The 72,089-nt window shown below is 40.1% G+C and overlaps 1 protein-coding gene, 1 long non-coding RNA gene and 1 pseudogene across 18 annotated transcripts in view; 2 read left to right on the top strand and 1 right to left on the bottom strand.

The window, feature by feature from the left end:
- The first annotated feature begins 26,146 nt into the window (after nt 1-26,146).
- On the top strand, nt 26,147-38,569 carry LOC107505905. Its single transcript, XR_001595808.2, has 3 exons — nt 26,147-27,127; nt 29,197-30,719; nt 38,212-38,569. It is a non-coding gene; the product is annotated as an uncharacterized LOC107505905 (long non-coding RNA).
- On the top strand, nt 34,572-34,690 carry LOC118602205 (annotated as a pseudogene).
- Nucleotides 38,570-71,636: 33,067 nt separating the features above from the next.
- LOC107505903 (LIM domain containing preferred translocation partner in lipoma) overlaps nt 71,637-72,089 on the bottom strand; it is a 607,668-nt gene continuing 607,215 nt past the window's right edge. For all 17 annotated transcript variants that reach the window (XM_016136314.2, XM_036219277.1, XM_036219274.1 and 14 more), the window contains one exon: nt 71,637-72,089. This exon is cut by the window's right edge and continues 13,965 nt beyond it. The gene's annotated coding sequence lies outside the window, so the exon portion shown is untranslated.

The following is a 72,089-nucleotide window of genomic DNA, read 5'->3' as shown; positions in this document are numbered from 1 at the left end:
TAAGTCTCTGCTCTAGAAAGTAGCTCATTGGCACAAGTTGCTGTACAGAAGGCTGTACAGTTTGTTAAACCATGCTGATGCCACTAAGACATGGTCAACTGCCTCTGTCCCTTGAGCCTTGCTGCTTCAAAGGTGGGAGAACAGCTCGCACAATGGGTAGCAAGTTAAATCATCTTTCTGAATCAAGTAATTCATAACTAGAGTAAGGAGGAAAAAGTAAAATAAGCCTCAAGTTTTCTTTTCGTATACATGTGTGCAATGAGAGCCAAGGACTCATTATTTTCCTGCCAGGTGCCCAATAACTGAAAAGCCACTTTTGAGGGCGCCAGTGCTACCATCTCGGTATTGTTGTTGCCCCACTGCAGGGTGGGTAGGGGCTGGCAGTGAAACAAGCTGTATTTTAATTGGCCTCCTCCTGGAAGGGAAAGAGCCAAACGTTTGCGGGATGCTTATTGGAGCCAGTTTCAGAGTAATAAAAGTGCATCTTTGATACACAGAGAGTTTATGTTCTTCATAAAAATGCTAATTGCAATCTTTGCAGAAAGGAGTGGCAAGAATGCTTTTCCCCTTCGGCTTTTTAATATGTATATGGTTGTATTATGTGGATGACCTCGTATTCATTAAAGAGGGGCAAGGCTTAAGTCCTCTCTACAGCTTTTCAAAACCCACTTTAAGAATTCTACCACTGTGAATCTGAGAGCATTAAAGCTCTTTTCATGGAAAACTGAAAAGCAATCTATTTGTTTCTTTTATTAAAAAAAAAATCTCAATACAAATACACAGGGGGAGCTTAGAATATTTTTTCCTTCAGTGAGTATGTTTTTCCAAGGTCAATTTGGAGGTTCTTCCCATTTGGCTGAGAAAATCTGGAGCCCCGGTAAATGCGTTCACAGCCTTCTCTGTGGCTTGGAAACCTTCCCCACCTACAGATGCTACAAGAAGTTGCTGATGTTTTTCCAGGGTCCCACTGTTTGCTTCTCTCACTACAGAAAAGGAAGACAGGGTGATGAGTGAGGTTTTATTTGTCCTGCAGGATGACTCATTCAGCAAGAGTTTCCAACCCAGAATTCTTGTCTTTCTTTGCTCTATTCATCTCCCCCTTCCCGGCCCCTTGCCCCAGTTGCTTTTATTTTGTAGTCCTCGGGAAGGTTTCCATTACCATCTCCTATCATCCTCTCCCTCAAATCTCAAAATAACAATAATAATAATAATAAAGTTTTTTTTAAGTGAAATTTCCCACAATTGCATTCAATTTACTCTGGGAACTCGTTTAAAGGACAGGGGTTTTGAAATATGATCAACAAAATAATCAGTTCTGGGTTACATTAAATAGCATCCTCCAGACTGAGCCAAGCCTTAAGAGGGAAAACAGCTTCCTTCAATCCCTCCCACCATGAATGAGACTCTGTCTCAAATACTTTTTATTGAATATTTCCCGAAATGATGTCTGTCTTTCCAATAGTGAGAATGTGCAGTCTTTTTCAGAACCCAGTCCCATCTTTGGTCTAGCTGCAGGCAGGTGTTACTCAACAGCTGTAGGCTGCTCTGGTGCTCACAACATCTCCACAGTAGATGCTCTTTGCTTTCTGAAAGGCATGTCAATTTTTCAAAAGTGGTAGGATGAGGGGACACTAAATATAAAGAAATCAAAACATTGTAGATGAAGTGGACAAAACATCATACCACCTAACTAAATTTCATCAAAACTGTGCAAATCCAGGATAACAAATATAGAAGTTTGTGTTCATAAAATCTGATTTCTAGCATCTCTATCATTTTTTCTAGTTCATTATAACATGTACAAGATGCCATTCTTTAAATCTTGTGTTTTTTCATCTGAAATTTGGACAAATTAAAAATAAACACAGAGAAGTAATATTTCTCGTGAAGGTGCTGCTGCCCAACTTTATAACGCATTGCCCTCTTCCTCTAGGTCACATAAGAAATAGTCATGTGAAAATTGTCTCTTCTGCATGTTTTAAATCAGGCAGTCCAGTATGGACCAAGGAGCCCAGGTTAATAGTAGCTTCTGTAGACTTCAGATTATGGGATTTAGGCTCTACCCCAGGCAAAAGTGACCAAGAAGGAACCAGCCAAATCAAAGACTGCTAGTGAAAGCAGGGGTTTTAACTCAAGGAATACTTGCTACAAACACCAAGTTTAGGTCAAGGCTAGTGTCAAAGAATTAGGAATTCACAACCAAATTAATCACCACCAAATGCTGTGATGTTCTCCTAAAGGGATGAAGTTTACAGGTACCTAATAGGAGAGATGAGAGAATGGGGAAGAATCTGGTGAACATGCTACAATTCTGTGAGGAGTGGAGAGATCTCCCCAGAAGTGTTGATGTCTGTGTCAATGATGTTGTCTCTTTGATTGACCAAGTGAAGAATGTCTAGGTATACTGAAGTGAAAAGAGGGTAGTGCAAGAAGAAGGAACCATATTAATGAGGGCATGGAGATCATCAACAGCATGGTGCAGAAGAAGCACAAGCAAATATTAATTATGAACAAACAATGTGTTTTGCAAATAAACCACAAAATAACATGATTAAATGAATGAATAAGTGGCATGAAATAAGTAGGTAATAACAAAGAGCATTGGTGACATTTTAGAAGGAAAGTGATACAGTCAAATTAATGAACATGGCAACAGTACATTGCAGAATTTGGGGAGTCAGAAGACAGAGATTTGTGACTTCCTCTGTTTTTCCTCTATAGACATACTAAACCTGCCATTTTGTAATTTAATTTTTTAATGTGTATCTTTCCCCATGAGAGCAGGCATAGATTCTTTTTCGTCTTGTCCACTTCTGTATCCCCAGAACCAGATAAGTGTCTGGCATATAGAAAGTATCCAATCAATTTATGTGTTGAATAAATGAGCATATAGATAAATGAATACATAAAGCATAAGAAAGCCTAGGGCATTAACAACTGGGATAGAAACAGAGATAGACTCATGTAAGTCTATATGAGAGATTAAAATCAACAGTACTTGGTAAATGATCATTTTTGGGGCAAGAGGAAGGGAGGAGTCAAAGGTGACAGATTTGGGAGGTGTTTGAGATAATGGTGCTGGTTTAGGTAGGTATGGGAGGCTACTTTCACAGGAGCCAGAGTGGGACCAGATCCAGATGGAGATGAGGTTGGCTTTGGTGCTGTTGAGTTAAGATAGTGATGGCTATCTAGCAGAAACATAGAACTGGGACTCAGAAAAGAAGGCAAATCTAAAGAGAGGTTTGCTTCTACCTATAGAGAGGTATCAGTTAAAGTTGTGACAATGATGAACTTGTCTAAGAGAGAGGGCAGAGAAGAGAAAGCAAACAAAGGCAGAGCCTTAGGAATGGTGACAAGATGAGATGGTGTCTGAAGTTTGGGAACCGAGTGTTGATCTCCTGATTCAGTTATCTGATCTCTTATCCACCAGAGCAACCCAGAAAACACCACAGATCCCTGTCCTATCTAGGGAGATGAGGCCTTTAAATATATGTTGTATCCCAGCCATTAACTACAATCACCAGTTCTTGCATCAACCATTAACAGCTACAGAGCAGCTCAAAGATTGCCACTGGAGGCTGTACATTGCAAACTTATTTTTCCCTCTGACGCTATTTAGTTTCTGATGATGGTATTAAAATGAAAGGATTGTTTTTAATGAGCTGGGAGGGAATCCACTTAAGCAAATTGTTCATGAAAGAAATAAAACACATCAAGACTTTGCTTTGAGCCAATCCACCAATATAGGATCCTGCGTTGCAAGAACCTTCTTACGTAAATATTTACAAGGAGAGTAAAAAAGGAAAGTGGTTTGGGGAATCACCAGATGGAATAATACAAGAACAAACTTGAAAACAGTCAAAATGGGCTTCACCAACTACAGGGCTTCCTCCCAGAAATTTACTATTGCCTGGGGTGAGGAAAGAAGGATACAGAATTAAAGGGAAAAGCAGCTTCTGGCAGAGCATCTCTCGAGCCTCATTTCAGCTCATCCCTGAAAATTGCATTTTTGTTTTTATTAAAATTTTGAAAAACTTATTATAAAAAAAAAAACTCCTTGATGATATTTATGAATTAATTCATTATCCATCACACCTCTATAATCAATCTCTCCTCTTTTCTAAAGTCTTTCCAAAAATGACATTTTTGGTGCTCGGGGTCTGTAAGCGAGAGTAGAGCTTCCTCCGGGGTTGTTCTCCCCAAGTCCCCAGGCCGGCCCCTTTGCATTCACTTCAAGGTTGCAGACTGTTCATGTTGCTACGCATGGGTCTATGATGCTTTCTCAGTTTTCATTTCTCCATCTGCCTTGGTGAGCCTGATTACAAAGAAAGGATCATTAACAGATATATCAATTATATCATGTTTTTGTAACTGCTCTCCTGCCCTCCCCTCACCTCTCTCTGGGCTCCCGTATGCAATCCTTTTGTAACTCGGAGCACATTTGAAGCAAAGTTGGCTCACAATGCATTTTGCAAATAAACCACAAAATAACATGATTGTAAAAATGTTAGCTGCAAAAGTAATAAATAAGGAAATAAATAAGTGTGTAACCACAGAGGCTTGTCTGGCTCCTTGACCCTCTAACCACAGGGGCCCTCTGCTGTCTGTCCTCTTTAGAAGAGGCCAGGAAAGTGGGAAGACACCTCTTCTTTGCCCAGAGGTCTCATAGGTCAAAGTTACACAAAAATAGATTTTTTTCTTTCATTGTGAGATAGATAGTTTTATGTCAGAGCTATCCAACAATGAGAAACTACCAGAGACTGGAGAGGTGGGCTGCTTGCCACACCTACTATTCTAGAGCACATAATAGGGGTCAGGCACTGTGCCTGGATGCATTCATGTGACAACTCTTTAGTAACCCTGGGAAGTAAATGCGATTAGCCCCAATATGCAGATGAGGAAACTCAAGTCCATCAAAAAACATGTAGAGGTCAGACTGTAACATTTCACAGATGCTATAAAATCTCACTAGTAATTAGAGTGCCATGAGGGAGCATAAATTTTTTTTTATTTACTTTCAAGCCCGGCTGCTGAGACGTCCCCATTATCAAAGCTTTGGGCAGTAAAACACTAAAGTCTAACCACCAGGGTTGTCAAGGCTTTTACTTCTACTTTGACATTCTGATAGCCCCAAACCCCTCTTCACCAGAAGACTTCAATAGCTGAAGGTCTGCCAAGGGTAAGACCAGTACAGTCCATCACAGATGTAATGGAAAGCTAAAAGCTGGGTCTGGAGCTGAATAATAGAGTATAAAAATTTCAATTTAGGGCACAGAATCCAGTATTCAGCAGTATTTTGTGCCCTAGGACAGGATTTGGATATTAACAATGGAAAAGGAGCCCCTAATGATTGATATTTAGAGCAACGGCAGTGTGCTAGGTAGGCACTTTGGTCACTGTCCCTGCATCACACAAACTTTGAGGACCCTATTTCCACCATGGTCATATGAATAGTGCTCGTCCCCAGTGTTATGTAGTGCATATGAGGGGCAGAGCTATTCTAGACAGCCTTTCTTCAGAGAGATATTAAAAAACAACAAAAATAACAAAAAAATACCACAAGAAAAACATGATTTCAAATAAAAGTTAATAATTAAATGAGGGAGACAAAGGAGCATGCAAGTGATAACTAGGGGTGAGAGTTGTTACAAGCAGAGTGTGTGGATTGAGAAAGGACCCACTGGTCAGTTTATCAAGCGCGCATCCATTAATGTCTTTGGTTTTCAAAATTCTATAAACTGGGAAAAGAGAGGTTCGAAGAGGGAAAATGATTTTCCTAAAATTTCCAGCTCTTAGATAGGAAGCCAAAACCAGTGTCCAAGTCTCTAGGCCCCACCTCAGGGCTCCTCCCCTTCCCTCTCACCACAGTATTGGAAATGCCATAGAAGAGAACCAACAGCAGCCAGGTGCGCCAGACTCAGGAGGGGGGCTGCTGAAAGCCACAGGCAGGGAAGAAGGAAAAGAAACCTCAGCAATGTGGGAGGCATAGAGATGATGATAAGAAGGGGACTGGGAAAGGGGTGCATAACATAAAATGACCCACGGCACTTCTGAATTTATTAAAAGTCAAAACAAATTATTCCTCTGTGATGTAGCATTCCAAATGCTGAAGGTTTATGTTTTTAATACAAACTTTACCGTAACTCAACAAGAATAGAAATCTTTTTAAAACTGATTTTTCATTTCTCGATATTCCAAAACAAAGCGTAAAGACTATGATTTAGCCTTTTGGGGGCGGGGGCGGGAGGAGGTACTATAGGCTGCCAGTCTCTTCACTGAACTCTGATCCCCGATGACATTGTAGAGGACTCTAAATTTATAGAACTGCTTGACTTCCACACTCAATTCAGATTGCTGTGATTTTTTTCATTCCTGAGGATTTGTGGTAGGTTCTTTTTTCTCTGTCTCCTCTCTTTTTTTTAAGCCATCAGTCTTGTACTTTTCTCCATTTTAAGCAGTCTGCCTGTGGCAGCTCCTTCTCCCACTTCTGATTTGCTGGTTTTGATCTCATGTATATCTGTAGGTAATCAAGTTTATTAGCAGTCTGTGTAAACAAAAAATAATCAAGCTTTGAGTGAAGGACTAGAGGCCATCAGCAAACTATGTAATATTTGGCATTAAGCTCAAGCCCTTCTTGTGTCTATGCCCATTTTTGCTTATTTGCCAGGTTTAATTTTGTTTTCTCATTGAGCAGCCTTCAAGACCTGACTCAGATAAAACCTCCTTCAGAAAAAATCCCATGAACCTCCCAGCAGAAATTGTTTCTGCCTCTGAGCAATGAAACTATCAGATATGCCTTGTGGAGGAGACGGCACCACTGCCTACCTTGGGTTTGTGGTCAGTGGGGCTTCTCTTTCTATTACAGCTTAAGTTTAAAGACAATATTTGCATTTTGCCTTAATATCTTCTCTCAAGAAGGGCTTTGACCATAATTAAGACATAAATGCTGTCCTCAAGAAGATTTTATCCCCATAGAGGGCCAAATAGGAGAGGGAGAAAGGAGAAAACGTTGGTGGTGAAAGAAGACAAGGGAGGGTGATGGGAAAGAGGGGAAGAGAAAGGAGAGGGGGCAGATCCTTTAGTTCCTTAGCTTCTGGCATTTCCCAAGTCTCTCGTTAGATTCTTTCCAGTGACTACCAGCAAATATAGCCAATGGCTATGAGAACTAGACTGAGGTACTGATCATGGGGACCCAAATGAACCCCCAGCCATGCCCATCAGAAAGGACACCAAAGGCCAGGAGTTCTTGCTGCCTAAAGCGCGAGGGAAGAGGGATCAGCCCCAGCTGGCAGGAGACAATATACTTCTGTCGCTGTGGGCTCGGCCCTTTCCTGCCTCCCGGCAGCCTGGCTCCATAGCGCGGAGCTTGTCCTGGGGTGAACTCCTCAGAGGCCCTCCTGCTTTCAGACAGGTATTCAAATGAGCGAATGTTTTATTTTAAAAGACTTTGTTTAAAAATATGGTCTCAGAACTTTCTCTGTTTCTCTTGCTCTCATACTCACTAACGCCAGTATAAGAAAACCGGGCAAGTTCGAAATCAACAAAATCAAAGCTATTAAACATTGGTTAGACTCCCAATATATGCCCCATGAATATTCTTGCTGTGGGACTTTCCACAATCTGTCTTCCCTTGGACTTGTTGTTAAATGAATGGCTGTTCCTCATATGACATGGATTCTGTTCTGATTCATCATAGTAGCATCCCAAGATGTGCAGCACGGTGCAGCCACACAGAGTGTTTCTTCTTTTAAGATCCCATAGTTTTGATTGATAAGGCTGCAATGGTATGTGTTGCAGAGCATTTCTGTCATTCGCGGCTTTCCAGCACCTACTTTCTCCTATTCTGGCAATAGCACATCACTTTTCCTTTAAACGACCACCCCTCCCACTCTTAATCTGTGTGGTTTATGAAGAACTGACCTTGCTCCTCCAGGCTCCACTTACACAGCAGACCCAGGCTTGACCATTCAGCATACTCGATCTCACTGGCCGCAGTAACTGAGTTAGAGAGGGGAAAAGCTCATGTCAGTCCATTGAGAGTCAATTGTGGAATTTTTGCCAAAATTACTTGAAAGACTTTTGGTTAAGGCTTTTAAATTGATAGGATATTAACATACAGCTGCTGATAAAACACCAAGAAAAAGAGATGCCTCATAAAGAAGCCAACGCAGAGAGGAGCATAGCTGGTAGAAGAAGAGAAGCGTAGTTCTGATATCCTTACTTGATACTTTTGGAATTATTTAGTTATATGCCCCAAATGTGATTTTTTAAAACTATTTTGAGTTTGTTTTCTGTTAGTTACAATTGTAAGAGTCTTGATTAAGGCAGAGATGAATGTAATATAAAATTCCTGTCATAATACTTAGTAGTTTATAAAGTAACATCATATGTATTTTCTCATTTAAACATCATAAAAATTTTAAATGTTGGCTGTTATCATACTCCCTATTAATCCATGTGAAAATGGTGCTTAATTGACCCAAGCTCTGGTAACTGGAACTAAAATCTTACATGTCTGCTCTAAGTCCAGTGTCACCCATCCTTTTTCAAGGTATTTACAGTCAAATACAGGAAAGAACCTGAGCCCATGTGTAAAGCTAAACAACAAAAAAACAGAAAACCATAATGTTAAAACATACCCAATGAGGCAGCATTTGTTTGTCAGTGAAACTGACAGTCATTAGAGCAAGTGATTTGTGGGTTTCAAGGGGACAGAATGTTGAGACTTGGCCAGCATTAGGAGAATGTGTGGAGGAGAAGAGATTGTACTGTTGTTAAGTTTCCCTACAGGATTTTTAAGGCATCTTGAGATATCGGGACCAGAACTGCCTTTAAAAAATCTTTGGGTCCAATGTCATCTTTTTAGAAAAAAAAAAAAAAAAAAAGGAAAGGAAAGGAAAAGAAAAGAGAGAAGGAGGAGAAGGGAGGAGGAAGAAGAAGGAGGAGGAGGAGGAGGAGAAGAGGAGGAGGAGGAGGAAGAAAAGAAGAGAAAGAAAGGAAGAAAGGAAGAAAGGAAGAAAGGAAGAAAGGAAGAAGGAAGGAAGGAAGGAAGGAAGGAAGGAAGGAAGGAAGGAAGGAAGGAAGAAGGGAAAGAAAGAGAGGGAAACAGAGTTGATAAGAGGAAAAAAAGGGAAAAAATATTATTATTATTGGCCATTCATTAATTTCTGAGTTCCAGGCTCTCCTTAATGTACATTACTGCCAATAGTCACATCAACATTGCAAGAAAAGTATATTTAGATTTTTCAGATTTGGAAAAAAAAACTCAAAGTTTCTTCCTTCAGTTTCTTTATGCAAACTGAGCTCTTATCTCAAATATCCTTCCTTTTCTTATCCGAATAAGGAGCACCTCCCTGTCTTCTAAGACATCCCTGTAGATTCATTCCACAGAGACTTTTCTGTCTTTCCCCTTTACTGTATTTTCTTTCCATTCAAGCTGCAACCAGCCCTATCAAAGCACAGATAGCTTATCAGACTTAGAAGTCTTTGTTTCCACATTCATCTCCCCTCTACCAAACTGTGGTGGGTTCCTTGAGGTCAAACACTATGTTTTATTTGTCCTTGTATACTCAATGCCCAGCATAAGAGCTCACACCAGAGCTGATGAGAGGAGAGAAAGAAAAAAGAAAACAAAAGACACAGGCTTAAATTTAGGGAGATGTCCAAAGTTATGAGGCTATGAAATAACTGGAGGCCAGGATAGAGGTATAGAAGAACCAGAGTAATATTGGGTCTCAAGAAATACAGGAGGAAAAATTGCCAAAGGCATGCAATTATGCAGAGAAAAAGAAGCGAATGAGACTGGAGAAAAGGTCAGGTAGTGGATAACCATGTCATGTTTTGCAACCTGCTGTTGATTCCTCAGAGAAAATTATCATAGGTTTCAGATTTATCAAAAGAAATGCTTTTCTCTCTCGGCAATCTGCAGGATCTATGAAGTTGAGAAATGGTGTAACTATGTCTGGTTTACCCATATGACTTAGGTTGAAAGATCTCCAGGGCATACGGTTTCCAACTTCAGAGCAAGGACTGATTGTATCAGCTTACCTATCATAGGGGAAAACCCAGCACTATGATGGTGAAGCACAGTATACTAAGGAAATTAGGATTCAAAACCAAAGTACAAGCAGAACTCATAATGAGCTTCACCAGGATTAATTAAGCCCATGGGTGAGAGATTCTTAAAGGATTACTAAAAGGAATCCAGAAATCGAGGGGCTACTCTCCTAATGTTGGTTGTTACAGTTAGACACACGAGGTTCTTCTCCAGAATGCTCTCCATGGCCGCTACGAGACCCAGCCCTGAGGTGGATTAGCCTTGGGTCTGTTCCGAGGAGGAGGAAAGAACAATGGGTCAGAAAACTCAATTTTAGTGCTTCTGCTTACAGATGTGTGACAGTTAGAGAAGATGTTTCTCCTCTCCGAAACTCAGCATTCCTAACTGTGAAGTGAGTAACATAATACCTTCCCCATAGAACTGGTGTGGGAATCCAATATTAAGGCCTTAAAAATTAATTGTAAAATCTAAAATGCTGTACCAATACTACAAATTTCCAGCATGATAGAAATACTCATTACCAAGACAGACAAAAAAGGTGGAAAGAGCCCTAAAATTTGAAAACCCAGCCCACATAACTCAGTCTTTTCCCATTTTCTAACCTGTAAGAGTCATTACGCTCAATTTAAGTATCTGTTAATAAGGACTTACTTTTATATTGCTTCTTTACCTATTTACTGAATACTTATTATATGCTAAACATTGTTCCAGGCACTGGAGATATGAAGAACAGCAGCAACAATGATAATAAATATCCAGTATTCCTCGAGGACTTCCTATGTTTCACGATTTGCACTCAGCACTTAATGTGTACAATAGCCCCCTTTATCCACAGGAGATACATTCCAAGACCCTGATGGATGCTTGCAACTGCAGCTAATACTGAATCCTATATATATCATTTTCCCTGTACATACATACATACATACATACATACTTTTTCACTTAAAGGAAGCACTTTGCAGCTTCTCTTTGGCATATTCAAATTGCCAGCATCACTACTCTTGCACTTCGGAGCCACTATTAAGTAAAATAAGGGGTACTTGAACACCAGCATTGTGATACCTCTACAGTCTATCTGATCATACAGATGCCGACTAAGTGACAAACAGGCAGGTAACGTATGCAGCGTGGACATGCTGGACAAACTGATGATTCATGTCCCAGGAAGGATGGAGTGAGATTTTATCACACTACTCAGAATGGTGTGCAATTTAAGACTTATGAATATTTTATTTCTAGAATTTTGCATTTAATATTTTCGGACAGCTGTTGAGCCCAGGTAACTGAAACTGTATAAAATGTAACTGCGAATAAGTGAGAACTAATGTACCAACTCATTTCATCTTTTTAGTGTCACCATGAGGTAGGCATATTTATTAACTTTATATCACAAAAGAAAAATTAAGACCTAAAGAGATTTAGTAATTTGCCCTAAGTTACACAGTAAGTAGGAAAGCCAGGGCTAGAACTAGGACTGGCTCAGGTTGCCTATCCCTAAATCCTGTATGTTTACCACTGTGCTAGACTGTCACAATGGGCAAGATTCTTATTCTCAAAAAACTTACAGACTAACACAGGATGCAGACAGGCCAACAGGCAATTACAGTAACTGTGTTGTAGGGGAGCACCTTGGAAGAACAACCATCTCAGAGAATGGGAATGTGTAAATCTGTGCATCAGTGCCTGGGAGCCAGAATCTGATGCACAAAGCAGCATCTACTTTAACTATAGCTTTAAATATGAAATGTTTTCCTCTGAAATATTTACAACCTTTTATATCTACTCATAATACTGCCCCTCACATTTTTGTTGCATGTTATGACCTGTTTACAAAGTATTTTACACTCATGATCTTGTTTGATCCTTCCAACAACGATATGAGATGGGAGGGCTTGGGGCAATTATCCCCATTTTACATGTACAGAAACTGAGGTTCTGAGAGAGAAGGTTATTGGTCCCAAGTCATCCACTTAGTAAGTGTCAGACAAGGGACACTAAACCTGATTGTCAGACTATGGTTGAGACCTCAATCAAATCTAGCCTCAAAAAAACACCCTCTCGCATCTTGGTCCAGAATCTTTGACAAACTGAATTACCTCTCTGGTCAAACCTGTATGAGAGATCTTCAGAGTAGGGTTGTAAAGTTCTGCTTTCTACAAACATTTTATATATATATAGTAAACTACTTTGTATTTATAAAGTGTCTTTTGTCAGTTATTTCTAAACACTTTCAGGTTCAGAGTTTAAAGAATTTTGTACCCTCAGGATTGCTTAGACATTGACTTTGATCCCCCCTGACATTGTCTAATGTGATCATCTAATGTGATCATTCTGGTCATTTAAAAACATTGCTGGCCACAGTACATGTCACTTAGGGAGGCCTCGCACACACAGAGCATGTTGGTATTAGAAATGCACCATACTTATTTCCTAGAGAAAGGAAAGCCCTCCAAGCAGATTCTTCCATGGACCTGAGCTTCAGAATAGCATTAAGATATGAAATTGATTTCTAAGCATTATGAAAAAGAGTCTTCAGAGATTTTGAACACATTTTCTACTTGCTGAAAATAGCCCACATAATTTTAAATAGCAGAGTAAGTTTTTTTTTTTTTTTAATATCTTCTCACCCTCTCCCTTTTTCCCTTCTTCACCAAAAAGCACCCAGCCATCTAGCCAGGAGAAAATCCATGCAAGCAATTACTTTTATAGTGATTGACACTTAGTAAGGCACAAAAGTTATTACAACTAACTCCCGTGTGTCTCAGTGGTTACGAAGGATAAGAAGGTTATGAATGACTGCATTCTATGGAGAGGTTTGAAAACTATTAATATAAATTTAAGGGCCATTCCCTTCTAAGTATTATCCAGGGTTATTCATATAGTCAAACATTCTTGGGTTTGATTTCTGTTGCTCCTGGGTATGTCAGAGAGTTTCTGGTAATAACCAAGCTGAACTACGGATTCCTTTTTTTAGGAATTGTGATTTTATTTATTAAACTCAAACTTTGTGCCTGTGATATGAAAAGTATGAATGTCTTTACAGCAACAAAAGAAGTCCAAAGCAACCTGTAAAACTCTGAGCATGTGACGACCACCAGGAGGAGAGGGTGTGAAAGGGAAGGCCCCCTCCCCCCATGCTGCAATTTGAATGCACATCTTGAGGAGTCAGGGCAAGCCACTCAACATCATAACTGTGTAAATAAAAGCTACTGAAATCCCTACTCTATTCTCCAAAGTTTTCCTTGGAAAAACATAGATTTGATCATGAAACTCAACAGCTTAAAATTCATTCCTTTTCACCTAACTCCTGAGTGGTCCATGCTCCTCCTTGTCCCCAAGTTATTTCACATGCCATTCCCTCTACCGGGAATGCCCCTCTCGAAATTTTCCTCCCTGGCAAGTTCCTGCATCCTGATCTCTGGTAAACCCAAATGTTATCTCCTCTGAGAAATCTTCCTTGACTACCAGTACAGCCTGTTGTTCCTTCCTCTGTTCTGCCTTAGCACTTGGTACGCACCTCTAGGGTAGCATTAGACATGCTGCGATGCAATTTTTCACAGGTCTTTATCCTTTGATATATTATACTGGAAATCACACCTTATATATTCTCAGTGTCTTACATAATGACCAGTACATAACAGGTACTTACATGTTTGATAAAAAGAATAAAAAGAGAGAGAGGAAAGAAAGAAAAGAAAAGAAAGGTAGTAGAGAGGAAAATAAAGTAGAAAGGAGGATGCAGAAGGAAATGGAAGAAGGAATGAATGGAGATTTGTTTTCCCATGCTGATAATTCTACTATGAAACAGAAATAATCTCTCCTCAATCTCCACAGATATAAAGAATCCATATTTATTTCACAGTTTCTCAATTCAGTTGCTCATTTGACTCTAATAAGACATTTATTGACTCTTGGTTTTCTATTGATTCTGAAGAGGGCCCTAGGAAGATTTAATAAGTGTAGAAAAGATAAATAAGTGTACAGGTAATAAACTCTAGATTACATAAGCAAAACATTACTTAATTACATTCCTATTAATATACTGGCTCTGTAATGAATTTTTGAGGCATTTAATTATCAATTTGACAAGATAATCTAGGGGTAGTTAATGATTATACCAGTAAATTGTTTTTAAAAATCACTGACAATTATTAAGTTTCGTAACAAACATCAAATTAACTTGCTAAGCTGTCTGGTTAAATAGACAGCAGTTAATTATGAGGTACTTACATATGCCTTGAATTTTAGTATGCAAGTCTTTTCAATTGTGTAATGTCAAAAGTGTTGTGTAAGGGAACAGTTTACCCATGGGGAATACTCATTCCGTGCAGTGTGACTCCTGGACATGCAGGAGCATGATCTGTAATGCTCAGCCTGGTTTGTCTCACTTTTTATCTCTTGGAACAGAAAAGAACTCCCTAAAAGAAACAAATGATTGTCATATGTGGCCTGGTTTGTAGGGCCATTCAAACTCTCTCTCTCTCAAAGGAAACTATGGAAAGGTGACCAGATTATAAAGGTTTAGGAGAATGGTGGTAATATTGTCACGAACTACGGGCTAGTCACCGTGCAAGGTGATTTATATCGGCCATTACTTTTACCGGTTAAAAGATCGAAAATCCCACCAATATGCAGTTTTCCCTTGGAGTGCTTAGTAGGAGAGGAGAAGCAAAAAATTCACACATACCAGGACAATGAAGTGACTTCAGATTAGCTTAAAGTGGTAGCCGAAGGCTGCTAACCACACAATCCAGAACCAGACAGATACAATGGTCACAGTGTTGAAGACACAAACCTAGTCAAAGACCATTTACAATTCATGGGTCCAGAGTACCTGTTTTTCTGCTGTCTCCCCAACTCAGACTCTGTGGTTCCAGGAGGCCACTTTCAAAACCCAAGTGTCTTGGGTCCTACTCCTCTCTGTTAGCTCTCAGGCTACTCAGTGCAATGACTGATGGCACAAACTAAGCATTCAAGAGTTGTATTGAATTAAACTCAATAAGATTGGGTAGGGTTTCACTGGATTCCATTGCATTAGACTGGACTACACAGAATTGAATTTTGTAAAAAATAGACTCTAGATATTCATGTTTTTTTTTGTTCTGTTTTGTTTTGCTTTTACTTTTAGGCCAACACACTTTCAGTGATAACGAAGCAGCATGAGAGCTATGGTTGGACTCTGTGGCCAGACTGCAGTGTCCTAGGTTCAAATCTCTATACTACCACTTACCAGTTCTGTGATGTAGGGCAAATTCCTTAACCTCCTTGTGTCCCCCTGAGTAAAGCCAGGATAATAGTAGTACCTACTTTAGAAGACTGCTATCAAGAGTCCATTCAATTAATTAATTCTTATAAGTTTTTTTTTGGAATAATGCCTGACACATAGAATTCACTATATAAGTATATTTACAACAAAAATAATTTTAAAACTTGAAATCACCACTTTGAATTGTATTCCATTTTACATTTTGCAAAGCCTTTTTACATAGGCAAATCACAACATATATGCACAGGAAGGATTATCTTTGTTAATCTCCATCTGGCCAATAAGAAAACTGAGGCTCATAAAAGCAAATGAAGAGCAAGAAGTCAACCAAGACATAAATGGCCATAGAACTTGAGCCCAGTTCTGTCTTATTTAAGCTATTTCAGTTCAGTAAGTACTACTATTTTCCTATGATATCCCTGATAGTTTCCATATATAGTCCTGACTATAATGTATGGCATTGGTCACCTGATAGGCAAGAGTTATGTAAAGCCATAGTATCCTCAATATTATTGGAACAGCCATTTTTGTGCCTGGTACTCAGCAAAGCAAAGGATTCCAGCCTAGATTAAGACAGAAGGTCTGTGATGTGGTGTGGGTGTGATAGAAATCACTCCAGAGAGGAAGTCAGGAAACCTGAATTCTAGCCCTGGCTCAATCACTAAATTTTGTGATTTAATAGCTAACACTTACTGACAGCTTATTCTGTGCCATGTACTATATTTATATCATTTAAACCTCACAACAAACTGTGGGCATTGATACCTTTATTATTTCATTTTGCAGGTGAGGAAATTGAGGTACAGAGTAGATAAGTAACTTGTTAAGGTCAAGTTGCTGGTAAGTGCTATGATAAATCTTATTCGTAGAATGGGGAGGCCCATATGACCTCAAAGGCACTTCCCAACCAAGTATGCCTATAACTGAAGGAGCTCTTGCCTAATCCTCACTCCCCTAGGGGGTAATTCTGTGGTTCTGGGCAACTTTACATCAAACCTCAGACATCTCAAGGCCTCCAGCATACCAGGGTTGAAAAACTGGTGAATGATTGCATAATGTGGGATTTTCTAATCATTGAAAAAATGAAACAGAAGAGAAATTGGCAAAAGATAAAAACCCCAAATCTTCCGCAGAGCACCAATTACATATATGTATTTATTACATTTGTAATCATGAGGTTCATTTTATTTTGCATTTTTCTTTACTAATCTAGTATCATAAGCAACTTTCCAATAATTTTACTGAAATTCTTCATAATTATCATTTTCACGACTACGTGTAAACAACCAGCAACAACTACCATGTGACATTTGGTCAAAATATCATAATAAAATGATTACTCTATTACTAAATATTTAAGTATTTTATGGTGAATTTACCATTAGATGCAATGCTGCATAAATACCTTTGCAAAGCTGATTTTTTACCAGTCATATTATTTCTATAGCTTGAACTCCCCAGAAAAAAACTAAGTCAAAGAGTATGTCCATGTTTATAGCTCATACACTCTGAAAAGGGAGAACATGATATTGATAGACCACGAATGACCAAAAACTGTTGAAATCTTGAGGCATTGAACAGTGAATCTGGTTCCAGATTTTGAGTGAATATGACTAGTTTGCTAAGGTGAACAGACACTAAATTAACAGAGGTTTTAAATGCTGAATTCTTGGTGCCCAGAGCTGAGGCAAAGCTTACTGACTGTCAAGAAGAAAAGAGTCTGTGAGAAGTGCCTGCAAGAAACAGATTTTCAGGAATAAAAAGAGATTTTATGGGAATTTTTTAAAAAGACCAAACCCTCAAGAAATTAGCACTCAGGAGTCACAAGTAAATCAGTTTTCTTGGACTTAACTTTGATATTTTAATCTTAATCCTAGAAACAACAACAACAACACTATTACCAGTGTTATCTAATCAGCAAAGTTGGTTTAAAGCTGGGAATTATATGCTTGCACATATTTTAACTTAAGGTATTCATTTGCCAGTCAGTATGTCGAGCCCTTTCTTTAAGCATGCACTTTCTAATTCCAGAGTTTCTTCTCATTTTTCTTAGCTAAACCACTCCCATAATATATCCTCCATTATTTCCAGTTTCGGGGGTTTTTTGTTTGTTTGTTTTTATTTGTCTGCTTTTGTTTGTCTTAATGGAGAAAAACTTTAAAAACTTGAAGAATTCTCCTAGATTTTAATTTTTGTCATTCTTTTATGGATGCCTCATCTGCAAACCAATCTGAGAGTATTTTTCAGGAACTCATCCCCTTTGAGCCTTTCCAAAGCAATTAATTTAGTTTTCATTGAAACAAGTCTCTTTTATTTTCACACTCATAGTTCATCTGTTTGCATAATATTTAAATTGTATAATTATATTAACTAATACAAATGACATAAATAGGTTTAGGGAGATCAACTCATGCTTGGTAAACATATAGCTGGTGAGAGGAGATGGGCACCAGGACACTAGAGAGCAGCCTACCATCCATGAGTATTTAGTGTGCTAAGAGCATGTGCCAGAAAACTTTGCAAAGGGGATGGAGAGCTTCTGTCAGCTAAGCGGGAGTTACATCTACTGAATAATTGGCGTTTCTCAACAAATAATAGAAGGAGAGAAAGAGAACTGGATTCCCATACCATGAATGTAGAGGCAGTGTTTATCTGCTATCTGTATGTCAATAAGGAGCTAAAGAGATATTGATTCTGCCTATGGAATTAGAGCTAAGTGTCAGAGTTTGTGTCTTTCACTATCTTGGAAACCTCATTCCACTGTCTATTTTAACTCAGTGATTTTTATAAATTTTTAGGTGGCCCTAGACCCTCCTGGTGAAATCATGGAGCTTCTCCAAGAAAACGTACAGATGCGTTAACAACTACATTGTACTTCAGAGGGTTCATAGATCTGCTCATGAAGCCTGATCCTACAGGATTCTGTTGGTCCTGTATTCTGTTGATCCCAGATTCTGGATCCCTATTCTAAAGAAGAGGAGTGTTTTTGAACTGGTAACAGTTCCATCATTTGCTAGGAATTCTGAACCAGGATACAATGTATGCTCGAAAGCCTTAAAATTGGAGCTGGACAAGCCCTTAGAGATCGCACAGTTTCCCCCATTTTAATGAATTGAAGCTCAGAGAGGCCAGCAATTTGTCTGAGGTCATCTGCCCATAATACAGTGCTAAAAACAAAAAGATTATTTTTCAATGCTCTATTAGTTTAAGAAAATAACTTCTTTTTAATGGCTAGTGAACAGGACCATAGGCATATCTGAAGCACAATTATCTGGTCAGGCTCCAGCTTCTAGATTTACTAAAGATGAGAGACTCTGGAGGACGTTAGAGTTGGACCTTGAACTTAAAGCACCAGAAAAAAAAGTTTCAGGGTTCCACTTTAAGCTTTACTACAAAGTCACTGACATTGGGGAATTATTTGTATTCATTTGGTCTTAGACCTCTTGTTTGTAAAATTAGATCATTTGACTAGAAAATATCTGAGGTTCATTTTCAGTTCCCAAAACAAAGTCTGGTTGTCCTCATTTTCTTGGCCTTTTTCCCCCTTCAGTACAACCCAGAGATGGTGACCACTAGGGGTCAGACTTGCAAGAAGAAACCTAAGTCTTGGATTTTTTTTTTTTTTTTTTTTTTTTTTTTCAACTGGGAGGAAATGAGATCTTTTAGCCTGGTGAGTAGTGAGTACCACATTTAAACTCTTTCAACATGTGAAACTCTGTTATATTCTTAAAGATTTCTAAGAAACAGAGGTTTCACAACATTCTCTGCCAAGAAGGTCTGCCTTATATTTAACTTAGATCCCTCAAATGTAATTTCAATCTATCTCTTACTGCAATGTCTTTGTGCAGGCTAGTAATCAGTAACTGTTATCCTCTGGGTGAGATAAGTCTTCTTTTGAGCAAGTGTCAGTTTGTGTCTCAGTTTCCATACCTGTAAAATGGGGCGGGGCGGGGAGCATTAGACTTACTCTTTCAGTAACTAGCACCTTAGTACCTGGCACTGTTCAGAGGAAGCAAAGACATAGAACAGCCCTTAAGGAGCTTTGATGATCTCTAAGAGCTCTCAGGTTCAATTATTAAGTTACATTACATGTCATTTTCTTAAGTAGGGTCTTATTTGTACTCTTCAAAATAAGGGAGTCACGATACATATCCCTTAAGACTTCCTGCATATCTATGGCTGCAGCACTCTATGGCTCTTCTCCCTGGGCTATTCTAGTAGTCTTCTTTCAGGATTCTTTCTTTCAACCATCTTAATTATTCTTTACACCTTTTTTTCTATTGAAACCTGCCCTTATTTTATCCCTCTGGTGCTCTTTTTCTCTGAGTATTCTCCTCATCCAGAGCTTGCAATCCGCACTCAGTTTCCAGGCTCTGTTTATCCAGTAGCACAGAGAGTGCTCAGGGAAGCCAAGAGATGTGCTCTTGGCTCAAGCAGCATGAGACTCTCAGCCTTCTTCCTACCCCACAAGAAGTTTAATTTATTTGTTTTTTATTTTGTTTTTAAAATATTTTATTTGTGTTTTATATTTAAAATGTCTATATATGTGTAAAACATTCAAACGATATAGAAGTGTATATTCAAGAATAAAAATTTCCCATTTCTTCCTCTTTCCCTAATTAAATATTTCAGAGGTAAAAGCTATACATATTTTGGTGATTATTCATTGAGACTTTTTTCTGTACACACACAAGCTTATTGTTTTTACCAATTCAGTATTTTCAAGGGGGCATGTGTACCACTCACTAGAGACAGTTTTCTGCCAATGCATACAGTTATAAGAATGAATGTCTAAAATATATGAGTGAAAGCATACCTATATAGGCAAGTAAATACTATATTATTCCATTTATATTAAGTTTTAGAACAGACAAACTAGTCTATGGTGAAAAAATAAGAACGAGGTTTCTCTCTAGTTGAGGAAGATAGGGAATGACGGAGAGGAGACATGAGAACTTTGTAGGGCGATGTTAATGTGCTTTGTGTGCTAATAGAGGTTTGGGATACACGGAATCGTGCATCTGTCAAAACTTGGTGAATTTATAATTAAGACTGCATTTCTTTGTATATAAATATATGCTAAAGGAAAAAATAATAAACAATTATTGAACTCTAGCTAATGATATTCGTGTTGTAGATGTTTAGGGTAAATGTAATGATGGCTGCAAATTACTTTGAAATACATAAAAATATAGGTTGATGGATGGATAAAAGACTGTATAAATGAATAGATAAATGATAAAGCAAGCTCAGTAACATGTTAATGGTAGAATTTAACAAGTGGATATATGGGTGTTATAATATTTCATCTTTGCTACAGATTTAAAAATTTTCACAATAGAATAGAAGAGTGCTTTGAAAAATTTTAAACACATATAAATAAAATAGACTATTATTGACAATAACAAAAAGTCATCACATTTTTTGAACCCTCAAGGAACAGCGTTAGGGCAAGAAGCCTAATGTTCTGCCCTAGAGTGTCACAAATTATTATCTACATCATTTATACAAGTTCCAGGAAGAAGAAAAAAACCCTCAAGAAATAATAATAATAACTACAGTTTATCGGACACTCCTGAATACTATAAATGCCAAATACATTATGGCACTATATCCTTTCACTTTGAAAAATAAGTATTAGTATTCCTATTTTAAGGAAAACCAAGCATAACAAAGCTCAGAGATAAGCAACTGATTCACAATCATATGACCAGCGAGTGGCTGGGCCAGGATTAAAACTGGGTCTTACATAACCCCGAACTCACATTCTGCTCATTGGAATACACTGTCTCTCACAACATACCCCTCCTGGCCTTGCCGCTAGGGAGAACCCTGGACCTTGCATCAGGGAATGCAGGAGATGAGGAGAGAGCAGCCCTCAAAGTTGTAACGCAGCAGTCAGTAGAGCAGGTAACCTTGGTCACATGCCACACTGTGGTGATAGGCTCGAGTTACCTAACGAAATCCTTCTCATCAATCAGTGTAGGTTTCGACATGAAATGACAAACTTTAAGCTTTATGGAGGGTAGCTAAAGGCAGTAATCTCTAAGCTAGCAGTAAAAATCAAATGTGTTCTGTTGTGTTGGATCAAAACCTGGGAACCTCATAGACTCCACCCTAACCTCCCCCCACGCCCAACATAACAGCTGCAAATGTTTATTTCTCTAACATCTGGCCAGCCCATGTGTAAACAGAATAAAGGATCAGCCTGAGGAAAGGATCTAAATGCCCCGTTTCTCAGTCTCTAAAGATTTAGTGATACGGGACAGAGCCTGAGTTAGGAAACTCTTTTTAATTTCATTAGGATTGGGGCAGCAGTTTTCAAAAGCACGTTAGGGTCTCTTACCTGTGAGTCCTTTTTCATGCCATTGTAGAAAGGCAGTGTTGGGAGTGGTGAGAACTCTGGATGGAAAGTTAGATGACCCAGATTCCAATATGGGCTCCTTTCATAATGGCCTGCGAATTTTCGAAAACATTTTTCTTTCTAGGTCTCATTTTCCCATTTGGGCCATAAGAGGGTAAAGTCTTCTCTAAGGTTTTATCCAGCTTTAATCTTCAATTTTTTGGCATAATTTCAGCAGCTATCATATTACTGTCTCTGTTTATTCAATAAGTATATCCCTACCCACTACCTCTCCAGTCATCTACATGGCACTTCAAATATTATCAACCCCCGAAACTTTTTTTAAGTCAAATAAGTTTCACCTTGTTTTTCCACCTAAAGAACATGTTAGGAGTCTAACCTCAATGCCAAAGACAGGATTCGATCTGTCAATTGCTACTTCTGTTTAAAAAGTTAATTATTCAAGCAGGATCTTCTGCCTTCTTCAGAATTATAAGCAGATTAAGTATTTACTGAGCCTAATATTTAATGTGAAATGTATGACTTTGATATTCAAAGAGACTTTTAAAAATTTCAGTACATTTTCATTTCTTAAAAACTAGATCAAAGTAAAGATCTTGTTTAAAATACGCATGTTCTTAGTTTTGATAAATGAAATGCAAACAAAATAATGCATGATAAATTTACAAATATACCTTGAATGCTAAAGTAAAAAATGCTGACTTAATTTAGTAGGCAATGAATGGCTGCTGAAAGTTTTTAATATAAAGAGCAATAAAATCTCAGAATAGAAATTGCATTATTCCAAGAAATAGTTTTTTCTAACCTAGTCATTAGGCCCCAAGAAGATCAAATTCATAATTCTGCACCCATTTCACAAGACCCCATTTCCCATCTTTAAATCCTATTTTTCTATCTCAAGATGGTCTTTTAGGTTGAATTACCAAGGTGAATTCTTTTCCCAGATACTAATCAGCAAGATGATACAGAAGGATGAAATTGACATGGAGGAAATGAGAAATGGAAAGGCAAGAGAACCTTATGGAATGGATCCTCTGTGTGTGTGTGTGTGTGTGTGTGTGTGTGTGTGTGTGCGCGCGCGCGCGCACGCGTGCGCTTCTGTTTAAGTAGGAGCAGCGTAGAGCTCCCCTGAGTAGAAACCCATCTCTCAAGGAAACCCAATCTTCCTTTTCATCCTTTCAGAGTTCCCTAGTGACCCCACTTCAAAGATGTTTGAGACCTCTGGGTCATGTTCTAATCCAGCAGAGGGCGCTCTTGGAGCAGAATTGGGGACGGTGCTGGGAAACTCTGGGAGGACAATCTCAACCTTCACCAGAGGGCTGGCTTCGTGTTATCTGAGCGTTCTATGCTGACCTGGTTCTTCTTGCCTTGCCTTATAGAATTCTGCTCATAATCCAGTTAAGCTCTGTGGAAGACCCTGATTTCCAGCTCTACCTCTCTTCCTACTACCAAGAAAAAAAAAAATGACTAACTGATCCTCAAGAGAGAGGAAATGAGCTAAGAAATGTGACATTGAGACAATTGTACAGAAAAGCTCCTGAGAACTGAGAAATCAGGAAAAGGTTAATCAGGTTAGGTGTGTCAGAAATAAGTCAAATCGGCTTAAGGAAGATTACCTGTCTACCGCTCCCTATCTCACTGTCCGCAAGGAAATTCATAAATTTACAAAAAGTGGTAGCAGATATCATGGGAAGAGCTATAATAATGACACAAGATGAACCTTGAACTAGGAATGAGTAGCAGAAATCAACAAAGGTTTTTGAGCCCAAGAATGATGTAATCAAAGCTTAGCAACAGGGTTGCCTAGCAAAAGCTTTATCCATTGCAACCCAGAGACTGAGCTCCAGCTAGTAGCAAAAAAAATGAGCACCAAGGAACAGTGCAGATGTGGGCTCTGGCTCTCTGATTCTGAGACTTGGCTTTTTGTCTTGGGCCAAGTCCCTTGGGCAAGTCTCTTTAAGCTTTAGTTTCCTCATCTATCAAGTGAGAGGGTTGAACCACAGAACCACACAATCTTTTAGATTCATTTCACATTTTATATTGAGTCTATGTGCTTCTAACATCTTAGAATTATAATGTAAATTTTCTTTAGGGAATTCATGTAGGACAGGTTAAGAGTAGCTATCCATTCATTCAGTAGTTATTTACTTAACACACACGTTCTTCAGAAACTTCTAGCCACATCACTCCTATCCATACATGCCTTTTAGCCAGCAGCAATGGGGGTGTGGTGTGTGGGCTACAGGTGAGAGAGACAACATTAGTTTCTGAGCTGGTTCATGAACTCCAGCGTAGATTGGTGGAGTCTGATCAACCAACAACTACAGACTCTGACTTTTAGGTTAATAGAACACAAGCACTAAAAGAAAACTCAGAGCTCAACTGCTTTCCCCCTCACTTGGTAAATGCTGAGACAAAGATCTCAAGGCCACACAGTAATCAGTAGAATAAACCTGGATTATTGTGTCCCTAAACTTTCATCATATAACCTCCTCACTTGCCAATCCCATAACCCTACTGGATGATTTAGACTTTCTTCTTCCAATTATCACTTGGTCTTTGCGCTGCTTAGAGATCATTGCAGCCCCTTTAAGCCTTCTCACAAATACTGCAATTCAAATATCCATGATGCTCTAAAATGTAGATCTTTTGCTTCAAAAGTTAGGAGGGCTTCAGTCAGTTCATTATTCATATGTGGACTTATTTCTCTACTTGGATCCAACTGAAGCCTTATTTGTATATTTATTTATAAACATGTACATGAAAAAAATTTGAGGAAGCTTACAATAAAAAAGATAAGTATATTTAAACTCAACTTTAAAACAAGAGAATAAATGCAATTATCCCTGAATCAAAGGGAACTATTGTAAACACCAGAATGACCAAAAGAAGTTTTTTAATTATATTTTCTTTTTTACTATAAGTTCACTGAGGGATTTTCTATGTGAGTCTCTACATAAGAGCCATTAAATAACTTAGCAGACAATATTCTGATAATACCTTCATAATAAAGAACGTTCCATATATCAACCTTATAGCACACTTTGGTAAATGCCAAAGACATACTGTCAAGTTGTACTTCTAAGGCGAAGTTCTGAAGCCCCAAGCCACATAGTCCTGGTTGGTAGAAGGCTTCCTAGAAACCTAATACAGAATAGGGAGAGATCTGAAGCATCTTGAGGAACAGCTGGTTATCATAAAATTCAGTGCAGTCTCCTCAAATATCAACTGTCTCAGCAAGACTAGGAAGTAGAGAGCAGACAAGTCTAGACAGAGGTGGCTGATGTACTGTTTCTAGGCCTAAAGAAAGATCTCTGTGCTTTGGATACCCAGGGAGTCCTTCCTACCCGGCTGGGATCTTGAGACTGGTCAGACTTACTCCCTAAAAACCAAGGCTGCTGGTCTTAGTTTTATCTAACAGAACAGTTGCCCCATTCCCACCCTTGCCCTCACCTAAGCTTGTGTATGTATACATACACACACACGCACGTGCAAGGTGTTCTCTCAGGATCTTCACGGTAGAATCACAGTGTGTTAGAGCTATTTAGGGTCATCTTAACCATTTATTTTACAGAGATGGAGACTGAGGTTCAGATGCAGGGGAGCTGCCATTTACTTAAGGCCAATCTAGGATGTGACAGATGTTAGCTCCAGAGTCTGCCTCTCCCTCTAATAGCTGTCTCACTGAAACACACTGTAAATCATGACATGCTCATGCTCAGTCACCTCCATTGATAGCCCATGGCCCTCAGGAGGGAGGGAAATGTCCTAGCCTGGCATCAAAGCCTTCCATAGAGTAACCCTGTTTGCTCTTTATTTCTGTCTCTCTGTTCCCTTCCCAATTGTTCATATGACTTTTGCTCCCACTAAAACAAACCAGACTCATTTCCACCTGTCTTGAGACTGATTCTCTTGCCCATTTCCAGTTCTAAGAGGTGGTTCTCAGTGAATGGAGGTGTCCCAGAAACTAAAGCAGCAACATAAAATGGCCTCACATACCTTCCATGTGTGCCTCTCTACTGTGTCAAAAACACACTTACAGCACATTTTTACTTTTAATAATATTTTTTGTGTAATTACTAAGGCCTCTTAAAGCCTCAGCCTCCTCTTGTGTGGTAGGAATGGCAAATACGCCCATTTTATAGGGGAGGTGAAGGAAGTGAGACCCAATGCCGAGAAAGGGCATATGATTCATCCTCCAGAGAGCAATGAGTCATAGGAGAAGGAGAAAGAAGACCCAGGCTTTCTGACGCTGTGCTCCATTCACAAGGCCAGGCATCTTGCCTGCTGTTATTTCCAAATGCTTGATATATTTAAAAATAAGTCAACAAACACTCACCCCAATTGGCTTACTTTTGGGAAAACTTTGTATTATGATGCAAAAGGGCAAGAGACCTTGTCTCTCCTAACCTCTGAGCTGTACCTGGAATGTTAATATATTTCATAATAAAGCAGCTCTCAGCTTTCCAAGTGGTGACTTCTTCCTGAGGCAACTGTATAAATGAAAGTAATTCTGAAGAGCTACACTGTCAAAGAAATTGGGCAAATCCAAAAATCTAACTGAGGTTTGGACATAAGGGCTTCATCCCATAGACCAGCGAGCTGATCTTCTCTGGTGTTTGATGCCCATTTCCAACATCCAGCGGCTGTCTTGCTATGTAGGCGCTAAGGATGAAAAAGAGTTAAGGTAAGCAACTTCTTGCTAGCTCAGAATATTTTGAAATCCTGGAAAAGCCTGTCAAAAAGAAAGTGGTACTAGGTCCTTTAGTAGTTCTTCCCCAGGGAAGAGGAAGAGGAACAAAGGGTTGCATGCCTAGGGGCTGGTGAAAAGGGAAGGGTCGAGAGCCCCAAGGAACTGGGTAAGAATCAGCTCTGACATGTTCTTCAAAGCAGTTCACTTTGAATCTCTACTAATATGCTAAGTACTTGGATAGAGACCCTCAGCAGGCTGACCATGTATGTTATCATCCAAACCAGAACATTTCACGGTGAAAGAGGGAGCTATTAATGATAATACCAAGACAACAGGCATAAACTGTAAAGGCAAGCCAGCATATCTGGTTGCCTTAGCCTTCAGGGTTGAGATCAACAACAAAGGGTCCCCTATCCACAGAGAAATCTCCACTCCATAGAGATATAATAAGCACAAAGATGGCGTAACCCAAGGCTGGCTGGTTATATTGAGACATTATAAAAACAGTCCCAAGGTAAAATTGCAGGAGAAAGATATCACAGCTAGAGAGGGAAGTTGGCATTTGAGCTGAATTTTGAGAATTTCAAAGGATTTCAATGTGTGGCAATGAGATTTTTTTTTTTTTTAATCCAGGTCATTTTTTAAAAAGCCTCAACCAAGTCCCGGTGACAGGGGAGCATGGGGCCTCTTTGGGGCACGATGAGAAGGCAGAATAGATCTGATGTGGTGCAGTGGAAGGCGTAGGTGAGTCCAGGAAGGGATGAGGCAGGAAGGGTGGTGATGCCCCTGTTGGATTTGATTCTAATTTTGTGGGCACCGCAAATAAGCTGTCCTCCTTTCATAAGTGGGGTTGCACAAATCAGCTTTCCCTGTCCTGGACTTTGGTTGAGACTACCCAGATGTCCAGACTCACATCTCACAGGCTGCTGCTGTTCCCACCAGGCTATCTTCCCTCCAACAATAAGGGAGTCTCATTATTTGAAGAACTGCACAACCTCTTCTAGTTTCAATACCAAGCACTTTCTCTCTCCATCCAGCTGGGTTTAGACATTAGAGGGAAGTTTCTGTTTAACCCTCTGAAAGGCCCAGACAGCTTGAGGGAGGTGGATTTTAGGGGCTATCCCCTGGTGAATATTCAAACCTTTGAAGCTGCATGGTAAGACTGCTTATATTGTTGTACACACAAATCCAGAGGAAGCATAGACCTTGGGGCATTGAGAGGGGTTTAGGTTAAGGTAGGAAGAATATCTCTGACATCAAGCAGAGATTTTTACATGTGGGCCTCACAATTTTGTGAGATAGGCCAAGAAAGTGTTATTATTGTGAACAATTGACATATAAGGGAATAAGGAGCAGACAGATGGGTGACTCATCCAAGGTCACACAGCAAATGACAAGAGCTCAAGTCTCCTGGAGTCAGGACATGTTCTTATGCATTAACCTGACAGCCTGCTCTCAGAAAAAAAGGAAACAAGGGAGGAGAAGGAGGAAAAGGAGGCAGAGCAGAAGGGAAGGAAGAGGGAAGACATCATGGAGAGCTGTAGCAAAACCCTTCACTTTAGTTGTGGGGTCTATGAAACTTCCTCCTTAATCCTTACTCGCCTACTCCCCCTTTTCCTCCCAAACCCAACAAAATGGGCCCCTGGCTATACGGTAGGGAAGGGCTGCAGGGTAATATCTTTCCAGGGGTGCTAGTGTGGCTCCGTGGGGTTGCTGGGCTTTCAAAGGGAACTTGAACACTGGGACCCAGAGCAGTGGCGATTGAGGGCCCGGGCCAAAAGGAGGGGCCTGGTCTGCCTTTGGTGCCTAGAAATCAAAGCAGCCAACCTTGGGCCTTTTCTTCCCCTCACACTGAGGCACTTTTATTGGCGAGATGAAGGGAGGCAGAGCGGGCCTACAGTCCTCGCTTTGCTTTTGGAGGTTAATGACCCAGTTAGCAGCTCTTGGCTGCGTTTCCGACATTTTGCAGACATCAAGCCCCGAGTCTCTGCCAAGTACATTCTGTTCCCTGGAGCTCATCCAATGCATCTCAGATTACTATGTAATGCGACAAAGAGGGAGAGGTGGCTGGGAGGGGCGACGAGGAGCAAACGGGGCAAGCGGGAGGGGAGAGGGCGGGATGCCGGAGCAGCGGGGCGGGGTCAGGGGGATGCCACTCTAAATATAGCTGCCCCCTTGTAAACGCAGCCACCAAGGTGCTTATTTACTATGCTACAGTGATCTCAAAGTGAGGGTGAGGAGAGCCCTGGTGTCCAGGCAATACTTGCAGGAATCTTCCGGCTGAAAGCCAAGCCACCAACCTGGGGCGGGGACGGGGGGCAGGTGGCAAGGCGCGGGTGACTCCTGGGCTAGAGTGAGCGGGAGCCGAATGGGAGGAGCTAGGGAACTAGGCCCCGCCCCGAGGCCCATCCTTTGCAGCACCAGTGGCCACTGCAGCCTACACGCTAATTATAGACGTGAATGGAAAGACGCAGCTTTTGAATGATCGTGTTGCTCGCGCTGCCTTTGGAGGCTGAGGAGCAGGTGCTGCCCTGCTAGACGCAAAGTGATTCATTAAAACCCCTCTGTCAGGCACGTACACTCACGAACGAGCACGAATTCTCTAGTTCACGCCTACTAACGCCCCGTTGGTGGATTCTAGACTTGATTTAAGAAGCTTGGGCCGGACCCTGGACAGACAATGGGGAGGGCGGGGGAGGCGGGGAAGGGGGACTTTTCCTGTCTCTTTCACACCATACTTAGGAAACTCCCCGTGAATGAGAACTCCATGCCTTTTCAAGCTGTTGGAAAGTGCACAGTCTCTTGTTTTACAGATGGGGACACCAAGGCTGGGAGAGAAGCTGGGATATGCCCAGCGGAACATGGAGAGTCCATACAACGCTGAGAGAGTAGGGTCTCCTGACAGCCTCTCCATTTGGCTTACCAGTTTGGAACCTGAAGCAGGTTTCACTTCAGTTATATGAATTTGCAGGCATGGATCCTTTTCATGTGATCATCCCCCTTCTTTCCTGACTCAGCTTCTCCCCCATCCTACTCTATACCCTTACCCCACTCCCACACAGAAAACTTGCTAATGCCAGCTGATTCTCATCAGTAGGTTTACTAGTTTCAGACCTGGAAACTGGGTAACAGGAAAACTATGCCCATTTTCCTGTCAGTTACATGTGAGTCAATCTGATGTGACCTCTGTCAGCATAATCCCGATGTGAGGAGGCAGAATCTAGATTTTTTTGTCCTCCTCAGCATCTCACATGCACCAAGCGCTCACAGTTAGCCAAGTGCTCTCATGAACATCACAACTAATCCAGGCCACACAAGCACAGTAAAAAGTCTTACACCCATTTTAACAAGTCCCTGTAGAAATGCAGTGTTAGAAGGGGAAGTGACTTGTTCACAATCATCTGATGGTGAGTGGCCAAGTTGAGAGCCAAACCAAAAACTCCCACCGCATCCTGGTCTGTGTCCAGTGTTCATGCAGTGGCCTGCAAGGGGGCGGCAGGGTCCACTTAGTCATAGAGAGAGGTTGCTCTCAGGGACCAGGGTATCTCCAGTCTGGCTGCTGACCTCCTTTCTCCATAGGCCTGGGCTGTTGCTTCTACATCCCAGCTCCATCCTAGTCCACAGTATGAAACTGGGTATGAACAACTGCTGTTTTCTCCGGGACCATAAGTCTCCAGTTACTGCACCTGACTCCAAATAACAAGGCCAGTCCCACTCACCTCCTGGACCTATCCATATCCCCTCGCTTTTGCTGACCACTCAGACTTAACTCTTTGCCTGTCTCCTTTGTCACCTCAAGATCTCTACTATGGCAGATGAATAAAGAAGCAGCATTAACTACTATACTTAAAAGAAGAAGAGAGAGGAGGGAATAGAGGTGAAGGATATTTCAATTGTTCTTTTATTGCCTCTTGGATGCAAGGAGTATATCTTAGTCTCTGCAAATCCCCACCATACCCAATAAATCCTGAGATCAGCCCTTAGCATAATATATACACGGAAATGTTAAAGAATTATAAAACATGCATGGCTGAGAAGATTTGTATATACCTAGGCCAGCATCGTCATACATCTGACAACACATGGTTCAGAACATGAGCTTCGGAGGTACAAGGCCTAGCTCTGTCCTGGTCAGTTGTACAGTATCGGCAAGTTGCTTAATCTCTCTTGGTCTCAGTTTTCTCATCTGTAAAATTGTCATATTTCTACTTCACAGAAGTAGTGTTGAGCAGTGTTGGCAGTGCTGAACCAGGAAAGGAGAAAAATGCTCATAAGTGAATGATTTTCTCTATAGTCATGACCTTGTTTTGAAGCCAAATTCAGCTATGAGACTTGGGTAAGCTTCTCCATCTCCACATGTTATAATTTCTTCATGTAGAAGATGAGGATAATAAAAATACCTATCTTATAAAAGTTGTGCAAATTAAATGAGTTAAAAGATATAGAAGAATAGAAATAGTGCCTAGCACAGAATAAGTGCTCAGTACAGATGACTATTATTTTTAATTGAATGTAGATAAAGATTGGTGATGTAATATGAGGAAAGCTCTTAGCATTAATGCCTAGCAAAAAGTTAGCACTCAGTAAATAACTATTACTACTTCATTGTCTGTAAAATTGGATTATAATAGTTTCTCTCAAATGAGGTTTCCGGGGGTTAATTTAGATAATATATATGAACACTTTGTAAAAGTATGTAGGACTATATTGGGGTATTGATTCAACAAATATTATCGTGTGTTGACTGTACCTGGTTCCATCTGAGATACAGAGATAAATAATATTCAAGGTGGAAATAAGTAGATAAGGCCTAGGATGGATGTACAAATAACTATATCACACCAGGAAAAGGGGGATGAGTCCTCTGACAACACATTAAAACAAATGCCTTGAGATATCAGGGAAGAGCAAGCAGATACCCCAAGGTTCAGGTGAGAAGTTCAGGATTGGCTGTAGTGGAGCTTGAATGGAGGCTAGAAAAATGAGCGGGAAGTGAACAAGTGGATACAGGGATAGAAGAAATACATTTCTGGTACAGGAAGGTAAGTTATGAGGCCAGGCAGCAGAGTACCAGAAAGCCAGGACAAGCCCAGGAGGGCCTTGTGATCCTCATTCATGACATAGAGGTCACATGAGATGGTGATAATCTCACCATCAGGGTATGATGATTCCTGGTCAAACTGAAGAATCTCAAGGAGCAGAAGTAGCGACAGAGTAGATGAATATTTCTCCTCAGCCAGAGCTAAAATGGTGAAAACTGGGATGTTTTCATAGCTCCTTCATAGCACCTCTCAAATTTCATAATTGCATATTTACTTTATGTTTCATTTTATTGGTCACATGAAAATCCATGACAGATGGGAATGGGAGTTTTTTTCTTCCTCATTTATCCCTACAGCCTGCCACAGTGATTGGCACATGGTAGGAGCTTGATAAAAACATACCTATGTTCATGGTAGCACAATTTACAAAAGCCAAGATATGAAAGCAACCTAAATGCCCATCAACAGATGATTGGATAAAGTACTTATGGTTCATATATACAATGGAATATTATTCAGCCATTAAAACAATTAAATCCTACTACTTGCAATGACATGGATGGACATAGAGGTTATTATGCTGCGTGAAATAAGTCATAGAAAGATAAATACCATGATTTCACTTATATGTAGAATCTAAGGAACAACAACAACAAAAACAGACTCACAAATATAAAGGACAATTTAGTGATGGCCAGAGAAGAGGGGAGTTGGGGGACTGAGAGAATGGGGTGAAGGGTTAAAAAAGTACAAATTAGTAGCTGATAGATGGTCACAGGGATGGAGAGCGCGGCATAAGGAATGTGTTTAGCATTAATATATTGACTAGGTAGAAAGCCAGAGAAGAGAAAGAGCAATTAGGGAGCTCTTTTTATAAACTATATAAATGTCTAACTAGTGTAATGTATACTTGAAACTAATTAAAATAAAATAAAATAAAATGAAATAAAATAAATACGCTGTACAAATAAATGATCCCAAGGCCAAAAAGGGCTACCAAAGTGGTCAAAAGTGGTCGAAAGAATCTTCAAGGAGCTTTTCTTTACCTTTAACTTCAGCAAACATGCAGCCTCGAGGTGATGGAGAAGAATTTAAAATTCAGTAAACAAGAGTGCAGGACTTACTTCATGATCTCTTGAGTATATCTATTTTTAGAAAATAAAATCATAAACCACTAAGAAGAAAGGAAGAAAAAGAAACCTGGAGTAGAAATAAATTTCCTTCACTCTCTATCTCTTATTTAGTTACCTTAATGAGCTATTTTCTATTCTTGGTCCACTTTTTATTTAAAAAGAAGGGGGAGGGGGAGGTAGAAGGAAGGAAAGGAAAAAAGAGAGAAATCACCCAAGAAAACTATGAGTGTGGGCAACTGGTTTTGTTGTCTTCTAAAACCCTCTATGACTTAGATCGCTTCACAGCTCAAGTTGGAAAGTAAAAAAAGAATCCAACTGGTTTCAGTTAAAGATTTGGGACAAGTGGCTCATTGATAGAAGCTTTACCTACTCTCCTAACCTAGCCTTTTAAATATCAATGCAATTGCCTTTCTTCATATTTTTTGGAAAGGCAACTTGGTGCTGTGTTTCTTGATCATAGGTACAGAATGCTGGAGGTGGAACAGAGAGAACCTTGAGGTTATCTAGTTCAATCCCTTTATGTTAGAAATGAGAAAACCAAGGGAGAAAAAAAGAGAGGAAATGAATTGCCCAAAATTGCCCAGCTCATTTCTGATGGAGAACAGGATCCAAGACTTCTAATTTCAAGTTTAGTGCCCTTTCCAAATTCCATGATACCTCTTTTAATGGAATAACATTCATATAATAACAAAAAAAATTCATATTTCACTAAAAATAAGGTAGCTTTGAGAGAAGCAGACCTCTCAGACTGGGAAGTCTAAACACTTTAAAATGGGTTTAAATTCCTAGTACTACTGTACACTAGCTGTGTAAACTTAGGCAAGAAGCTTGATCTTCTATAGTAACAATGGCTATCATTCCTGAGTGCCTATTTTGTACCAAGCTCAGAAAAGTTAAAAAACTGATACAAGGCAATATATGTTATAAGTAGTGAAGCCAGAGTTTGAACTTAAATCTTATTCTAAATCCCATAATTTTTCCATTGGAGCATACTGCTTCTCTATGCCTCAGATTTCTCATCTATGAAATACGGGATTCTTTTTATGAATAAATGAGATAAAAAAAATACCTAGCACAGCACTTGACCTACAGTAGGTTCTCTATAAAAAGTTGTTATTATTATTTTTAACAACATATTTAGAACACTTGTTATATCTTAGGTCTTACCATTTTGATTATATTACTCAAGAATGTTAGCTATTATCAATTATAGCCATACTCACCAGCCTCCACTCTCCCAGTCTCAGCTTTCACCTGATGTGTCCTCTCTAGAGGTTGGGTTTCAAACATGGAAGGTCTAAGCAGAACTGGTAGAGTAGGATGGGAATTAAACCTACCTACAGGTGCTAGAATGCTGAGCAGACAGGTCATGTCTGACAACAGCATGTACATCCATCCACTTAGACCAGATGAGCACCAGACAAGGCATCTGGGTATAGGAGTCTTGTAATTTGTCCTAACTAGGGGGCAGAGGACAGAGATTTGGAGTGGGCCGTGCTGTAGATTCAGAAACGCCAGATTGTGGGCAGACAGGCTGCAGATTCAGAAAGGCCAGATCATGGTGAACAGGGTTTAAAGCTACCATTTCTGGCAAAAGCAACAGAAGACTTTAGCAAGAAGAAAATAAAGCTGGGTAGGAAGATCACCAGAAAACAAAAACAAAAAATGAAACATACAAAAAAAAAAGAAACTTAAAAACCAGGAATAAAGCAAAATATGCTTGGAAGAAATAGGTAAAAATGAACTTAAGTCTTCTGATCATGATAAATGAGTCTTTTTTCTCCTCTGATTATAAAAATTGATAAATAACCATGAAATTGTCCTGGCCATAATTTGTTGGAGATACAACTGCTTGGAGTGAAAGTAGCAAAGCATTTATAAGCATGGTACCCACAGAATTTTAAATAGTGTTTTCCTCAGGAAAGTGGGTGGGGAAAAGGAGAGAGGACAAGAAAATGGAAGATGGTGGCTTTAACCGTGTGTGTTACATTTAACTTCTTTTAAGAAAAAACAGTCTACAGTCATGCTACCCTGAACAAGCCCGATCCCATCTGATCTCAGAGGCTAAGCAGGGTCGGGCCTGGTTAGTACTTGGATGGGAGACCACCTAGGAAGACCAGGTGCTGTAGGTGTAAAACAAAAAATAAGGGATTGTAAACTGACATGGTCCTTGCAATCTGTGAGGTCAATCAAGAGTTGCCTTGTCTAAAAAATTTTTAAAAAGAAAAAAAACATATCTGGAGCAAATATGGCAAAATGAAGACATCTATTAATTATGATGGTGAGTACATGATTATATGACATCTGTTGCATCTTTTCTGTATGGTTACATACTTAATTATTTTAAGTAAAAAGTAATATATTTAAAATAGAATAAATAATATTAATATTAATATGTGATCATTATAGAAAACCCAGGAATTTTATGAATTTAAGAATTTGCAATAATTTTTGTATTAGAAGACAGAGGACATAGAAAGATGATTAGTTTTAAGAATTATGATGTGGGCTAACTAATGTGAAATTTCTCAGATGTAACAACGGGTCTTACTGAAATGAGAATTTATATACTGAGAGTCCATATATTTGTACTACGAGGAAGATTTCAGGATTTTCCAACCAATGCTCTCTGGCCAACCATTCTATAAATGCCTAATTGTTGAATCCTCATCTGGCTGGCCAGAAAGTCCTATCTTAAGATAAGAACCAGGATTTTATACTCTAGTATGGAAAGAAAACCTAAAAAGACTTCTGAATAATAAAAGCTAACGTTAAAAAATTCACAAACTAAATGTCATGGATGGAAACTCAGCAAGGATATAGAATAGAATAACACCACTAGATCTAACTGATACTTATAGAGCTCTCTGTCTAACAAGAGCAGATTACACATTCTCATCAAGTGCACATGGAACATTCACCAACATTGACCATATTCTTGGTCATAAACCTTATGAATGTCTCCCATGAAGCAGAGACCTTTGCCCCCTCACTCAGAAACAAATCTCAAGTTACATAAAATTAATGGACCATCTGGAGTTTCTGACCACAGCATGACAGAAGAGAAAGCAGAATTGCTTCACAACGGGCAACACTGCTTCGTGATGGGTAACACTCAGTAATAGCTAGCTGCCAAATCATTTGGGAGGAGACATGCTGTAAAATGTAGACACAAGGACCCAGAGCATAACAGCCTGGGGCCACCTTAGTTCAGGGGCAAAACCTAACAAGCCCAGAAATGTCTGAAACACTACTACACTCAGTGTTTTAGTAGAAAGAGCATGGTAGTCAGCTGAAGAGGGTTTGGGCCTGGCTTAGCCACTAACCCACAAGAGGCTATGGACCAGTCCCTTTCACTTCTTCTTTCTCGGAACCAGTTTCCTCTTGGGCAAAATGTAGTCATTAGAATCTAGTGACTCGATCTCCAAGATGATTTCCACTTCTAGTTCTCTGTGACTATTTTTGCGATCATTCTAATTCCCCTGGGTCTTCAAGAAAAGGATGAATAATTCTTCTATTAGAAGACAGGGGACAGTATGAGATTTCAGAGGGTGTAGTTACTTCCATGCACTGGCTTATTCATCCCACCCCCACCCCCGAATCCTAGATATGCTCAGAAGTACCCTCAATGGGTTCCACGAGGGTATATTTACAAACAGCTTCCAAAAAGCAGTAAAATGACAAAACAAGTCTTGCAAGAGAAATTCTGTATACCAGACCATTTAATTATGAACAATGGACCACATGAGGGTGTATAAATAACTAATTACGCTGGACAACATGAACAGCTTTTTTGGATGATTGCAAAAATGGGAAGGAAGGAAATGTGATGGGTATTTATATATTTGGGCTTCAGTCAAAAATTTCATATTCACTCTTAAGCAATTTGACTTACAAAATTAGCTCAGACTAGAACACGGTCAAACGACTTGAAACTGGCAGCAAGTCTGCTTCCAAAGGGGGATGGTTTGTGTTCAAGCATCCAGGGCTCTGGAATGGAGGACTGAATGTGTGTCCCTATAGTCTCTGTAGGGTGTTCAATGAGAAGTGCCTTGGTCTCTGCAATGGCCTAAAGGAGTTGAGACTGTTTAGGGGTATTTGTAATCAGTGTTCCAATGAGAAGTCAAGTTCATCTCGTTATCATGCAAGCACATATTCTTGAGAATTCAATTCCCCATTTTTTTCTGAGTTCCTACTGTGTAATCAGTACTATGCTACGTTCTGGATCTCTGTAAGAGGCAGAGGGGAACTTCACTCACCACTGTATGTTAGGTGCCTACCTCTGCCTCTGGTACCTACATACTAGGTGCACAGGAATACTTGTTGGATGAATGAATTGTTAAGTGAAACAAGTAATACACAGTTCTTATCCAAACTGAATCCTCTATCTGGTGGATGACATAAAACTGCAGGATTCTCTCCAATACACAGCAGGTATCAATGCACATGATCACAGAGGTGCCAAGGGCTCTATGGGCACAGAAGAGATAGAGCAGTCGATTCTGACCTTAGGGTTTAGCAAGGGTCTTTCCTTCCTGCTGCAGGGCGTCCCTACTTTTCCCCATTGCTACTCTCTGCATAAATCCTATTCATAGTCATAGCATAGCATCACTTCTAGAGAAGCCTTCCCTGACTCCATAGATGGAAGCTAATACCCCCTCTCCCTGTCTCCCTTAAGGTACCATGTTCTTGTTCTTTAAAACACATTGTATAACTTGTCATTAATATTTGTTTATGTCTTAATTTGTGTAAAGTCTACTCCTACGATAAACTAAAAGCAGCATTGTTTGTCTTGTTTACGACTATCTCACTGTCACCTAGCACCATGCCCAACATCCTGGGAATGAAGAGTAAATATTTTTAAATTGTTCATGAAATACAGGAATAACTCTTTACAAAGGAAGTAGGAGTTGAGCAGGAACTTTAAAAAGATTCCGACAAAGAGAGATCTGGGAGAAGAGAATCTAGGACGATGGGACAGAAATACCAGAAGCAAAGGAGAGGAAAAGTGCAGACAGGAGTGACTGACATGTTCACTAGGAGCAGACCAGTGTTCACCACAAATGGCATGCTAAGGAGTAGCAGTGGGAACCATCACTGGTGTTTGAGGAAGAAAAATAAAATTACCAGAGCTGGAATTTAAATAAAAAAAAAAAGAGAGAGAGTGGCTCAAGAAGCTTTATGAAGGATAGATTGGTAGAAAGAGAAAGTGGAGAGAAAGAGATAATCAGGAGGCCGCTGAAGTGATCCATGGGAAAAGTAACGGGGGTCTGACCAAGGCAGCTCTAGTAGAAATGAAAAAAATCAAAGACATGGCTGCAGAATTATTAAAAGTTATATGTAAAGAGAAAGGACACAGAGAATTCAGCAATAACCCACAAGTTTCTACCTGGGAGAATAGGCGAAGAGAGTGGAGCTGTGAACAGGGATCGCAAATACATCAAAAGGAAGAGGAGTTTGGGAATGAAGTAAGAGATTCGATATGAGTTTCTGGTGTTTGAGGTGTTGAAGAGCCATCAGTGAGAACTATCTAGGAGAAAGAAAGAGATTAGAACTAAGATATGGGTTTGGGCAACAACTGCTCACACTGGGAACTGGAGTTGGTGAGCCTTAGAACTCCCTGGGACACACCTACTCCATCTTTCCTGCACAGCAGCTCAGCCTGAGCCTCAGACAAAGGCTCCAGAAGAGGAATTCCAGAATCCTCCAGGATGCTAGAGACCTGTTTCTGCTCCCTTTGCTGGATACTGGACAGTGGAGGGGCACACTGCTTATCATTCCATCATTGGCACAAATGTAGGTTTTGCTCTTGGATCCTGAAAAATCACTTTTCTACCTTGAAGATTTTCTTGACTTTCTCTCCTTCTGTTGTGCCTCTCTAACCAGTGCATGTAGCCTGAGCTCACCTGCCTGAATTTTCTCCCATTTCTCACTCTCATTATCCAAAGCTAAATTCCCCCTGGCCACATTGAGCACTGTATCCTCATAAAAAAAAAAAAAAAAAAAAAAAAGATGAACTTGCGGGGGGGGGGGGGGGGGCGGGGAAATCCCACACAAAGCTGGAAAAAAATTTCAATAGTAGAAATGTTAACTTTGACTGACAGAAAGATTACACTCCTAAGTTTTCCAAACTTAAATAATGAAGGAACGCAGCCAAGTGCCAGACTGGTGTGAAGAAACTTCTCAAGGTGAGGGGTACCACATGGTTAGTTGGTCATGACAACAAACAGCATTGTTTCTCACCAGTCATCCAGCGTCAGGTGTAGGGAAGGGTGCAGACATGCTCAGCTCTCAAGGAGTTTTTCCTTGAAAGTGAAAAAACAAAGGCAGGATGAGAACTCAACCAGCTGCTTCCTTCAGGAGACCTGCTGCGGCACAAGTAACCCCTTACAGATCTGCCAAGAATGAAGCTTTTAAATTATTACTGACAAGGACACAGGGTCAGAAGTTCCTAGAATTAATTCCTACTTGAGTCAAAGAAGCACCAGGGCAGGAGGGAGTCTGCTTTCAGGTGTGAGTGATTTAGAACCCTGGCGTACACTCTGACCCTTTAGAGAACTTGTTTACCTCTGGTGGCGAAGGGGTATCCTGCCTAGTGGCTGACAGCCAACATGAGTCATTTGTTCTTTTTAATGCCCCAAAGTGTTTAGCTTGAGCCTTTCCATGGGAGTAAGACCATCACTGTAAAGGAAGGACAGGACCACAGCACCCTCCTCCATCACTCTAAAGGATGTCTCAATTCTTATCTCACCTTTAATGTTGCTATTCTTTTCTTTACCATGCGAAGCAGCAAAATTGATGGGAAAAGACTTGATTTCAAAACCTGCCCTGACCTCTTGGTTTCCCTGGGCATCGTGTTCATTGAGAGTCAAAATGAGTGGGTCATCTTTGCCTGAGAATTCTTAGGTTGTTATAAAGAATAGATAATATGTGTATATGGGAAAGGGCTTTGTATACTTAAGCTCTCTGCATAATCTCTAATGTAATCAGGCACTGACATAACCTGTCAGGTGGATTTTCTTCTACCTCAATTGCTGCTTCATTTCCCCTGGGGTCATGAAGTGTGGTGGGAGGCCATTACTTGCCTTCTTAGGATGATTTCTCTCTGTTTCTTTCCACAGTGGAACTGACATGTCTATGGAGCATAAGACTACTCAGCTCCTCTAGTCTGTGAGAGTTTTCTTACACTGCTTATGTTAGATCAAATAAGACTGGAGAAGAAAGCTGACTTATTCCCACCATTAATAATTCATAACAATGTGTAGCCAAGCTGATCGGAAAACAGTGGACCAACCAACCTTACCTAGAACATTCTCAAAGTAAGGCAGTTCATTTTGTTGGATGGGAACCTGGTTTCCAGTCTCAGTGGGCCACTTCTTGGCTAGGTGAACCCAACAAGGTCACCTAATTTTTCACAATTTCTTTATTGATATAATGGAGCTAATAATAACCTATGAAAAGAATTATCAATATTAAGTTAAATGAGGTAATAACTACAAAAGGATCTGTTACATAGTAAGTCCCCAAACATGGGTTTCCTTCCTTCCTCATAGTGGCAGAGAAAAGAATAACAGTAGTAGTAGCTAATGTTCATATAACATTTATGATATAGAAGGCATCGTTCTAGGAGCTTTACTTATATTAACTCATTTAGTCTTCTCAACAACTATTTTCATCTTCCTGTCATAGGTGGGTGAGCTGAAGCTCAGTGAGATTAGGTACTTACCTGAGATCACATAGCTAACAAGGGCAGAATCAGGATTTAAGATAGGCAATCTGACACCTAAAGCATTGCGCTTACCCCTCATGCTATAGTGCTTGTCATGATCATGGATATTAACCCACAAGTGTGTCTTCAGCTTTATTCTGAGATTTGATACATAGACTTTTTTTTTACTCTTATTATTATGGAGTGGCTTTCTAAAAAATACATTTTTTAATATTGCAAATGTGCTTTTCCTGTCATTTGTAATAATTCAGCTTCTGACAAGTTGGTTAATTTAATGTTATTTTTCCCCCCTGCCTAAACTACCTTTGCAAAGTTCACACACATCATGTGGTTATTTATGGTTTAGGGAAGAACATCATATATGTAAACTGAAGAATGTTTATGAAAGTTAGAATTAACAGTGCTTGACTTGATTTCACTGATTAGGTAATTGAAGAAATGAACAGGTAATTGGGTGTTTGCAGAAGAAGGTCAGGAGTGGTTTCTGGGAGGGGCCAGTCAGATCCATTTCAGAAGCCTTAGCTCAGCTTTGCCTCCCTCAAAATCACTCCACTGTGGAGCAGGAAGGAAAGTACCATGTCTCATTTGTTTATGGCTGATTCACTTTTCTCACAAAAGCTGCACTCTAATCTGATCTACTCTGACACCTCCCAAGGCATGGAATCAAACAAAACCTCAGCGGGGCCTCAAGGGTCCTCCACCCTTCGTGGCTCCAGACCACTTCTCCAATACTCTCTTCCACCATGTTTCAGACCCTGCTCTTCCCCAATCACGCTCTGACTTCTTCCTCCCCCAGACCTTTGCACAGTGGGTCGCCTCTCGTTTTACTCTGCCAATGTTCTAATAAGTTTTCAGAGCTGTTTAAACTATACCTTCTCCACATGTATGTCCTGGATACTCTCAATTCAAAATCAATCTTTTCTTGCTTAAGTTTTCCACTGCACAGAATGCATTTCTATTTTAGAATTGATCACTGATCATCTTACATTATATTGTGTGTGTACACATCTGATCCTTCCACCAGTGTGAACCCCCAGCCCCCACCTGGTGGTTAGGGTGATGGTCACATTCTTTTCTGAACGTGCTCACAGTTCTTCATCAACACAATTCTGGTGAGAGGAAGTTTTCAGTAAATTTCAGTTAATTTGAATTGAACTTCTCACACAACAAGTAGCATACCTTTGTGACTATGCTTTGAGTTGAGATCCCACCCCCAAAGGCCAGCCAGTGACCTTTATCCATAGCTACTATAATATAACTGCAGGCCATCAACCTCAGAGAGCCAGAGGGAAAATTCATCTTTTAGTACCCAGGGATTTATATATCCAAAGGATTCATCCCACCAGAAAGTGTGATTGCAATATCTCTTATTATCCAGAGTAGGAATAATAATCATTATAATGATAAATAGTGGTAGGAGTCATTGATGTTTAGAAAGGAAAATTGATAAAGCACAATCACATTGTATTTATAGACACTCATCTAGGTATTGTTTGCTTGCACTCCCTAATAATAAGAATTCACTTTAAATTACTTTACGGTTGGTACGTCAACATATGGTATCATCCTCATACCAACACGGAGAAGCTTTATTCATCACCAATTCACAAATAAGAAAACTAAAGACCAGGCAGACAAAGAGACAAAGAAATATTTCATGCTAGAGTTGAATCTCAAGCTCAGGACCCTTGGCTATATCCTGGATTCTCTTCTCCCAGGCATTGTGTTATAGACTGAATGTTAGTGTCCCTCCCTCCTCCTCTAAATTTATATGTTGAAATCTAATCCATAATTTGATGGTATTTAGAGGTGGACCTTTGAGAGATGACAAGGTCATGAGTCTGGGAATCTCTTGAATGGGATTAGTGCCCTGAGTAAAGGGGCCCCAGAGAGTTCTTTACCCTTGCTGCCATGTGAGGACACAGTGAGAAGACAGCTCTCTGTGAATCAGGAAGTGGGTCCTCACCATACAATGAATCTGCCAACGCCTTGTTCTTGAACTTTCCAGCCTAGAGAACTGTGAGAAATAAATGTTTATTGTTTAAGCTGCCCAGTCTCTGGTATGTTTGTTAGAGTAGCCCGGATAGACTAAGGCACATTGAAAAGCTCTCGGGAATCTCCGCAGGGTAAGGATGTCAGGTGAGCAGCTTCCTCTTCAGGTCCGGGGGTCATTGTCAGGGGCCTGTGTGTATGTTTACACCACCCCAGACACAATTGATCAAGCACACTTTAGGTGTTTCAGTGCTATGGAATCATTTATTCCACTGTGTTTTAGTATCTATGGTTCTCTGATGACATTTCAGGAACTTTCTTTTAATATTTTTATCCAAGTTCCCTGCCTTCAAGAAATAACCTATGCCTTAACTCTCTAAACTGACCCTTCTTCCTGTCACTGTCACCCTGACCAATAAATGCCTTATTCTTTCAAATACATTCTTGCAAAGTGAAATTGGTGACGTAACTGTACTCATAGGAGGGGTTGTTCTTAGTGAGCTAAAATAAGCAAGACATTAATGCAAAATTTAAGCTCTCTGGTTGCTTGGAACAGAGTTTGGCACACCAATGGTGCTAAATGAATATTTATTGTTGAAAAAAATTAAATAAAATAAAAAATACTACTATTAATAAGCATATTATTTAGATCTGTGCAGATTATCACAATAAAAACTAGAGTAAGAATGTTTAGAAATCATTATCTTTGGGTTGATGGGAAGAACATGAATCAGGGGACTGTTGCCTTTATTACACGCCTTCTGGAGTATTTGAATTTGAGATTCTTGGCCTTTCTACTTGCAAACAGCACCCTCTTCATCTCTCTACCTAAAAATTGAAAACTGCCCACTGGGGAGCACAAAGCCCCCAGATCTGCACCTGTTTTAGCCATGTGGCTTTATTACCTGAATAAAAATTTAAGCATTAAATATAATTCACAAATCAATCAGTTTATATCCTTTGTGACTTTTGGTTTCTGAGTTGCAAAAACAAGGGACCTAAAGCCTCCAGTAAGAGTTCTTCCTTCCATTCTCCTTCCTTCAGCCTAGAACAAAGAGATCAAATAGAAGAAATAGCCAAAGCCAGTAGGGGACCACATAGCCTTTTCTACATGTTTGACACTGTTTATTTTTTACCATAGTCTGCAAAACCCTCTCCTCATCAATTCACTCATGAACCTGTGTCCCAAAACCCCCTCCCCCATCTCCTGATTTCCACACTGAGTCTCAGGCTTCCTTAGTCCTGGGCAGCACAACCCATACAGAGGGCAGAGTAAGAGTCCCTTGGCTAGTCTAACAGAAAGAGCCCAGGACATTGCCATATGCCTTCTAATTAGCCTGACACTGAGGTACAGTGAAGATTGTATACCATGCTGGAAATGATACAATTGAAGCCAAAGCTCAAAATAAATGTCGAAACTTGAAATTGAGAGGAATGAAGATGTGTGCTTTAGGTTGGCATCTGCTGCCAAGTGGCTGTGAGTCTCTGAACGAATCACTTCTCTGAACTACAGGCTGCTCTCCCATGACATGAGGGCAAAATCCTGCTTTGCCAACCTCACTGGGGTGGGGGGTTAGGGGGGACAGGGAGGCGGAGGGTTGTGACAATCGGAGATGATCCTGGGATTAAAAAAGACATAAGTCTCTTTATATTTTGAAATATGCACTGTGCTGGATGGAGGAGAAAAAATTGGTTTTCTCCCTGGTCTGGAACTTTGAATCACAAGGCAGCTAACTCAGCAGCTTCAGGGCAGACATCCGGGAAGAATTCTGGCCTACTGCCTCCTGCCCCAGTTGTTAAAACCCAGCACAAAGCTCAAGAATGGACTGTATCATATAGATATAATCTTTAAAGCAAATCCAGCAGGGCCCATGTGCTGCTCTCCAGGCCCTCCCTATAGGACTCCAGAGATCAGTCTGCTGACTCCCTGAAACCAAACCCGTGCTTTTTCCCCAGGCTTAAGTTTTCAGAACCAGATTCAAAAAATAAGCATTGAGGGCCTACTGTTTCTGGGAAAGTTTCACTGGATTTTGCTGAATCCCAAAAACCTGTGAGGCAAATATCATTATTGCCCCATTTTCAAGAAGAGGATTGAGGTTGAGAAAGATAAAAGGAGTTACTCAAGCCTACACAGATTTCAAGGCCAGATCTCCTCTGTCTGAACTCCTGGCCTCTATGGTGATTGGATGTGCAGCCAGGACAGCAGCCTGCCTGGCGTCAGAACCCAAGCCTCAGGCGAGGTTAGGCCAAAGGCAGATAGACACACCACCTTCCAACCTTCCACCCTCCCTGGGAGGTTCTAGAAGCTTCCAAGAGAGGTTTCTTTAACTCTGTAACAATAGTGCTATTGGCTAGGAGGAAGACTTTGACAAGTTTTATCTTCTCAGATCTGTTTCTGGCTTCTCCACTTTATGGAGCCCTTGCAGGGGACTCTCACACCCATGAGAAATCTTTAGGGGTCTTCCTATGGTAAAGGACCCCTCTCGAGGTGGCACACCCATCCCAATCTTACTTGGGCTGAGTGGGCACAGTCTGTTCAGTTTCTCAGCCAGCCATGGCCTCATCTGAGAGCATCCTGGTTCCTTGTAGATGTCTCTAAACACCTACACTATGGTACTCAAAAGGTACAGCCTCTCAGTCTCTAGTCGAGGCAGAACCCAGGAGAGGTGGCTGTTATCCTGGAGGCACAGCAATCGTTATAGTCTCTAAGGGTCTCAGGAGGCCCTGCAATCTTGGTTTCAGAGTATATTCCATCGAACTCAGCCCTTGATAATATGTTCCATTTCAAGATTAGAGGATGCTGACTCTAGGATGCTCTTAAGTCAGGAATTTCGCTGATGCTCTGGATCTGGAGGAAGTGCTGGCACCTTGGAAGATGGAACACGGTCCCCTATGGCTGGTGGTTGTAAGTGCTCCCAGAAGCCTAATAGGCAGGTCTGTCTCTTATTTCCCCAGAAAGCTTCACCTCTTATGGTTATATTTCAGGTCAGCATAGCTGTCCCTAGTTCTCTCTCTGAGCCACAGTTCCCACTCTGTGCTACAGGGAAGAATATGGGACTCAAGGGAACTCCTAGCACACAGCCTCATCTGGCTTCTCTGACTGTGGCCTGGGGCTGAGTGGTCTGGGTTTGGAGGAGTCAGTCAGTGGTCTGTGTTGCTGTAGAAACTTTAGGCCCATAGGCCAGCCTGATTCTGGTGCTGGGCTGCAGAAAAACTCTAGACATAGACCCATTGCCTGGGGCCAGGCACTGTTGGAGAGGGGCTCCTGGGGGCTGAGGACATGAGGTGTCCAGCTCTGGACTGCTGTGGGAAAGACAAGCAGAAGACACAACTTGGGCTCCTCTGACCTCAGCCTCTGGTCATTCAGGGAAGAAGCCGGTTGGCTTCTCTGCCCCCGGCAGTAGGTTTATAGGGATCTAATTCTGGTACCTGCATTTTGAAAGGGCAGTTGAATGCAACTGGGGCAGACAGAGACCCTAGTGAGGCCTGTATATACAGCCAGGAAAGGGGTCTCTGGGCCTGGAAATGGGCAGGCTCTCCCCTTCAAGAGAGTGTAGGCCATGGGATTAGGGCAGGCACAAAATTTTAGGCCTCAGAGTTTGAGGTGTCTTGGTAAGTTCTGAGCACCAATCTGAACTGGAGGTGGTTCAGAGAGAATTTGTATATCTTCTAGCACCCAGTGAAATGGAGAGGATTTGGTAATTCCTGGAACATGACTGGGCTTGGGTGGAGAGCTGCAGGAGCCACTTTTTTCCCCGAGGTCTCTGGAATTAAGCCCACGGTCTCTCATTTTGAGCTCTTCTGGGTCAAGCAGGAAAGGCCATTGCTAGGCATCTTCTGGCACAAAATGCAGGAGTTCACAGGTAAAAAGACTGGGTTGTGAGAATATGGTTTAGAGTGACTGTCCTGGCCTGACTGAAAAGGCATGAATGTTCAAGTTCAGTCAGCCCCTTCTACCTCCACACCCTTACCCCCAAAGGCTATGAAAAGCCTGGACTTGTGGACACAAGCAACTTGTCAGGACAACTAAAGTCTAGGCAATGGGAGAAATCTACTGGGCCAAGTGCTAAACTGGAAAGATCCTAGGAGGCTCCTGAATGACAAGCAAAGCATGATCACCTGGTTGGACAACCAGTGATCAGAGATTCAGGTGGTGATTGGGGTTGGGGAAGCTAGGAATAGGTATACACATTCCGCAGCCTAGGCTAGGCTTGGGTGTATGCCAGGTCCTGTTAGGGTGGGGAACGGGAGAAGAAAGTCAAGGATGTTAGCAAGAAGATAGGATCCCATTCCAAGAATTTCCAAAGGCAGGGTCTGGGAGAGAAGAGAGATGGGATTTAGACTCAGATTCTAAGCTCCTGCAGAAGAATGGCAGCACCGGGGCCAAGGGATAGGAGCAGCCAGGCTGATGCAGCGCTTGTTTCCCAGAGCTACTCGTCCACCGTTTCTTAAATTCTAACTTACTTTTTTCTAAGTAAAAACCAGATTTACCCACTATGGCATCTGGGGCCAGGCTGAGACTTTACAAGGCCTGAGTGAAATCTGGTACAGGTTACAGGAAGAAGCCAAGCAGCCAGGAGGTGCCCTGTAGAGCCCAACTATATCGCTGAATCCTCATTTGACTTTTAATAAATGGCATCAACTCCCTTGGCCTTAGTACCCCAGCTGTGAAATGAGAGTATGGGATTACAGCAGTCTTCCGCCACTTCTGTGAAGACCTGACTGGCCTCTGGAGAGGTCAGATAATAGGGAAGCTCAAAAAGCAAGATTGGCAACCCTCTACCTCAATCACCCAGAGCAGTTCCACTTTTAAGTTTAATATGTTGGGTTTGCATATAAGATTTTAGGTAGAAATTATAAGAAAAGAAGTGAAAAGGAAAGACAGTGGGAATAGGAATAGAAAAGGGAAGAAAGAAGAAAAGACAAATGAGAGGGCTGGGCTAAATGCTCTCCAAGCTAGCTCGATTCTATTGTTCTCTGACTCACTATGTTGCTCCCCTGCCCATATTTTCAAGAACCACTTCTGTTTCTTTCTGCCATCAGGGAAGAATCCATACACATACCCAGAAAAAAAAAAAAAAAAAACAAAAAACAAAAAAAACACTGGTTAGAGCTAATCGCTCAGCTGTGAGCTGTGCTGGCTCATGGAGGAAGAAATTGAGGCCTTGAAGTGGGCTGGGAGGGAGGAGATCTGGGCCCCAAGCTGTAAATCAGTCTCGAAGTTTAGGCTCCCTGCTGTGTGGCTTCAGATGCCCCTCTCCACTTCTGAAAGTAGCACACTCGCACCCGGTCTGACAAAGCACACCCAGCTCCTGGAAGCTGGGTCCACTAAGAGTTGTTTTGATTTTTCAGGAAAAACTCTTCAAAGCCAAACCTTCCCTCCCAAGAACAACATAGGCAGAGAGGTTTTCGATGTGGTTGGAAGATGAAGACTCTGGGAGGTTCTTTGCCATTATCCAGCCATTGAGACCCACAGATTGCCATCCATACCTGAAACAGTATGTCAGATTCATAATTGCTGTTTCTTTTCACTCTAAATACTTTGCACTCTTGCCCAGCCTCTCAGCTTCCTGACATATTTTAAATGGCTTTGCTCCACCATTTCCCAATCTTACTGTGTTGTTACATATCTCTCAATACCCAGCCCACAAGTCCAGGAATTCCACAAGAGCTCGGATATGTGGCAAATCCAGATTGAACTGAGGATTTCCTTTATGTGCATACACACTATCCAGTGAGAGCTCTCTGCTACACTCCCACGCAAGAGAAGAATTTGTTGAAACTCTCCGAGAGTATAAGAGAGTGGGGAGCACTGGTCTGAGAATCAAGAGAGGAATTCCCTAGAGCCAGCACTAACTGACCCTCGCTCTGTGTGCGCAAATGAGTCACTTTCTCTTTCCTGTGCTGTTTTCTCCTCTGTGAAATGAGAGGGATCCTTCACTCACTCAACCGACATTCACCATATGCCTGCTCTCTATTGAAGTGGTTCTCCTTGACCAAGGTCACAGCTAAAATAATGGCATGAAAGACATATCAGACAAATTAACTCTAGAGATCACTAAGGTCTCTGACATCAGAGGCAGTTTTGCTTCTGTAAAGGAAATGGATTAGATGCATTCTTATCCCTCTAAAAGCTCATAGCACAGTGAAGGAGAGAGCCGAGTTAAAGGACTGTCACTTAACAATGCGGTAAATGCTTTGATAGCAGTTGTCCACCTTTTATGGGGATACAGAGGCAGTGATTCCTAGAGTCTGTCCCAGAAGAGGAGACAGCTAAGTTAAATTTTAGAGGCTAAGCTCCAGACAAATCAGGAAAGGGAGGCAGAAGGAAGAATGTGGAAAGAAGAGTTTGGTGGGTTGGAGAATTTCAAGTAACTCTGATGACAAATCACTGTAGAGTGAAAAGGGAAAAGAAAGTAAGACATTAGGTAAATCACATCTCCAGGAGCCTGTGTATGTCACTTTATAGGTTTAGTTTTTGTTTTTGTTTTGTTAGTTTTTCCCTCAAGTTCAATAGGGAAACACTGAAATCCAGGGGAATAACATAATCACATTTGTATTTTAGAAGTCTCACTCTGGCTGTCTTGTAAAGGATAGTTTGGAGAGGAAGAACAGTGGTGGTGGGTGTGTGGGGTTGGGGGGAGGCACAAATCACTCAAAAAGCAAGAGGTGATGGTGTGGTGAGCAGTGTTGGGCACCACAGGAATGAGGAAGAGGGAAGCGAAATCAAAGTGTATTGCAAGGGCCATGACTAGACAAGCATTTTCCATTTCTAACTTTCTAGGACTCTACAGCTAAAGAAATCTTTCTGCACACATTTCACCTCCCATTTTTACCCACCCCTCCTCCCACCTCCCACACACTCCAAGTCTGGCTGGCTCCTCCCACTCAGAGGCTTGGATAATAGGTGTGGCAGCAGGCCCAGGCGTTCCCGCCATCTTCTCCACCAGCATGTTCTGCTGCCTGAGCAGTTGGCTGCCGCCATGAGTGTTAATTGGAGAGACATCTGAAGTGACCAGACTGGTTACGCCGCCGCCATGATAGACACACTCCATCTGCTCTAACAAGTCGTGTCTCAGTGCACACATGAGGCCAGACCGATTCTCTGTGCCCAGGACTTGTTAGAAGTGAGACTCAAAGAAGTTAGATTCATAGGCTTTTAAACTGAAAAATGCCTCAGAGAACATCAAGTCCATGCCCTTTGGTTTGATGAGGAGGAAAATAAGGACTAGTTTTGCTCAGGGTTACACTCTGAGCTCAAGGCAAGTCTCCTGACTAGTCCTTTGATCTTTGTTGGTAGGTAACTATGAAGCTGGAAACTAAGCTTCTAAAATCTTGAGCCGACCAATATAGTTCCCTGCAGAGATTTGCTCAAACTAACCACAAATTGGCAAGCGACATGACTTAGCTTTAGGATGGAATTTTGTAAAGAATCTATTAATTTCTTAGAAATTTTAATTTTAGTTATTCTATTATCTAGCTGGAGAAGATCTTAGAAATAGTCTAGTCCAATGTTTTTCTCACTGGTATTTGCTTATTCGTTTTTCTTGTTCATTTGTTTCATTTTAGCAGCTGAGCCTTTTTCAGATGATGAAATTGAGTCTCAGAAAGGAGAGCACTTGGACAAGACGACATATGAATAAGTGACAGAGTATAATTAGAACCAAGTTCTTGGAACCCCATGCACATAGTTCACATCCATCATTTTATTTAGTCTTCACGACAACCCCCACTACTGTCCATTCTCTTTTCCACTCTTGGTAGGTGCAGAGAGGAGAAAGGTCCCACAATAAATAAGCGTCTATCTTCTTTGAAGCCCTAAAATCTTTTGGAACAGACTTTTTCATATTATCTGAGTGTTATATGGCATTTTCTAATTATTTATTCACGTTCGCACATACAATACCGTGTTCACTGTGAGGAATGTTGTGTGTGCCCATTTTATAGAAGACAAAGAAATGAATTGCCACACAGTCAATAAGTGGGAGGGACAAGACGCACCTGTCTCAGTGTTCTGACCTCATCCAGGGTTCCTGCCCCCCTGTAGTTATTACTCATCTGGAGAGTACCCACACTAGTCACCTTTGTGGATTGAATTCCAGTGGAAAATAACAGAGAGCCCCTGTTGCTAAGCTGCAAGATTACAAATAACATTGCAACTTCCTTGATTATAGTTCATCACCAGGGAAGATGGAAGTCATTAAAGAGATCAATCTGGGACTTGTAATTAACTAGGAGTAAAAGCATCTTGAGGAACCAGCAGCAATTGAAGGTCTCAGTGAAGAGAAGAGAAAAATTTCCTTCTGAAAGTCATACAACACTGTGAAACCCCATTTTGTCCTTCTCTGCTGCCCCAGGTGCTGAGAATATAAATATGTCTGGACAGGCCCTGCCAAAAGGATGAAGGCAAATCTAGGTCCTTTGTCCAAAGGAGCTAATGTCTGCAAGGTCTGCAATACAGGTAAGATTAGATTCCAAGGGACCAAGGAGCTGCTCCTGGAAGACCTTGGTCATCTGTGGGCCCAAGACACAGCCTCTATCTGGATGAGAAGGAGAATATCATGCTTAGGGGTAGCTCAGAACTGGGTCATCCCCTACCCCCAAGAACACTTTCATGGTAGGTAGAATCTGGCTAGAGTGATCCTGAGAGGGAGGGGAAAGCAATAGGAAATGCAGCTATAAGCAGGGCCATGGCTTTTTATGGAGGGGGTTTCAATGTGTTCTAATTTACACTATTTTTGATCATATTTTGATTGAGTCACTTGGCAATGATAGCTGCCTGATTCTTGGAAGCAGCTAAGAACTCTCTCATGATAATAATAGTGATAAAAATAAGAATAGCTGCAATAATTCCTAGTATATTATATTAAAATAACTACTATTACATTAAGGACAGCTAACAGACATAAAGAGATTTTAGCCTGCTACATTCTTTATTGTTCATATTTCATTTGCTTGTCACAAAACCCATAGAAAATAAGCAAGGTAGGAATGGCAACCACACACATTTTACAGAAGAAAAACTGAGCCCCAAGACTAGGAGGCCAAATCACAGGGTCAATTAGTGGCAGAGCAGCCAGGAATTATAGGTGGGAGACTGGAGGAGGAACATTTATAATGAGAACCCATTAAATCTCAGTGAAGAGGGCACCAATTTCCCTTGGGAATGGATGCGTAGTGTTCATCCTTCTGGGCAAGGTGACACTGAAAGGCCGCACTGTTGAACGGGGCACCGAGAATTCCAAAGATTCAGCTGTGTGTATGTGGAATGTGGATTAAGAGGGTCACTTTAAGAAGGTAGATGCTGGTCTCTGAGCCCAGCTGAGTAGACAAAATTCATAGTTGCCTTGGCCTCACTTACGTGACAGAAGCCACACAACCTTTGTAAAGAATTAATAAGTAGCTACATATACACACACTTCTAGCATTGCTCTTAAAGATCACACTTACATCTCCCTATCTATCTCTTCCTTGTGCTGATGTGAGCTCCTTACCATCCAGGACTATATCTTCTTCTTCTTCTCTATGTCCCTGGTGCCCATTCCATTATTGGGCACATAGTAGTTGTTCGATGTGTGTTGAATTCACGAACGCGTAAAGGAATAGACAGCTATGTCAAGAAGCAACTGACTTTGGGACTAGGGATACATTGAGTGCAACTCCTAACTGAAATAACCCGCTCCTTAATGCTAAGAACTTGTTCTCTGTGTATCTTCGCTATTAGATCAATATTTACTGTTAATATTTACTCCCCTGGAAAGTTCAGTGAGAACAAAAACAATATGGAGTCTAAATGGCAAAATGTTAAACAGCAGCCTAAGCCCCAAAGCGGTGCCGAGATGGGCTGCTTAATAAACGCCCTCATTTACCTTCCCCATCACAGTAAGCTGGGCAGCATTGCTAACCTGAGGAAAAAAAACAACAACCACCAACTGAAATGATGCCGCCTATCAATTCCAGCCTACCTGGATTCACATGCACAATGATTCCAATCTAGTTCTGGGACTTTGCCCAAAAGACCATTTGATTTAAATTCAAATACTCACATGAGGACATTTAAATTAAAAGACTTATTAGGCATGTACATGTGCAAAGCCCGGTGTTAGGCGCTCAGAGGATGAGACAATCTGATTGGTCCTTGCTTTCAAGGAGTTTACAGTAGTATGAAAGATGAGATTGTTCCAGGCAAAGAATAAACAAAATAGAGTGTTAGTTTCCTATTGTAGCTTTAATAAATTACCACGAATTTAGAGACTTAAAGAGATAAAAACTTATCATACAGTTCTGGAGGACAGATGTTTTTGGGTTCATAGAGCTGCATTCCTCTGGAGTCTCTAGGGAAGAATCTTTTTCCTTACCTTTTCTGGTTTCTAGAGGCTACCTGTATTATTTGGCTCCTGCCCCCATCTCTAAAGCCAGACTTATAGCATATTCTCTCCTTTCCAACCTCCTGCCTCCCTTTTATAAGGACCCTTGCAATTACATGGGGCTCACTTAAATAATCTGGGGTAATTTTTCCATTTCAGGATCCTTAAATCAATCGCATCTGCAAAGTTTCTTTTGCCATATAAAATAACATGGTCACAGGTTCTGAGGATTAGGACTTGGGCATTGTTAGGGACATTTTTCTGTCAAGCACATGAAGGCACAATTAGGAGCTTCAGGAGCACGAAGAAAGCCACGGTGTATTCCAAAAGGATCAGGAAAGCCATCATAAAGAAGCGGCATTCAGATGATCTTGGAGGATAGGTAAGACTTTTATAGGACAAGAAGGCAGAGAAAAATGTGACAAAAAATCTGGTGAGAGTAGATATATGTGGGAGGAAAGTGCTGGGAGAAGAGGCTCGTGACATCATCCAGGCCAAACTAAAGAGACCTGTGAGTGCCACTTGATACTATGTGTGTTCTTTATGCCAAGAGAGACCTTGAACACGTCTGAGAGATGTCCTATCCTTTTGAAAGATCATTCTAGCAACAGCATGGAGGGTGTACAAGAGAGGAAGGAGGTAAAAGACAAGGTGACTGATTTGAAGTTATTGCAGTAGCTAAACCAATATATGATAACCATAACCATTGGTCATAGGGCTGGAAAAGATAAATACTGAAGAAAAAAAATTTGTCAGGATTTGGGAACCAATTGTATATAAAAGGAGAGAAACCTGGAAGAGATAGAGCTATAAATTCAATAACGAATTGATACCCTTGTATTGATTGTTAATTAGATGAACATTCGCCAAAATACACATGGGAAAAGAAGCAGATTTGGGGAAAGAAGTTCAGTTCAGGACAGGCTACTAAGTCTAAGGTGCCTAAGGGGCTTCCAGGTGCAGATCCTGGCAGGTAGGTGGAATTTCAGAACTGGACCATAACTGAGAGATCAGGACCCCTTACATCTGGCTGCCACTCATTTATCTTGTACAAGGGTCATAATTAACATAAAAGTTTTAAATGAGTTGCTGAGAATTGTTATCACATGGCAGAAATTTGAGTTCTTAAGATTAAAGGAAGCATAACAAGAAGTCTTGCCACTACTCACAGGCTACTGAATCCCAAACATGACATTTCCACATGACACAACAAAGGAGCTATTGTGGTGCTGTCTTCTGAGAAACAAGAGCAGTGTCCCTGTTTATCTGTGACCAAAGACAACCTGCATGGGGCTCAGGCCTGTGAGTGAAACAGAAAAGAGTAAGAAGACAGAGCTCTCTACGGAGTGAGCTCACTCTCCTCCATATATATGTAGATGTTCTAATTAAACCCTCCTATTCTCCTGCCTTCATGATTCATTACCAATCTCGCTTAGATGGCTCTCTCCGTCTTCCCATCAAGGCTCAGCTCAAATGCCACCTCCTCTGGGAAGCTTTCAATGGTTTACATTAAAGAAAGTAATGCTCTGTCCCTACTGCTGGTTGTATTTCTTTTCTGATTCTCTGCCTGCAGTATCTATTAGTTTGTATTATAATCATCTGTGTATTTACAACTCTCTTTCTCACTCAACTCAGAATTTCTTGAGAGTGCAGATTCTGCCTGATCTATTTCTGTAAGCATGCTAGCACCTTACATAATGCCTTGCCCTTGATCAGTGCTCCATAAACGCAGAATGAATGGATAAAGATGGTCATTTGTGCACTTATGTTAGTTGTCCCTTCCTCTCTCTCCTACCTTTTCATAAATAGACTGTTTGACCACCCTGTGGGCAGGCATCTGTTCTTACTACACTCCCAAAGTACCTCCCATGGCTATCTTTCAAATGGTCACAGCTCTGTCAATCATTATTGAACTCAGTTGTCTTAACTACTTGTGACTTACAGCAGAGAGATTTAGAATAATGAGGCCCAGGATATAATTATGTTGAAGCAATATTCCATGAGAGCTCAAGGATGGCTCAGTCTTGTCCCATGCTTGGGAGAGTTAAGGCACCTTAGACCCCGGAGAGAAGAGAATCTGGGCTAGAAGCAGATAGATCTTGGTTAACTGGTTAACTGGGCAGATATGTGGACTCAGGATTCAAGAGGAAAACCAGCATGGGTCAGTGTGTATGTCAAAGGGAATCTTAATTTCTGGATGCTAGGCACCAGTCAATTTTTCATTAGTTCTGTGATCTTGAGCAAATTTTTCCATGATGATCTTATCATTTAAATTTCTACCCATCACCTTCTCATAAAGGTCTTCACTAACCATTCAAGTTTTAAAAGCAACCCCTATAGTCACCTTATTTTTGATTTGTTATTGACACCAACAGAGTACATGAAATTATTTATGTTATTTGTTTATGTACTTCCCCTACTAGAATACAACTGGATTGAGGGCAGGAACTCTGCCTGCATGGTTCACATTGGTAACCCCATATTTTGTGTTTATCACATTCCAGGTACTTAATATTTGTTGAGTGTTTGACTATAAGATAGAGAAAGGTTTGGGATTAAGAAGAGATCATTTCTGTCTCTCCTATTTGTACCACTGTACATTTCATTTTGTATATCTCTGATGTCCTTAGAAATTCTAAAATACATTGTAAAGTTAAATTCCCATCATTGTTATAATGGCTTGCTCTTTCCTATATAGTGGTGGCCTAATCCTTTCTGAAGCCTCTTAAACATTATATCAACAACATCTCTTATTTTTGTTGAGGACTGTAATTTAAAATGCATTTTCTTACTTGATCCTACAACTATCTATGGGGGAAGGTATCGTTATCTTATTTTGCAAGTGAGAAAATTCAGAGTTTGCAGGGGTAAACTGGTTTGCCCAGGGTTACACAGCTTGGCTGTGGCAGAGGCTCCAGATCTCCTGATTCTAAATGCTTTGCTTTTCCACTAGACCTCTCTGCATCTTAACCAGCCGGTAAGGTAAAGCTCTATACTGTATGAAAAAGGGTGTCTGTAAGACAAAATTTTTAATCTGCAGTGGCTAACTCTTCTATGCTGACATAAGCAGGTGGATTTACTGAACAATTTAATTCTTCTCTCTGCTAATGCAAGATCTGTCCTACTTTGCCAAAATACTGGACTGTGAGACCCAGGGACTTTTGTCTCAGAAGGAAAGAATGTTACAATGGAAGATGAAATAGTACCTAGATAATCACCTGCTTTTTATTTTTTGCAAATAAATGGAGAAACTTCAGCCCAGGAGACGCGACTTCCCCGTTCTCCTGACTCCAGATCTTTAAGTCATTGTGTCTAAACTACTCAGTGTCTCATGAAGACATAGGGACAATCAAAACTGGATTCACTGCTTTAGAAAGGAGCGAGCCTGGTCTGCATTTTCCCTCATCTGGTGTGGAAAGCCTGAATTGATGAGGCAACAAGGAATAAGTGCCCTTTCTCTCAGGGAGTTGAGAAGAATGCAATCCTAGGTCCTTGAGAGCAAATCCCACAGCAAATATGTTTTCAGGAACCCTGAGGAAACTGAAACCACTGTGTCCTGTGAGTGTGATAACCCGAGGGCCTCTGCCCCTAGCCACAGGCTGGCTCTACCTGAGCAAGTGAGCAGGAAACAGGCCAGGCCCATAGGTAAGTCTGAGTGATGCCCCCAGGGGAAGACCTACCTCAAGAGCCCCAGATTTAGACATTTTCCAGGGGACACATGGTGCAGGATTTGATTTTCCTTAAACTCATTGAGACAAGCTCCAGTCTATCATTTTCTTCTCAGTAGAGTGTGGCAGGACAGCTAGGGGAATTAAAAGTGATTTCATCTGTGACAGACATGAGCACATTTGAATATTATTGTTTGATCTTTACCTGTAAAGAAGCACACTACTCTATTAACAAACAAGGCAAGAAAAAGATGTTTTCTGATTTAGTGCATTAAATAATATTTTCTCAAGTGTTTAAAGTACTCGATATACAACTGGCATTTTGTAGTTTGTTAGATGTTATAATATTTATCATATCACTTTACCCTGCTAATAACTCTTTGAGGGAGGCAAATTAGATTTTCATTCATTCATCAAATAGTTATCATGTAATAATTGAGACTTCACTCTGTGCTAGTTGCTGCGCTAGATGCTTAGAACACATGCACAAAATGTGACAGAAGGAGAAACTGAGGCTCGGAAGATGAGGTGATTTTTGCCAAAGAGAGTTCAGCACTATTCAGTGGGGGAACTGGAACTCACACCCAGCTCTGCCATGTGGCTTGGGGCTCTTCCCTTGTCTACATATACCTTACTGCCCATTTCTGCACACAGAAATTCAAAGTGATGATCAACCCTCTCTTGTCACTCTCTCCCTCTTCCTTTCTTCTCCTGATTTACATATTGCTAAATGATGAAATTATACAGTACATAATTCCACAGCAACTCTGCTGCTTAAAAAAAAATGGGAATGGAGTAATTAGGCAGAAAGGATTCTCAATTAGGCAGTGGATTCTGTTTCTAAAGTAGTAAATGGGGAAGAGATTTTTTTTTAACTGTCTCTTGAATATATTGCCTCGAAATGATAGCCGCCTCAGAGAGCAGCAGTGCAGCTTAGAACTGAAACCCTCTGAGATGGTTTTGGAGCAGTATTCTGTATCTGAGTTTTCTGCCTAGCTCTAGTTTTTGAGATTTCAGAGGTAACCTCACACTTTAGGATCTCTGGCACCAAGATATTCAGTTAAGACCACCATTTAATTCTTTGTTTTAAGGTAACAAGTGTGAGAAGAAAGGCAGCAAGTGTGAAAAGAAACATCCATAGACCTTGTCAGGATCCTTTAAGCTGAGAAACAGCAGAAAATGCCAGAAAGCGCCTGGGTTTTCCAGGGATGGTTCTGAATTCCTGATCTTCCACCTTGGAGGTATGGGGCTCTACAGAAAGTCTCAATGAGCTTTCAGGGTTAATGAACATTGGGTAATTCCAACCCCACACAATAATAGTGAAGATGATGGGAGGAAATGATAGAAGCTAGTGTATAGCAGGAGCTGAATGGAAGGTTCGTTCCCTTCCTTAAGAGGTAAAGTTCACTGTATCTAAATTGAGGAAGAGTTGCCATTGGGAGAAGGAAGAGAATTGCTGAAATGACTTCTTCTCTGTGCCAACAGAGGATGTAACTAGAATCAGTGGGTAGAAATTCAAGTCAATTATAGCTCAGCATAAAAAAAAAAAAAAAAAAAAAAAAGCTTATACAGTGGTTTAACAGTAGAGTTCATCAAAAGGTGAGTTTCCCATCTCTGGATATAATGAAACAATGGCTCAATAACTATTTGGAAAAGGTGCTTTAAAGGGGATTCCACTTGCCAGTAAAAAATTGAAAAATTTGACCTCTTAAGTCTAGGTCTTTTCCAAAGGTAAAGTTCCATAATTCTGACTTTAGTCACTTTCCTTTCATAGCATGAGGGAAAGACCAACATTTAGTTTATTTACAGGGGCTTATCTTTTCCTCAAGGAAAATGAGCCTGGACATATAACTTTTAAGATTCTTCAGTATTACTGCTTTGCTAGGTTAATACAAATTGCATCTCATTCTGTCATTAGGTCATACTATCCAGGAGATTGTTAAAGCAAATCATTGGTCAAGTTTAGACAAAAGACAAGGGAGTGGGCCTCATGGCTTCCTGTAACTTTTCATGCAAAGTAAAACCTGGAGAGCCCATATATCTATCCACACTGGGATACTGGCTTTGCTGATATTTTATTTACTTAATTGTTCCCTGGAAGACAAGTCATTTCTTGGGTGTGGACACCAATATGGAGGCCCTACTCATTATTGCAAATACTGTTTGTTTGAGGATAGACTGTGTCTTTGCCACAGTGCCTAGCAAAATCTACCAAGTATCTTTAATGGATAAGCTTCACAAAGCTAAATGGATTTGATGCCAGATTTGAGTGAAACAAAAAAGCTTAACCAACCCGTTGAGGTTGACACATCTTAATATTTGCAGGAAAAACAGAGCTTTTCCTATGAGTTTCTTGGCAAGGTTCAGTCAGACTGAAATTCATTCTAAGCACATGATGAGAGAACCACTAACAACAATAATCCTTCACAGGAGTACTTACACAGCCGTTACTTCAAAATTCTGTTAATTAAAAATATATGAATACCCTGTTTTATGGTTGGTTACATGACTTCCCCAGGAAGAGAATCGGAGATCACCTATGGTTTACAAAAATGATCTGGTCTAAACGGTTTAGAGGGGTTAGCAATGCATCTTTTTTGGTGAAGTCTTACTTAAAACTGACACTATATAAAAAGACGTAGATGTGGAGCTGTTGCTCTAGTGCCTATAGGTAGAAGACCAGATATTTGTAGTTGAGGAAGCTGAGTTAGGATGTGACTCATTTGGGAGCACACAATGGCAGGATCAAAACTGAGGCCTTTTTCTACTTAGTAGTGAAAGCATGAAGGAACCAGCAAAAATGAAAAATAAGAAGGAAAGCCCAGCTCTCAGACTCTGTGGAAGCACTGGGCTCTACAAGTATGTAAGAATATATCACACACTTCAAAATGGGAGACCCCAGTTTTAGGACGTCTGCCATAGGAAAGAGTATAGAAATGGAGCCTCAGTCACCAGATTTGAAATGTTGCCCCTGTGAGACTGACAAGAAGAACTAGACAACCTGGGGAGAGCACCTCCCATAGGAAAGGAAGCAGCAATCCTGCCTAATACCAGACAATCAACACATGTTCTTTAAGCACCTTCTCTAACAGCAGTAATGATACCTTACACTTGCATTGATCTATAGTTTTCAAAGGACTTTCACATTCACATGTGGTTTGATCTTCACAGCAATCCTACAAATTAGTGGGGGTTGGTGTCATTATCCTCATTTTACAGGAGAAGAAACCAAGGCTTGGAGAGGCTAAGGGATGTGACTCTGGCAAAGCTGGTAAATAGTGGTTCTTGAGTGATAACTCAGCTCTTAAACTCCTTGTGTAGTTCTCTCTATACCATGGTCTCTTGCTGTTTTGGGGAATATGTGGGAAACAGACGGGAAGATGTTAGGATTTGTTCTAAAAATGCACAGAGAATATCTCTGATGTACTGGGAAGGTTTAAACCTCTTGTCATTCTTCCATACCAGAGGCTGATGTTGGTTAAAAGTGTATCCATAGTCCCAAATGGTAACAAAAAATGGTTGTCCTGAAAACCATTATTTTTTTGCTCTTTTTCCTAAATATGATTGAGGTAAGAACGATGGAAGGATGTCAGTCAGGGGCACATGGGAGCAGGGATCTGTAAGGATCATCAATTTTTTAGGTTTATAAGCCTTAGTTATGTTCTTCCAAAAGGGAATACGAGACAACATGTCTGATCTTCCTAAGAGATTATCTCAAAAAGCTATAATTCTTGCTCTACTTGGAGGAGACACAGCATGCATTCCAGAAACAATTAAAGAACATATGTATAAAAATATATATGTAATATATATAAATATATATATTTATACATGTATATGTATATATATATAAATTTCACATGCAGACAAGGCAAATCATTCCTAAATGAAGATAATGTCTTATAGTTTTAGACAAAGTAATTAACTTCGAGAGTTTCTGTGTCATTATTAGAAATTTTTGTAATGTTACATAACAATTATGACTAATTATTGTAGTCTAGGTACTACACTGAAGGTTTCGAAGGTATGAATAATAATAACAAATCCCATGTTTTCCATATACCCCATTAGCCTGGCACATCTGAGAGAGAAGTGGCTAGAATCCAGATGTCAGAGGAGCACAAGTCAAATCCTAAAAGATCTGAAATAAAGAGGGAAATACCAAAACAGGAAATTGAATGCAGTATGGAAAAATAAGGGCCAGGAAACTGAGTGGGAAAGCAGATGGTTAAGTAGGACCACACATTAGGCAAGACCACCAAATGATACATTTTGGGGTGGAAATTAAACCAAGCCAGAAGGAAAGAAGAGTGTGCACAAGTATTAGAGCATCTACAACACAGGTAGACACCTGGACTAACAAAGTTGGACTCATGTGGCCAACGTAGCAGAAAGGGCAGCTTAGACTCTCTGCTGGTCCTGACAGACCTTGTAGGGCCCTTTGCTGACTGGAATTTGTTATATGATACCAATTTTACAATGCTCCAATTCTAGGGGTTAATTCTCAGTAACCTGATCAAAGTCATATGAGAGAAGGTTTGGGGCTACAAATAGAGCCCTAGACTCCACAGATTCTCTGTGTTTTCTGAGAACTCTCAACTCTGAAGAAGACAAGGCACAGAGAGCTTCACTAAGAACTGCGGATGTGGCGGGGAAGTGGAAAGCAAGCCATTTGGTGTGTCGTAGCATTCCCAGCTCTGGTTTAACACAAGCGATGTGTTTCGCTCACAAACTGGCACTGAGAGCTCATTTACATTTAAATAAGAGGCTTGTTAATGCCAGCAGGAGGACGCTGTCAATGCCAAGCCTGGCTCAGGATTCCTGCCAAGGAGTTTCTAAGAGCATCGCTCTAGGAAACTCCCCCAGAAGAGAAGCAAGCATGCCTTCTCATTAAGACAGCTCCACCACAGTGACATTTGCCTCAGAGCGGCAAGCCTTTGGCTGAGCTGAAAGCAAGTTATAGAGTCTTGGAAAGTTATCTGTTGCCAAGACAGTTGTTTAGTTTGATTTGGCTCTACACACTCTCAGAGACCACCTGGCACATGCCGGGTGGCCTGATCAGGAGGACAACAGGCTCATTCCTGACCTCTGGCTCCTCCAGTCATTCTAAGAGTACAGAGTATTACTAAGAAGCACATGCAGAAGACCTCTTACAACGTAAAGAAAGGGAGAGCTTACTCCATTGCCACACAACTCTTAATATTGGAAGGTGTTTCCTGGCATTAATGGGAATATGTTTGTCTGTTGCAAGGACAGGGACGGTATGTTCAAATGCCTACAGATGCCAAGCAGGGGACAAAGAGGTGGGCTGTTTACAAAATGCTCAAAAGTTGTTGGGATTCCGGTAATCTAGAATGTACGTATTTAGCAAGACTTGATCTTGGGTTTTATAAGCATGAATCTTATCCTATGTATCTTAAAGACTAATAGGGAAGTTAGACAATTAGACAAGAATTACAATATGGTTAATAGGTACTATTACAGGAAATGAAAAGTGCTATAAGAGAACATGGGAATGATAGGGATACATAACCCAGAATTTAAAGGTTACAAAGGGATTGATGTTTGTGTTCAATCTGAAGGATGAGCAGAAGTTATCCAGGCAAAGATGGGTAAGGTGAGAGGGAAGAGCAAGTACAAAGGACCTGAGGCAAGAGAGAGAACAAAGTATACTTGAGAACTTAAAGAAATTTTGTACGGTGCGAGTGTGAAATTTAAAGTGGGGAGAGGATGGAGAGGTGAGTAGAGACTAGACTGTGAAGAGCTTTTGAAGTCACTGAAAGAGTGTGGTCTTTAACCTAAGAGCAAGAGAAGTTACAGGAGCAGTTTCGATGCTGGCTGTATCTTCTAAAGGTTAGACATTTCCCATTCTGATAAAGGAGGCCGCATGATGGGAAAGAAGAGCTCCGGACTTAGAGTCAGAGAGCTGTGGGTTCTGGTTCTGCTCTGCCACTGTGTGAACATGGGCAAGTTTCATTTATCTCTCCTGTAAAATGGGAAGAACATATACCAACGGTAGTGAAATAATGGGGAAGAGGAAATTGTCATGTCCTGCAGGTGGTATGGTAAAATTGTAAATTATTATTAAAAAACTTGTCAAGGCTGTTTGACAATATGTATCAGAAGCTGTAAGAATGTGCATTCTCTTAGACCCAGCAATTCAATCTCTAATCTTTGGCTTAAAGAAAAATGTAAATAGTCTGCAAATATTTAACTGCAACGGTGTTTTATGTAGTGTTGTTTTTAAGAGCCAAAAAAGAAGTGTAATTTAAGTCTCTGCTGACTGAATAGTCCTTAAGTCCTTTATCCTGCTGAGGTCATTTTGGCCCTTAATATTTAAACAAGATTGGCTCAGGTTCTCATCTCTTGTGCAGAGAAAACCCTGTGACTCCAATCACAATATCTCTGATGATTCTTGTTTGTCCTAGTTGCCTCAGTCTCCAAAATCTGTTTAATTCTCCATCCCCACTCTGTATTTTGCATGTGCCCCTACGTTCCTTTTCTGCATTGAACCTCTTTGAATAATACAGTCTTCACTCCCCTAGGTACCTTGGCCTCAGGCAGGGAGTGTGGTCAAATTTTACTAAACTTTGACAGTGAAGAGGTTGACATTCAGCAGACAACTACCTTTGTTAGCATTTTCTATCCCCATTTTAATCCTCATTCCATTTTCTCTCTTCTTTGTTTTCTGGGATTCCTCAGTCCTGGCCTCCTCAGCCACCTGCCCCTAAGCTATTTCCCTTCCCTTAGGTTTTTCAAATTCATCTGGCTCTCTTTAAAGGTATAGAAGAGTCTTAAGATTTCTTTCCTTTTCTTGCTCCCCACAAGTTCTCTGTAAGTGGAAGGGTGCAGCATGTGGCTGACTATAAGCACTATGCCAACCTCTTTCCATTTCAGAAGGCAAAAGAGGCTCAATAATTTTGTTTTGGTTGGTTTTAATATTCTCTCTAGTCTTGAAATAATCTTTATGTCCCCAAACCGGGGATGAAATAAACCATGGTACACCCATGCAGTGGAGCACAATGGATGATGATGTTGTTAAGATGATGTCGTAGAACAGGTATCGACATGGGAAAATGTTCAGGATCTATGGCTAAGTGAAAAACAAAAATACAAAACAATGTATACAATGTATACATACTGCAGCCTCATTTTAAATTTGTGTGTATGAAGGAATAAAGACTGGAAAATAACATCACCGATTTCTAAAGAGGTGGTTTTCAGTGGGAGAGATTTTACCCTTAGGGGGCATATGGTGATGTCTCGTGACATTTTTTGTTGCTCCAGATGCAAGGACAGTGTGCTAATGGCAGCTGGTGGGTTAGAGGACTGCTAAACATCTTACAATGCACAAGACAGTCCTCACAACAAATGATTGTCCAGCTCAAAACGACAGTAGTGCTGAAGTTGAGAAATTCTTCTCTAGATGATGGGCTTATGGAATAGTACAACTTTTTATTTTTATTTTTTTTGCTTGCCTGTATTTTCTACTTTTTCTACAATGAGCATGCAGGTCACATGTAGTTCTTTTTTAAAACAGATTAAGTGAATACTTCTGAAAATGATCTGCTGCAAATGCCTGCTATTTTTGTTACCGAATAACTCACGTGAAAGTACTTATCACAGTGCCTCAGGTTTCCTCACCACTACGGTGCCTTTCTCTAAACCTACTCCTTTAAATTGGGATGAAGAGTGGGAGACCCGATACCCCAGAAATAGCACATGATTCTCTCTGACACTGACTGTGCTTCTAGTTGTTCTCTCTGTAGGGCCCACGACTTTGGGCAGTGTCGTCTCTTAGTTGACCTAGTGAATTTACTGTCTAACTTTGTCATATATGTTGGCCCCCAAGGCATCTTGACAGAACCAGAGATAGGGCAGAGGTTTAATCAACAGAGACAGGGTGTCTGTGCACACCCAGAGTTTCAGACTGCTGATCCTCCATTCATGGAGCCATGTATTGGAGATGTTGTTGCCTTGGAGAACCTGTGCCAGGGAATGGGTCTTGTGGTAATCAAAATGTGTTCTCTTGGAAGTTTAATCACTTGAAGAAGTGGTTTATTGCCCCCACAGACTCCCGGGCTGTGAACATTAGACCTAATTAGTAGCTGAAATACTGATGATTTAGCAGAGCCTCTGTATTTGATGGCTGTGGTTTCTGGGCCACCAATCACAGTTGAAAAGGAAAAGGTAATCATCTCTGCCATGTAATGAATCCTTCTTCCTAATTCCCAGGGAGCTGAAAGGCCCTGTGGGGGCTGACTTTTCCTTTGACCCTAAAACTGGTGGAAACTCAGAGGTTGTAGAAACAGCTCACACCCAGAGAAGAGTGAATTCTATAGTTGCAAAAGACTTTTGTTGATTTTCAGAGGGGCAATGCACCTTCCTGTGAATGCATCCAGTTTCACGTAATGAAAGGAGCAAAATCTCAGAGAGGAGATTTTCCTCTTTGCCCATATATAGAAGGCTTTCTCTGAATGTAGCATGGGACAATAAACTCTCTGCCACCTGATCGGTTAGAGGAGAGGAGAATCTGAGGCTGCTGAATGTTCAAACCAAGCCTACAGGTGGAAACTAATAGATACTGCAGCCAGGAGGAGTTGGGTGAAGCGGGGGCTCACCTCCTCGAAGGTTTTGAAAGGAGAAAAGAAATAGAGGAAACATTGGAACTAAAAGGCTTGGATTAAACAATGTCGGCTCTCCATCATCTGCCACTGACATGGGTGAAGGGACTCTTCTGATCTTCCAAAGGCACTTTTGATGGATGTCCTTCCTCTTTGATTTCTCTCTTGGAAAACATTCCCAAGGCTTTGCTTCTGCTCACTTAACCATTTTCTCTCTCAAAGAAGTCATTACTAATCTGTCTCTACTGATCTCATCCACATGAAACAGGCTCTGAATCTCTTTACTCTCTGCAAACACCACTTGTTTCCCAGAAGGAAGAACTAAAAGAATAGTTTACAAGGAGGCAGAAGAAACTTCTGGCAGCTGAAAGGTGTGAGGATTTGTTTTGGAAGAAACAGTGTTCTCTGAGAAGGAGAATGTTTACGTCGAGCCTACTGGCTTGGAGGAGATGTCATGGTAACAGCAAATCTCAAGATGGGCAGAGAAAGTTTTGGCTCTTCACCGAATGACCTGGGCAAGGAAGGTTCTTGCCAACTTAGAGTTCTATGTTTTTGTTAATTTTTGTGAATAATGCAGGATATCAAAAGAAAAACAACAAAATTCAAGAACAAAAAGCCGTTGCTAAACTTAAAGGATTCTTGGGAGATTTTCCCCCCTTTCATTTTTTTTTTTCCTCTCACAAGTGGTTATAATATGCAGGAAGTCATTCTGTCCAGACAACAAAGTGTAACAACAGCCTGGAACTTTTCCATTATACTGAGTCAAAAAAAAAAAAAAAAAAGTGCCAGAGGAAGTAATATTAGTCAGTACTTAGTCACACTTGAGAACAATGGGATAGTTTAGCTTGGCTTGAAATCACACATTTGCATCTGGTTATGGCCAAGATGAAGTCCTTTCAGTTGGCAAATTTTGCTCTGTATACGAAAGGATTTGAGTCCTCCTTCACTCCTATATTACAGTAAAGAAGACGAAATTGTTCTTCACAGCCCCCAAGGGGAAAAGGTTTTGTATACACACTTAAAAAGACTTGGGGAGGGAAAAATATGGAGTGAAAGATTTTTCAGTGGTAAGAAAGGACAAGTCTATACTGGTCAATCTTCCTCTCCTCCTGGAGATTATAATTGCAACCACACCTCTCAGTCTCCATTTCCTTTAGAAACAATTCTAGAAAGAGAGCAAAGCTTAACCCTTAGCATCCCATAAAAAGTGTTCATTTATTCATTCATTTCATCCTCCACTTATTACACATTTACTCAACGCCTGTTATATACCTGGCTCAATGCTGACAGAGGTGATGAAAACACAGTTTCTCACCTTCAGGGTTTAAGTAGTTTAAATTCAGGAAGTTTGAGTAGAAGAAAAGTAAAATTTAGTTTAATATAATATGCATCTTACTCTATATTTATTTGAAGTTATATGGGCTTACATACAGAAGAGTGACAAACACCATGGTGAAAGTCAAGGGAAGGAAATTTCCTGGAGGAGATAACATGGGGCTGGAGCTTGGAGTGTAAGTAGTGTCAAAAGTAAACAAAGGCAGACATTAGTTAAGGTGGAGAAACAGATTTTCTTCTGTAGCTACTGACAGTAGGGAAAAGAGCTGAGCTCTATTCCCATTTGTGCAGGAGTGATTGGATATTTTAAAGGAAGAATGAGGTAATAGGTGGAGGAGAAGTGGACAGGAGCTCAACTAGAGTCAGGGAAACAAACAATTACAAAAATGAGCAAAAAGTCTGGTCAGTAAATGTGATTAGGCCAGCTGTGTCTGTCAGTCATAAAGTTAGGACTCTTGGCTTATCCCTTCCAATGATTACATGTCAAAGGAATGGCTTTCAGGTCCTTGAAGAAGACAGTTCTGGGCTGTAGGAGATACTAATATATATATCGCATAAGGACAGAAGGAAGATTTACAATTATAAACATTTTAAAAAGTAGATTCTCCACGAAAGACAAGGTCAAAGGCCTGTTGTCAGGTTTTGGCCAGAACAAGTGGTAAGTTCATTTGACAGTCTTGAGATTTTCTAGACAGAAACTCACAAGGGAACCTGAGTCCCAAGGATACGGCCTTCGGCTGCCAGCAGCCATATTAAGGTTGATCAAGTCTCCTAGTGCAAGGGTTTGAATGGAGTTAATTGCCAGAATTTTTTTGTAGTTTTCAGTGGGTGCCAGATAGGAAGGGGAAGGGGCAGTCTAAACACAAGGAAGTGAGGAAAAGGCATGGAGAAGTGAGAAAGCATTATCTGTTTGGGAATGTTGCATGGTTTAATGGCAGGACATTGGGAAGGGATGGGAGTAGATAAGGCTGAAAAGATAACTTAAAGTTTTCAAGATTATGCCAAAAAATTTGAATCGAATCCTGGGGATGATGGTGAGACAGTGGAATGATTTCCTAATGAAATGAAAGCCTGGACTATGGCAAAGTAGACAAGGTGAGGGAGAGATAAATTAAGGAGAAGGAAGGTATGCAATGTGAGGAAGCCATTAGAGGATGAAATAATAGAAAGAGATTTGGGAAAAAATTAAGGTTTGGGCCCTCGGTGACACAAAGGACATGGCAGACTTTGTTGACACGACTGTCCAGTGTTTATTTCTTCTTTCTTCCTATCTACCAGGCTTATTGCCTTTATAAGAGAATTGGGAGGAAGGAGTCTCTCTGATCTGAATTTAAGAATCTTGATTGTGGTACTTCATGCAGAATTCTTTACCATCGTTAGTTTTACACTGTCATGGGGAAGTAATGAGTATGTCATTTACTTCCTGAACATAATAACCAAGGTAGAAAAAGTAAAATGCTTTGCTTTGGACATGAATCAGGGGTGAAGTTGAAAGACGATCAATTTAATTCCATTGGATAATTTATTTAGGGTCTGTAATGTGCCAGGCTGTGCTAGACATTTTGGGGTCATCTAAGTTGATAATAACCCTTTCTTCCCAGAAAAGCTTTGATAATTATTTGGATATGCAGATGTATACAACTGAGGAATGGTAGTATGCTAATATGCACTGTAATAGAGGAAGTCGTGAGTTTCAATAAAGAAAGCAATGATGATTTCAAGGAAGAAAAATCTTTATGATGTCAGAGGCAGAGAAATGACAGAAGAGACAGAAGTGTCCTAAATTACATGACTCACAATGAGAGATTTGCTTCCCAGTTTCCATTTTCCATTCACTTTCATCTACATTTACTAAAGGAGTTGCTTCCAAGATTTTGTATAAAAAGTGCTGAGAAGTACTGGGGCTTCCCTTAGCCCTCTCCTAAAGTAGCCTTAATTTCAGATGTCACTAAGAAGTATCAAGCACTTGACTCTACACTGGAGTAGTAAAGAGAATTATCAGTGAGCATTTCTTCTATTTCTTTCTCTTTTAACTATTGTATTATGAATTACATGATATATATATATATATATACAGCACTTATTACAATGTGTAATTATAATATTAATGACTATGAACCCACATTCTAATGAAAGAAATCTAATAGCACCAATGAAGCTCCCCTATGTCCTTCACCGATCATATCTCTCTCCCTTCTTTTATCTTATGTCCCCAAGATCTACCAACCTGTATCTATCTATCTATCTATCTATCTATCTATCTATCTATCTATCTATCTATCTATCATCTATCATCTATCTGTCATCTATCGACAACACGATTAGTTTTGCTTGTTTTAAATTTTCTATAAATGATATATGAATACATGTATTCTTTTATGATTTTTTCTCCTCTAATATTGTTTCTGATAATTGACTATATTGTTTTATTCAACTATAGTTTATTAATTTGCACTGTTACACATTATTCTATTGCATAAATATACTTATATTTACTTACCAATTATCCTTGGGTGGACATTCATGTTATCTTTAGCTTTTTGCCATTCCAAACAGTGCAGCTCTGTGTATCTTTGTACATGCCTCTGGGGTACATGGACCTGAGTGAAATTGTTGGTCATGGGATTTACACATCTTCATCTTTATTAGATAATGTTAAATTATTTTTCAAAGCGATTTTTAGCAATTTACATTCCCATAAGTATTGTATATATATATTGTATGTACAATATATAAATTTGTATTTATATTTCATATATAAATACCAATTGATCCATGTCATCTCCAATACTTGACATCATTGAACTTTAGATTTTGATTGATTTGGCAGGTATAAAATGGAAACTCTCATTAGTTTTAATTTTAATTTCCTTAATGATTACCTTAAGTATTCTTTCATGTTTTTTCCTTCTGTGAAATGTGGGAAATGTTTTTGTGCCCATTTTCTGTTGAATTTTATTTTTGTTAGAAATTCTTCATATATTCTGGATAGTAATCTTTTGTCAGTTTTATGTCTGGCAAATAACTTTTCCCCACTTGAAGCTATTATGAGTCTTTTTAACAGTATTTCTTAGTTTTAATGGGTTTAAATGATCAATTCTTTTATTTGCAGTTTTAATGTTTTTTTTAAAATCCTTCATATACTAAAAATCATAAAGATTTTTTTTAATAGATCTTAAAGTTTTGCCTGCATGAGGTAGGTATTGGATGTTATTTTCTCTACATGTAAAACCAATTATATCAGCATCTACCCTTCCACAATGATCTGCAGTATCATCTATGTTATATATTAAGTTACCACCAGTGATAGTTTTGTTTTAGGATTCTCAGATGTGGTCCATTTGTATATTTATCTTTTTTTTTTTTTAATGCAAATAGTATACTATCTCAATTACCATCGCTTTATAAAAAGTCTTATCTGGTACAGAAAATTATCTTTCTTTGTTCTTCAAAAATGTCTTGGGCATTTCAGCATTTGCTTTTTAAAGTAAATTTTTTCATCAGCTTGTCAAAGTCCATAAAAAATTCTCATGGGATTTATATTAGAATTTTATTAAATTTATGGATCAACTTAGGGAACTAAGTTACATTTTGATAATATTATTTTCCTGTCTTTGAATATGACATATCTACTATATTCAGATCTATTTTAATGCTTTTCAGTAAAGTTTTGTGATTTTCTTTATTAAGGTCTTTTACATTTAAAAAATATACTTTTAGATACTTTATATTTTTGTTAGTATTATACACGGTTTATCAAAAATATATCGTCAAACTGTGGCTGTTGCACAGAGATAAAATACATTTTTGGCATATTAATGTTTTATATTTCAAATTTGGTAAATTTGTGGGTGATTTTTGCAAATAGTCTTTATTGAATTAAAGATGTTTCTTTCTATTCTTAGTTAACAGAGGGATTGTCTTTTATTATACTTTTTTTTCTTTTATTACATTTTCTTCATCTATTGAGATATTATATTCTATTTTGTTCTGTAAAAATGGTGAATTACATTAATTGACTTTCTAATGTTCAGCTGCTCTCATGTTCTTGGGATAAACCCAACCTATTTGAGACTGAACTGTACAGTTGCCACTTTCTTTGCTCACCATCCCCTGCTGCATCACCGATAGTCCTTCTTATTTTCTTTCTTCCTGAAACATACCTTTTAAAAATGTCTTTTAGTTAAGATTTAAGGACATTAAGCCCTCTCGGTTTTTGTTCACTTTAAAATGTCTTTAGCTTCCTAGAAATGAAAATTATAGATAAAACTCTTCGTGTTATTAAAGTCATCAGTATGATAGCACCGGACTGAGATCAGGAGGCCAGGACTCAAGACCCAATCTTGTCAATATCATTTTGTGACCTTGGTTAAATCCCTTCATAGCTCTGGAACTTAGTTTTCCCCCACAGGATCAGAACAAATGCTCTCTAAAGGCATTTCTAGCTTTCACATTCTTTGGTTAGGAACAAATGAATGAATAGTTGGAATAACAGTATTAGAATACAGAGAACAGAGAAGGCCAAAGAACATAGAGCAATTTGAGAAAAATAGGAAAAGGGAAGACAGGATAACATATTATATGTCTTTATGTTCATCTTTCCGGCAAGAAACTATGAATACTCTGAGCCTCAGTGATTTATCCAGCATTTGTTTATTCTTAGATGTATATTGCATCTGGCACCTTTAAAATTTGGGGCCTCTCTCAAAAGTTCTCATGTCTGTAGTTCTCAGCTCTCTCAGCATTATAGGCTGAAACTGATGTTGGGGAGATAAACCCAAGGCTTAAGTGGAAAATAGAAGGAATAATCTTCGAATTTCATGGAAGGAGCTTCATTAACCCTTTAGTTCTAGTCACTCTTAAGGTTTAGTGGACAGACCACTGGACTGGATGTCAGGAGTACTGGTTCTACCATATACTGCTACTTAAAAAAATTTTTAAAAAAAGGAAGTGTTTCATGAATAAATAGTGATCTTGGGTTATAAACTTAATTTCTTACATTCTTAGTATTTTCATCTATGAAGGTAAAATCATTCCAGATCATAGGGCTATTAAAAAATAATATAATGAACAGTGGTAGTTTTGAAAATGCTATTATTCTCCCATGTCTCTGATTCTATTCTTTCCATTCCCCACAGTTATCTGTATCTACATCTATCAGCTCTACTAGACTACAGGAAGCAGGAAATATATATCTGATTTGTATCTGTATCCTTTAAGATGTCTCGTACAGATAGACTCAATATCTGAAAAGTAGGCATAGTACAGATGAAATAAAAGTGTGAAAGTCAGCCAGTTGTTGGTGATGAGTGGGGAATTCCCTACCACCCCACCCCCCAGGGACCCATTTACTTGGATTCAACTTTAAAAGAGAAAATGCTTTATTTGCAAGGTTAAGACATAGAGTGGTCAAGTAATTTCAGAACACATATAATCTTAAGACCTTCTGTGCCAACAGTAGAAAAGAGTGGGTGCCTTCATACTCGAGTTGGCATCATGTTTGCTTTGAGAGACATTCTCTTTCTTAGAAGACCACATGGAAAGCAAATTATACAAAGGCAAGTAAATGTAATAAGTTTATTGAATTTCTAAATATAATAAAGTAGTTGCAGTTCTTTTACAGAAAAAAAGAATATGATTTTCATATTTATTCTTATAGAGCATTGGAAAATATAATTGATAAAAAATTGATAGAAGGTAAATAAAAACATATTTTAATATAGTTTATTAAAACATAAATACAAAATACCCAAATCACTTGCTTATAACAGGTTTTATTCTCTTATTTTCATAAGGAACCATGGGGATTATTTTGG

This window comes from Rousettus aegyptiacus, unplaced genomic scaffold, assembly GCF_014176215.1.
Source record: "Rousettus aegyptiacus isolate mRouAeg1 unplaced genomic scaffold, mRouAeg1.p scaffold_m13_p_4, whole genome shotgun sequence".
Classification (NCBI taxonomy): domain Eukaryota; kingdom Metazoa; phylum Chordata; class Mammalia; order Chiroptera; family Pteropodidae; genus Rousettus; species Rousettus aegyptiacus.
The sequence above is the reverse complement of the archived record's forward strand: the minus strand, read 5'-3'. Positions and strand labels throughout refer to the sequence as shown.